The sequence below is a fragment of the Cucumis melo genome, chromosome 6 (assembly GCF_025177605.1).
Source record: "Cucumis melo cultivar AY chromosome 6, USDA_Cmelo_AY_1.0, whole genome shotgun sequence".
NCBI classification, from domain to species: domain Eukaryota; kingdom Viridiplantae; phylum Streptophyta; class Magnoliopsida; order Cucurbitales; family Cucurbitaceae; genus Cucumis; species Cucumis melo.
This window is the reverse complement of record NC_066862.1, coordinates 5,223,245-5,290,193: the sequence shown is the minus strand read 5'-3', so window position 1 is coordinate 5,290,193 and position 66,949 is coordinate 5,223,245. Positions and strand designations below refer to the sequence as shown.

Genomic DNA, 66,949 nt, shown 5'->3' with positions numbered 1-66,949 from the left:
TGTTTTCTCTAAAATAATTTATTTCATAATTTCATTTTTTCAAAAATTATTTCAAATGAAGGTCAAAAATCTTAATTTATTTTAAAATGAATTATTTTAAAAATTAAACACTTCAAAAACTAATCCAAACACACCCTACGTTTGAAAACAACCACCTCTCATGCAACCAACTTTGGAAATGGGTAGCTTCAATGATGATCAACTCTAGTGATAACCAACAACAAATTGAACTAATTATAAGATCATAAAGTTAATTACTTGTCATATTTTATAATAATTTGACATTAATAGAAACACTTTGAGTAATAGAATGCCAAGCAAAATATTGTATAAAAAGTAATTAAACACATAAGTATTTTCTTGAGGTATTTTTAAATATATATAGCAAAATAAACCAAAATATTTACCAAATATAACAATATTTTAGATATATCACTAATAAATATCGATAAATATCTATAGGTGTGTATCAATGATATTGATAGACACATAGAAGTATATCAATGTATACCATTGATAAAACTTAATTTCAACAATTTTGCCGTTTACAATGGTGTAATCTCTCATGCGTTGTGTTTTTGTAATAGATTGAATTATTTTATGTCGATATAGAGAAGAAATAAACACGTCTATATCTAAATTACACAATCAAGTAGCTCTAACTTTTGAAGTAAACTTCAATTGTTCATTTGAATTTTGAAAAGTTTCAACAGTTAATTATTTTATTATTAGTTTTGTTTGTTTAACAAAATACATCCTATGATTTTCATTTTTAAAAAATAATCATAACATTTTAAAAATAAAAACAAAATTTCAGAATCTATTTTATTTGGTTTTCAATAAATAAAAAAAAAAAAAAAAAAATCTACAAGGTAGATTTAGATGAGCTAATAATTTCAAAAAATAAAAAGCAAAATATTTAATTATGAAATGGGTACTAAATAATAATATTAAATTTTCTCTCACTCTTCTGCTTAAACTTTTGAAGTCAGTCAGTGATATGAGTTTGGTCGACTATCGAGGGTTGTTTCTGGACTAATCCAAAAGTTCAAATTGGTTGAATTGACAACCTAAGATATCCAAATAAAGTCTTCAATCTAACCTTTAAATTTTTGGGTGGGTTATTTAGTTATAGTTTTTTTTTCTTTAATTTAAAATATACAAGTTTATCATTATCTATTTCTTTTTGTTGTTATTATTAATATATATGTAATTCGAGTTGGATTTGGTCGACTCAAATTCCTTTTGGCTAACTCGCAATTTAATCCAATTCGACAAAAATAGAGAACGTTTAACCCAATCCAACCTTTATATTTTGGGTTAAAAAGTCCAAATTGTTTGAATTGTAAGATTATTTAAATATCGATAGTGGGTTATTTTAAGAACAAACTTCTTCATTTTAAAATTAAATTTTGAATCTCAAGATATATTTTTTTTTAATTTCTTTCATTCCTTTTTTTTTTTTTAACATAAATTGGCTTTAATTGGGGAAGGTTTAAATGGCACATGATGAACAACTCATTTTTTCATGTACGAAAATATTTTAACAGTTACTCTTCATTCATTTTTTTATTCCATAACACTATTCACCATATCATTACTTTCACTTTTTTCTTTGTTCAAACTCTCAAAAGGGTGTTTTTTTTTCCCAAACAATTTCCTAAAGTTCAATTATTAAAATATTTTTCAAAACAAATTAGCAATATATTTTACCTCAAAATTCAAATATAATTTAACGAATGAAGAATAAGAAGAATTAATAAGTTAGGACGAAGACAAAGATAGCTTTCTTGTGCTAGTTTCCTTCTTCTACATCATTACTCTCGTCACCATGAAAGTATCCTTCACATTTTGAAGATACCTAATGATCAAGAATTTGTACTTTGTAGGGATCTAGTTCTAGTGATAAATACATACTCCCATTCTCTCCATTTTCTTTTAATCTTCGTTTAATTAGATGATTTGAGAAAGGTCAATAGTTAAAACATAAAAATAAAAAAAATTTAAACTTTTAGTTAATGAGATTTAGTTCAAGTTACATTCAAATCTCTCAATTTCACTGCTCTACAGTTTAACTAAGTTTTTTTTAACGGTACTTTAGCTTTTCTATTAACTACTTAAAAGCTAACGCAACATTTATTTTTATTAAAAAAAATCATAAAATTCTAAATATGTCTATGTCATTGCAGATGAATTTCTACCATTATTCTTTAAAGGTTTTGACGCTCAATCTTTTATGCCATATGATGACATGTTTTAAAGAGATAACTTTATCGACTTTTTGTACTTTACTACAAGAATTATTGGATCGTAGTTGATTAATTAGAGATAAAAAGAGATAACATAATCTAGTTTTGTTGGTTTGATGTTTGAATTTGTGTTGTTAATTAAGCAACTTGGTCACAAGATCACCACTTATTAGTTATCACACAAAAACAAAATGATTGAGTTGGTGTTTTTTCAATCACATCTTTTCCCAAATCCTATGGTCCAAAAACAATAAATACTATTTTTAATTTTTAAAGGTGAATTTCAAAGTTGCCGCCAAATTCAAATGCCAAAATCAGACGGTAGGCCCACGTTGACTATTTTAAAATCAAACGGTGTAGATGTAAAGTGTCCATTTTGATTGTAGGTCGTCAACACCATATGATTGCTTCCTTTTTTTTCTTTTTTCTTTTTCTGTAATCTTTCATTAATTCATTTAAATACCAAATTTATTTATTTATTTATTTTAGTGACACTTTTTTTCTTTTCATGGTTCAATATTAATTTTATGCTTAGTTATTAGATTTAGCTTTACATAAATGGATGGTTAATTAGGTAGGTCAACCAAGCTTTAGAGAAGGAATTATAATATTTATTTAAGCATCAAGTACTCGTTCAATTGTTTTGACATCGTCTAACAAAAAATAGCATAATTTAAATAGTTTAAATTACAAGTTTGATTATGAAACGTTTAAGTTGATATTTATTTGATCCATAAACTTAAAAAAAAAGAAAAAGAATAAAACAATAGATTTATAATCATGTTTGTGTCCTATTTTGACTAAATACATCTTTTAATTTTTTTTTATATTGTGTGTAATAAACCTGATTTGTTTTAAAAAATTCATGAACATACTAACAACTAAGGTTTAAAATGTTGAACTTGATTGAAATATCTATGATCTAATTTTATGAAAACTTCGACGAAAGTATTAAATAAAATGTTGATTTTGATAAATATTTTAAAAAATTATAAAAAATAAAAAATTGAACTATGAAACAAATGTTATACGATTATTCAACAAGTTAACTTATATGTTGTTTATGTTATATAATAATGATTTTTTTGTGAAATTTTTTATGATATAAAAAAGTATGGATACATTAAAATACATTAATATATGGGGATGAAAATTGAATAAAAGTATGGGAACAAAAAAGTCTATAATAAGTTTAAGTTGTTATTAGATTATAAAATTGAAGGTTAGATGTAATGTAGTTGTTTGTTAATTATTAAAATGGAAAGAATTTTTTGATGACATAAATTTGGATTTAATTATTTTATTTGAAAGAAAGGAAGAAAGAAAGAAAGAAAGAAAAAAAGAAAGGGTAAAAATGGGAGAAAAAAAGGAGGGAAGCGGGAGGGGGGAGTGGGAGTGGAGATGGCGCCCTTTTTGTTGATTTGGGGGAACTTTTTGGCGGGGAGAAGGGTTTTTTTCGGGCAGGGGTATTTTGGTCCATTCCTACTAAAAAACAGCAGAGAAAGATGTAGCTAGGGTTTCCCTCCCCCCCCACCCCCTTCTCTTCTCTTCTCTCCTCTCTGCTTGTATATATTTAAGATTGGGATTTTCAGATCCGCTTGCGGCCACTGCATTTGTGTCGGTTTGATTGAGATTCCCATTTTCATCATTCTTCCTTTCTTTCTCCCTCTCCCTCTCTTCATTTTCCTTTCAATCTTTCCTTTTCCCTCGGTTTTCTTAATACCCAACCCCTTCTTTCTCTTCACTTCATTCCCTCTTTCTCTTTAATCTTATCTCTTTCTTATCCCTTTTCTTTCCACCATTGATTTCCTCATCTACGTTTCATCCATTTCTTCCTTCCTTCCTTCCGTCTCAGATCCCCTTTTCTTCTTTGATCTCCTTTCCCCACTGTCTTCCTCTGTTTCTGATCCAGGGTTTCCCACTTACTTACTCTTTGGTTCTCTGCTCTCTGATCCTTTCACTCTCCACCCACTTCGAGTTTTGGGTTTTTGGAATCTGGGTTTCTCTTAGATCTCTTTAGTAGTGGGTGTATCATGATGGATCCGAGTGATAGAGTGAGTACTAACCTCTGTTTTTTGCCGATTACTTCTGATTTTGATGGTCTCTGATCAGTGTTTGTTAATGGTGCAGGGATCGGAATCGGAGGACATGTCCGGGAAGAACTCTAGTGGGGTTTCGTCGGAGGAGAGTCAAGTGAATGAGCAGAACAAGAAGACTTGTGCTGACTGTGGTACTTCGAAAACCCCTTTATGGAGAGGCGGTCCGGCTGGTCCTAAGGTGATTTTTCATTGATTGATCTGAAGTTTAATACACATAGGAAGCGTTTGTTTGTTTTTTTTTTTTTTTTTTGTAGATTCAAATCTCTGATTTCTGCTTGTTTTTCTTTCTGATTTTTCAGTCTCTTTGCAATGCGTGTGGGATCAGAAGTAGGAAGAAGAGAAGAGCGATTTTAGGGTTGAGCAAAGGAGTCGTTGAAGATAAGAAGAACAAAAAGAGCAGTAATATTAGTAGTAATAGTAAGTTGAGAGATAGTTTGAAACAAAGGCTTTTGGCTTTGGGTAGAGAAGTTTTGATGCAGAGATCTACTGTTGAAAGACAAAGGAAGAAGTTAGGAGAAGAAGAACAAGCTGCTGTGCTTTTGATGGCTTTATCTTGTGGCTCTGTTTATGCTTGAAATAGCCATTGTCGTTATGATCAGAAAGAACAATAAGACCAAAAAAAAAAAAAAGTTGTTCTAAAGCAGCAAAATCTGACCCAGAAGTGTATCTTCTTCATCCATTTTGTTAAATCTTTCCCCAAATATTGAGTGAAATTCTCTTAGTTCATTATTATTATTCCTCTTCCCCCCCAGGATCTATTCCCCTTTTTTGTTGTATTAACTAACCATTGGTTTTTTTTTGGATGTTGAAGAGCAATGAGTAATGAGTAATGTAGTTTTATTAATGAGAGTTGGATAATGAATTTTGTTGAACATTGTCATTGCCGATTCTTGTCTCTTGATGATCTCCAAATTCAATCAAACTTATTAATTAGAGACATGTGTTGTGATTACTAAGAAATTTGTGCTTGTTTTGGTGTTCATTAATTGATTTTTGTGTAAAATATGGTGGCATTAAACAGTTGTAATAATGAAGTGGAAAGGAACTTGAACTTTTAATAATTTATTAAAAGAGGTACTAATGTTCTATCATTTTAGTTATATTTGGTGATTGGAACATATGTTTTGCGTAAGTGATTTACAATAGAATTTATTTTTCTTTTGGTTGGTTGGTTGGTCAAATGTCACAAAAAATTTGAGCCTTACATAGAAGTTTATAATGAATTGACAAATTATTAAATTACAATTGAGAGGCAATGTTTGTCCATACTTTGAATGGACATATTTCTCCTTTCATACAATTATTTGGTGAAGAGAAGAGTATCTTATGAAGTCAAAGCTCAATTTTTTTCATACTAGGATTCTTTATCACACAACTAGATTTTAAAGAATCCACAACCTGAGAATTTTTCCCAATAACTAAATTTAATTATGATGAAACTTGTGATTTTATTATTAATTTTGGAAATTTGAAATTACTTAAAACACATTTACTGTATTATTAATTAGCATTTAAATCCTACTTCGGTCTTGAAACTTAATTTCCTACTTTAACTTTTGATTTGGTATATGAAGTTTTAATTAATCTGTCATTTTTTTAATTAAAAGAAACTTGACATGGAGTTAAATTTTAGTCTTTTAATCAGAATTTCAAAAAATTGAAAAAATAATCCAAAATTTTAAAAGTTCTATTTTGTAAGATGAACACAAAGATGAGGGGAAAAAAATAATTATAGACAATAATAAAATGTTAAGTCAAAACAACAAAGAACAAACTAATGATTAATGGGTCTTACTTGAAAGAAAAAAATTTGAATTTTTTTTTTTGAAAAATATGATTTATGAAGAAATTAAAAAAAAAAATTGTTATCCAAAACTTTGGTGGGAGTGATAGATGGGGTGGAGAAGAAGGGGATGGATTTTTTGCATCCAATCATTTTGCTCTAAAAGAGTTATCATTAGGATAACTGTCCCTTTCATCCATTTCTATTTCATACATATATATTAAAATTGACAAAATTATTAATTTCTTAATGCAAAATTTATAATTCTTATCTAACCAAATTGAATCAAAACTTTGATGAGAATCAATAATCATGAAACTTGAGTTTAAGAAAGAAAGTTTACATTTTGAATTTAATTTAATTCGATAACCATTTTGTTTTTGATTTTATGAATTAAAAAGTTATGTTTTATTTTTGTTAGTTTTGTTGGAGGGATCTTATAGGATTACCATTTATGTAAAATTAAATCCTCGGTAAGGATGGTTACATATTAATGGTTCATATGTTGTATCAATATTACATTCGATTATAATGAATCACATAATAAGTATAATTGGATTGACGTTCTTTTTTATTATTATAACGAACTTTTGACTTTAAAAGGAGTGCATGTTAGTTATTATAAAGTTAAAGTTCATTTTCGCGTCTAAACCTCCGACTTTGAAAAAGGAGTGTATGTCAACTGTCTACGTGCATAGACTCTCTAGATCTTGACTTTTAGAACTGCTTCAATTTGAATCAACATGCTCTTGTCTGTAGCGTTTATTGAGCTTCTTCATGAACTAATTGATTAAGTTGATACATTGACATGAGTTGTACCGATTAGCTTGAGACATTGAAGTGTGTTGTGGCGAACTAGAAAGTTTCCCTTATGAGAGAGGGAGGAGAGAATAAGAAAGAAAGAAATAGCCACATAAGCACTATATAACTTATAGAATATTTGAGAATCAATATATATATATATATATATATATATATATATATATATATATATATATATATATATATATATATATATATACATGCCATCAACAATTACTACTTATTCAATCATCTAGAGACTTTGGCAAATTTTCTTAAAGAAATAAAAAGAATGCATCTTTGCCCCATGTCTGCTAGATATTCTATACTTTGATTCATAGTAATTAGTTTCCATAAATTTTAGGACTTTGAACAGAGGTATAAGAATTTGAACCTACTATATTCATTTTGATTAGTATGACCTATTTCTTCTTGTCAAATCAATGTTATAATCCTAATTTCAATCCGATTCTTTTTAAGGTATCGAGAGTGTTAACTAGAAAAATTTTATGAGCCCATAAATAAAAGACGTTCCTTATTAATTTATAGTTTTTGGGTTCATAATTTTTCTTATATAATGAAGGTATTATATATCTATAAACTTTTTTGTGAAATTGTAAGTCTTAGTTTGGAATTTTTCGTAATTAATTTTTAAATCGATAATTGTTAACTATTGTACTTTTACAAAAATTAATGGCGAAAGAAAGTAAAATAATGGATGTTTGATATTTTTAATTTTAAATTAGAATAAACTAGTTACATTATTTAGTAATAAATTAATTAAATTTGCGTAATCTAGTTGTATAAATCAAAGTAAGATTTAATCTTTTAATTGTTTTTATATTGATAACTAATGTTAATTAATTTATTTATTTAGACTTAAATTTTGACTTATTATATATAAATTATTCAATAAAAGTTTTAAGAAAAATAAATTTCTAAAACTTAATTGGATTTAAATTTGAAAATAGATGAAGATAAATTTGAGATCAACGAATGATTAGAAAAATAACAGATTTTAAGAAAACTCACTTTAACAATTGATATAAATGAGCTTTTGTAATTCAAGTGATAAAGGTTAATATTGTCTCGTGAAAGCAAGCTAGTTTAGCTTTAATGATAATTGACACGAGCTTCTTTCAATATAGAGAATTGAATTTCACCTCAATTAGAGATGAAGTGTGTCAATTGCTATGAAAGCTAATCTCACTTTTGCATGTTTTATTTTGGTAAAAATTCTAACTTTAAATCTTTAGAAAAATATAAATAATATTTTAACAAATTAAGTTATGTTCATTTATAAAATGTTAAGATGATGGTTAACTAATATAATGATATATAACTTTTCTTTGAAGAAAGATGTTTTAACAAATTAAGTTATATGTTCATTCATAAAAAGTTTATATAGCTTTTCTCAGATTCTTTTTTTCTTTTTATTCTTCTTTCTTACCTACTTTTTACAAATGTTTTGAAAATCAAGTTAAAATTAAGAAATAATTTTGAAATTTGGAATTAGACTAAAAATTCAACTCTTATACTTTAAGAAAAATGTGAAAAATTTGAACGATACAAGCTTAATTAATAAAAAACAGACCTAAAGAATTCAGGAACTCAAGTAGTTGAGGAAATAAAAGGGAAGAAGGGAAGAGATTGAGAAGAGTTTATTTAAAGGAAGTCTAGAAGTGTGCATATAGCTGCACATATGACTCAAAAGGAAAGATCAAGTTCTTGAATTTTGGTTAACCAATGGAGTCGAGTTTGCCACCAGCTTAAGAACCCTCAAGGACCAAACCTATACCGATATCATCAGTATAGTACATAACCTCAATAGAAAGAGTCAAAGGTTGTGTCTTATAAACAATCTCTAGGAAAAAACAAAATACTTCCATCTACTAATTTAGATATTAACAATGTATTTGTCTTACTGCTACACCTATGTGAGTACTCTTGGATGTTTGCTCTAGCTATGTATATATCTAAATCAAAGGAAAGTGTGCCGAAAAAGCATCAAAGATCTCTACAAGTTTTTTTTAGAGGTTGGAGTAGGTTCAATCCCATTCCTCTGATTTCCGTTGGTTTAAATGGTTTTAAAACATTATATATTTAGGTGCATGTGACCATCCAAGCACAAAGTTTTGGGTTGAAATCAATATGTCCAATAATGAAGCAAATGAAGTATTTCTCATCAGTCTTCTTTACTGCTATGCATGGTTTTGGACCTTTGGTTGTGACCCAAAATGTATGGTTGAGATGAAAGCAAGAAGGAAAAATGAATATTGTTGTTTATATTCAATAAAAATCCTGCCCAACAATTTAAATATTGAGTCCAAATATCACAGTTTTTTTTTTTTTTTTTTTGCACTGAAGCATGTCAAAAGGATCTTCATCAGAACTTCATTGACGGGTCGTTGTTTCTGTTAGTTTACGTAATCTTGAAGGATTTTATTTTGAGAGACGATTGAGTTTAAAAAAAAGAACAAAGAAGGATTAGAAACATGAAAGGAAAGAGTGATGAAATTTAGTCGATGAATGTCTACTGATATTTCATTCTGATCATTATCATTTCTTCTTCTTCTTCTTTATTATTATGTATATTTATTTTTAGTTTAACACAACATTTAGATGGATTATTTAAACTTCTCACCTCTTAATCTTAAAATCATATGTCTTAATTAAATAAGGCAAGATAAAAGTTAATAATATATATCTACATTTTGCTATAAGTCGTCACTCAATTCTTTGGTTGTATAAATAAGCAAGGGTTTGTCTTGTTAAACTTGGAAAGACCATTTTGATGCATATCTTGAATCATTCGATTCATAGTTCAAATGAGAAAAGATAAGAGTAAAAGAAAGATTGCAAACAAAATACTACAAATATATATCGTAGATGACAATCAATGTACGTAGAACATAGCAAAATAAAAATCCAGAGATTGAGAAAGAATAGAAAATTAATGGAGAAGGTGACATGTGATAGATTGTTAAAAGAAAACGAAAATGAAAAAAAGTGGAAATAAGATTGTGATGTGTGACACCCAGTGCCAGTTTTCTCTTAAGATGAGGCACCAAAATGTGGCTATACACCACAAAGGCTAAGTGCTACAACTTTTTTCTTTACAAAAATGGTAATTATCGATAATGTTTAATAAGACGATGCATATAAAACTTGGACCATACTAGATAATTAGTTACACCTTAGTTGAATGTAAATAACTAAATAGTGTAAAAAAGTATAGATACTATATATAACATGCACCGATTTCGAATTCATAAAGTAAACGATATATGGAAGTACAAAGGTCTTATAAATAGTAATATAAACCTACACATAAGTAATATCTCAAGAAATTGTGGAAAACGCAATAGTAGTCAAGACTCATTTACAAAACGTCGTTTTAAGTTCAGTCATTTATTCTACATTGGTTATAAGCAAACGACAGTGAACATCTTAATATAGTACAAAATTAATTTCAGTAAAATTATATAGTTTTGTGTTATTTCATATAAAGATTATTGTTGTGCGTAGACAAAAACCCACTATCTTAAAAGCAAGAATGTCGCGACCTTACTGCAATGTTGCAAGAAACTGGTTGCTTCTCAAAGTTTATACAATATTTGGACTATGATGTGCATTTGTCCGAGAACAAATTGGATTCACTTAAAAATAGATGGATTTGACTTTCTATATATTAAATTCTTTCTATTTTTCTTTGTATCTCACAAATTTACGTGGTAAACAATATCCAAAACTAGAGATTTTTATTAAATTTTTTCATGATATCACCTACTAACATTATTGAAAAATTTAAAATATAAATACACTAAACGCTCCTAAACAAAAATTTTAAGCATTTAACCGTTAATAATAGTATAAACTAAAATGAATTTGACCATTCAAAAAATTAATTAACCACATGTGAAAAGGAAATAAACATTATCAAGAGTGTTAAAAATAAAATACAATGATTCGAGAAAGTTAGATCAATTCAATCCAACCCAATCTGTTTGGTTTGGTTTGAATTGGATTCAAATAAACAAAAATCTTAATTAAGTTGGGTTAATTCAAGGATTCACTCAAACAACTCTGATCCAAATCAATCCATTTTATTATTAACTTTAAAATTGTGCATATATTTATTTTCGATTGTATTTAATTTCATTATTAGTAAGAAAAAATGATTTGATTTGAGGAAATTTAGGAGTTGAAGAATTAAGTTGGATTTAATGGAATAAAAAGTTACAATATTTAGAATATAGAAGAAGGTTAGTTGAGATTTTAGAGAAAAGGAAGGGATGAGGAGGAGAAATGGTAGTAGTGGAAAACGCTCCACAGCCGTTGCCAGCCTGTGCAACTCCGGTGATGGTGACGTCTGCAAAGAAATTTTTATAATTTCAAATTACCCAAACTAACCTTTCTTATTTTCTTCTTTCCTTAAAAAATAGAAAGAAAAAAAAAAGAAAAAGAAAAACAGTATTATTTAATAAATAAATAAATAAAAAGGATGTAGAAAATTCATAGGATGCCGATTTAAAAAAGGTCCACCACACATTACAATGCGTGCGATCCAGCTAATCCTGTCCCCACCCATAGTCCTTGTCCCTTCCCCATTTACATTTACATTAAATGCCCCTTCCCCTTCCCCTTTTCTTCATAACTCTCTTTATTTCTCCTAATCTATTTTTTCATTTTATAACCTAATATTTCAATTTCATCCTTTTCTTTTCTTTTTTTTTTGTATTTTTAATTTCTTAAAATTTTGACTGTTTCCCAAATTACACATTTACATTTGTACAATTTAAATCATTATTAAAAAATAATTTGTCGCGTGAACAAAAGTTTTAATTATTCCTTTAAACTTTCAAAACTAAAAATTGAGCCATCAAACTTCTTTAAATTTTAATATTTGATACTATAAATTGTACTAATTATATTTATAAGTTTGAATATCTATTTTTTTTTCTTATTATCATAAGTTTTAAAGTCTAATTTTAAGAACCAATTGCTATTACCGAAAGTTTAATAGATTAATTGCAATCACCTCCATTTAAGGTTGGATTAGTGATAACCCAAATTTGTTAATTTATTGATATAAAATGGGGGAGATGAAGTGGAGGGTGGAGATTGAGTTTGGTCCATGAAAACGCAATTGGACAAAGAAAGGTGTAACTTTCTTTCGCTTTGCCCTTTTTTGATAGGCTTTTTGGTTGGAATTGCACATGCCATTATGAATTATTATGCAAATAAATACTCTTCTTCTTTTTTTCATTTTCTTATGTGTCTATTTTTGTTCTTGACAGCTCAGTGTGATTTTTTGAAAGAGAAAAAAAAAAAAAAAAAGATTTATTTTTGCTAAAATAAGGTCGATCAAATAATTCTCTAATTTCTTAATTAATTGAAAGAAAATTACGGTTGGTATGCTTTTCATCTAAAAGATTAATCCCTCAAGATTCCTGTCGGTTTGATTTTGCTCAATTCTTTTTAATAGAAAAGCATTACAAATCAATTTAGTTTATGTTGTTAATTCTATCAACAAAATGCTAACATCACACACCTATTCACTTCTTTGTCACTTTCTTTTAAAGAATACAAGTTTTTTTTTTTTTTTTTGTCACATTTTCATCCTAACTTATTCGTTTTTTTTCCTAGTGATCGTGTCATGTAACCATCCTTCGACATAGAAATTCCAAACCTACGATATTTTGTTGGAGTGAAAATGTATTAACATACTAATATTGACTAAATATTTCTTTAACCATACAAATACTATATTGATTGGATTGTTCGTTTTGTCATAATTCAAAATAGTTAAGCTATGGTTAATTAAAAAAAATGTAATCGAAAATTAATTACTTGTCGAAGTTTAAATCTCACAACTGAAATAATATAAGTAATTTTCAATTCATTGTTCAATCAAAAGTAGGGTGTTTTATTTAATTGAAAACACATTAAAATAACAAACTATTATTTATATGTAAAAGGAAAAAAGGAGTAGAAATTAGTCTTAATTTTAGGTGACAAATGTCTAAACAAACTATTTTAAAGTATTATTTGACTACCTTCCTATCCATTAACACTTTGAAGAAACTATTTAAATAAATAAATTGTTACACTAACATTATAATTGTTAAAGTTGTTAGGTAATTATGTGGAATCTTCATATTAAACAAACAAATTAAACAAATAACACTACAACTTTTACAAACAGTCAAACAGCTTCCAAGTTTTATTAAAAAGGAAAAACAAGTTGGACCCATGATTGAAGGCTTTGTTCAAATATAAAAACTGAGATAAAGAGATTGTGAATTACAATTTTGTCTATGAGATCAGGATATTATGAACAATAATGTTTCGAGAAATTCTTTTCCTTTTTTTTTTTATTAATTCCAACAATTACAAACTAAAATGATGAACAAATCAAGAACATAAAAAAGGAAAAAGAATCAATTTGTCCCAAGACTGTTATTTAGTTCTTTAAAAATATAATTGAAATGACAAACATAAACAAGAGATTGATACATACAGATTTGTTTTTTTTTGTTTTTTTTTTTCTTGTTTTGAGGAATTGAGTAAAGAATACAAGTAAAAACACATACAGTTTATATATAATCAGCAGATTACAAATCAATCTAATAACAATGGAGTCAAGTAAGAAAGAAAGAGATTTTTGAGGAAATTTCCGGATGAGAAAGAAAATTTCTTTACCCCAACAAAATGCAAATTCTTGAAGCGAATTTCTCATCGTCTTCTTCGAAGATCGAAACCCCCCTCTTTTTTTTCTTCTTCAATTTCTCTTTCTCATTTAGCTCCATCAATTTCCCAGATCTGCAAAATCCGCCATTATTGAAAGTTTCTGTCTGCTGTTATTTGCATTTAAAACAAAACAAGTAAAAAGGAAAACAGAGCAACGGTAAGAACAGAGCAAGGCAAGGAATTCGTCAAACGGCCGACGGCGGCGGAAGAGCCCGGCGGTGGAGTGTGGTAATAAAATGGGAAATACGGGACAATGGGATTCGGGGGCGGGGGAGCTGGGTAATTATTATACGGCGGAGGTTGGTAGTATCCGCCGGGTCCGATGATTCCACGCGGCGGCGGTGGGGAGGAGTATGTGTAAGTGGGTTGAGCTGGCGGCGGAGGGGGAGAGTAATAGTCGTAGGTGCCGGAGGTGGGAGGAGAAGGCGGGGGCGGACAGTTGACAGGCGGAGGAGGGGACGGTGGAGGAGGCGGGGGAGAGAGATACTGACCACAGGGATTGTCGCAAGCAGAGCACATTGTGCATTCAATTTGGTATTTAGCGCCGGCGGAGGATCGGGGGTGGAAGACCGGAAGAGAGGAAGTTCCGGGGAGAAGAAGGAGGAGAAGGGGGGTGAGAGAGATGAGAATTTGGAGAGAAATGGGAGCTTCCATTGGAGAGAGGAATGGGGATTAGAAAGGAGATTAGTGAAGTGAAGTGAAGTGGAGTTGGGGTGTGTGGTTTTTAGAAACAGTGGGGGTGGTTTATGAATTAAGAGAAAAAGGTGGGGTGAAAGTAGAAGAAGATGGGAAGTAAAAGGGTGAAAGGGGAGAGTATGAAACCGACACGTTTGAGGAGCCGAATTTAGTTAAGAAGGTGAAGTGGGAGTGAAATGAAAATGAGAGGAATCTTCGTGTGAAAATCTATCTATTTTATTCTTTTTTCTTTATAACAAAATCGTCACGTGTATTTCTTTATGTATATTTGTTTTGTATTATGAAATTAATAAAAAAGTTTCTAAACGAAGGATCGGAAGTTCAAATTTCTTTAAATTCTTCGTTTTTTATTTTTATTTTTTAATTTTTAATCATTTTATACTTATTCTTTATTTCTATCTTTATGATATTTCATTTTCTTGTTTCCACGTTTTTTTCTTCATTTTTTACTTCCTTTGTTTTAGTATTTTTACCGCACTTTTCTTTTTTTTTTTTCATTTGTGACTTTGTTTATTTTATTCCTATAATTATAAACACTTTATTTGCCCCCTATTTTACTTTTTTTTTTTATTTATTTTAAAATTTTTTCATAAACTACTTATGCTGATACAACAAAGTCCATATACTTAACTAACTTTTAAATATTTTGGTTCCTATAATTTTTTTCTATCATCTTTTTTTTTGCTGCGATATCTTTTCATAGTCCTTATTCTTTTCTTTTCGCTACAATTTTTTTCCACCAAATAATCTTGAAAAAATAAGTGATCATGTAAACAAATCTAAATGATCGTGTAAACAAATATCATGTAGCAAAAGAATCTTGTAAAAATTCGTTTAGCCAAATCTAAACAACGATACCAAATTAAACAATATAATTAAAAAAATAAATCGTTTAAATTTGGTGATCATGTACCAAACAATAGCCAAATCTAAATGATCGCATACAATATATCATGCTTGATGGCGTGGTTGACAGTGTATTTTTTGTATTTTTCATTGTATACTTATGGAATTTTTCCATTTTATGAATTGTTCTATACAATGTTAATATTTTGATACTTTGTTATATTTTTGAAAAGACCTCTTTTATAATTTTTAAAAAATAAGTTTATTTATTTTTCCTGTCTTACAATAATTTTTCCGTTTCTTAAATAAAATAACTGAATCTTTAGCCAAATTAAAAAAAAGAAAAAAGAAAAAAGGAACTATTTTTAGGAAACTACTTATTTTAGTTTCCCCAAAGATGCAAATATATATATATCTTTGGGGAACTATTTGCATCTTACCTTTTTGCTTTTGCTTTGTTGTAGACGTGGGACACATTTGTCATAGTTACCATAGTGCATAATGCATCACCTAATTCTTACAATTTTTTTTTTCAATTTGAAATTTAGTCTTTTGTGATTCCACTTTGGTATATAAGCTTAAATGACTGCATCTATTATGTCTCTTATTTCAGTTGTATTAGAGTATTATCAAACATTACACATATTTTAAAACTCATAGACCAATGTAGATACAAATTCAAAAGATTTTATTGACTAAATTTTGATCTTTGATATCTTGATAAATGAAGTATTGTTTTAACCTCTTCAAAATTAGGTTTGGGTAGTTAATACTTTTAGAGTATATACCCATTCCTAAAATTCAAACTCCACCATCAACTTCCACTTGAACCTCACAAAAACCAATAAAACTTAGACTAAAATATTGTTATTCACTAAATTTCAGAATATTCAACCAATCATTATTAAAAAAAGAAAGTATTATTTAAAACTATATAAAAGAATTAAATCATTGGTATCAGTAGTCATTTTATTATAAAAGACATTTGTTAAAATTATTTACTCGATCAGTTTTTACACATTTGATATTAATTATTTGGTATTGGGTTTTGAGTGTAATAGGCCGCGTAAGGAACACGCTACTTCCACGTGGGTTCCAACCCCTTCTTTCAATTTTCTTTTTTCATAATAATATATATATATATATATAGTAATAGTGATTATTAATTGTATCATAAATGGAGTATTTTAAATGTAGGAAACAATTGGTTCCACACCATCTCTATTTTTCTACACTTACCTTTATAAAAACTGCTTTTTCTTCAAACCACTTTTCTTTTTCCTCTCTATATTTCAAACTCACTTTTTATGTCAACTGGAAAAAGCTATTTTTGTAAAAAAGTTCAAATCTCAAAAGTCACAAATAGGTTTTTTTCTACAAAGTTTTCTTTTTAACTCTATTTTCTAGAACCTATTTTGAAGAAAAAGAATATATATATTCTATTTGAATTAAAGTAAAATAATGAAACTTATTCACTTTGTTCTAAACTTTGTTGTTTTTTTTAGCTATTTTTAAATATAACAAATTGAAACAAAATGGATAAAATCGTGGGTAGAAAAAATATTGAAACTATTTACAAAATATAACAAAAAAAAAAAAAAATTAAGCTAGGAAAAAAATGATAGATTTTACCATATTTTGTAAATAGTTTCATTTTTGTCCTATAATATACTACTTCGATAAATTATGATATTAAATATTTTTAGAAAATTTATCATTTAAAATAATTTCTTTATTTTTTTTTTGAGTTTAGGTTAAGATTAATCTTATTTGGTCATTTATGTGTGTTTCTTTGTATTGATGTAATTTTGATGATGGAAGGAAGAAAAAGGCAGACACAACTTTAACCACATAACTTTAATAATTGTTGAATTGTTGGGAAATTTTAAGAACACTTTAGACCCAAAAGAAGAACCACAACACAATGGCAAAGTCTAAGATGTGTCTATAACTTTCTTCTCCTACAATTACTGTACCTCTCTATGTTGGCAAATGGCAAGACTTCCCATTTTCATTTTCCTTTTCTTCTTTTATCATCTCAATCTATATACTCTCCATATAACAAGAAAGTGAGTTGTGCATATCTATAGTTTTAATATACTGTTTCTGTCTATGCAATAAACAATTTTTGTTTTATGAATTTTGAAGAATGTTTTTTTTTTTTTTAAATAAAAATAAAAATGATTGTTTATGGTAAAAGCTTGTTTGTTTCCATCCAACTCTAGAAGGTTCCCTACCCTAAAAACTAGTTTTCAACCATTTGTTATTTGAGAGTAGAATAAAGTTTGTTCTTTTGAAAAGAAGAAAAAAAAAAAAAATTGATTAACAAACAGAATTGAGTTATTATTTATGTTTTGTTTTATCTTTTTGTGATTATAATTTGTCCAAGAGAAGTAAAAGGTTTTAATTTGTTAGATGTTAAAGGAATAATATGATCAAGAAATTAGGGCACGAAAAAGACAAGTTAGGCCCCAAGTCACCAACTTGATTTGTAATTTTGAATGCTTTTAAAGGAGTTTGATGGGACAAAACCAATTTGTTTTTATCATCACAAAGTCTAAATTTCTAATGATTAATGCTTCAATTGTATAACATTCAAGGTTAAATAAAACACTTACAAACAATTAAAACTTATAAACATTAGTTTTATAATAATTAAATCTTGTTGAGTTGAGTGATTGTTTTAGTTTTTGTTTTTAGGTTATTTTGAAAAACTAATTTTTATAATAAATTTCTTGTTTTTTTTTTCTGTTAAATAATTTTGGTTCAATTTGTAGCAAAATTTCAAAAACAAAAATAAAAAAACAAAAACTTTGGATTGATTTTTAAAAATTTTGATAAAAAATAGATTACAAAATAAGAAATTTAAAAGTCACAGAAAGTGTTGTTCGAATGTATAAACAAAATCTTAGTTTGATATTTTTCATTTTTTTACATTTTAGTTTTAGTCTATATATTTTCAATAAATCTTAAATTTAGTAAAAAGACAAAGCAAGTGAATATATTTTCCAAAATTTCTTAAACCCAAATGTGAGTTTTTTTGTGGTTTTTACTTTATTTCATAATCATGGGATACATTAAAATGTTTTATTTATTTCATTTTTATTTTTGGATAATTTTGGGTGAGTTAGTATTGTTGATGAAGAGTTAATTTGAATTTGCACACATTAATGGCATAAATGATAGGAAATGGAAATGTGCCTAAAGTGTGGCCCCAATGTCAATTTCCTCATTGGGCTGCAAACTGCCATTTTGGGCTTTTCTTTCATTTCCCTAAATATATATGGTGAGTTCTTGGTCCACTTTTTATTTTTATTCAGCTTAAAGAGCCATCTTGCCAAAAACACACCAATTAAAATAGATAGTAAATAGTTCAACAGTAGTATGGTCTCTTTCTCTCCAGAGGTTGAATATAAATATTGAATCTCATTTTGTAGATAAAAAGTATAGTTCTTTTGAAATTATTAGGAATTGATGATTGACACAATAATAGGAGCCTGGCTTTTTGAATTATGTAAAATGTTATTTTGATTTATATATACACTAAAACCTGTTTCTATGATTGAGATTATTTACAAATTTTACTTGAGGACATGTTTAGACCAAATCAAAATAATAAATACAAAAACTATGTTGTAATTTATGGACTTAGTTGCACCTTTACCTAAAATTTTGACTTTTTTTGTTTTTTAAAAGATTGAACTCATCAAATTTAGGGGGCAGACAATAGCAAAATATAACTTTATTAAAATAGGTAACAATAACAATAATTTGGTTTGGTGGTATACATATGATCTACCTTGTTTTTGAATTTAACTAGTCAAATTTAAATTGTAATTAGCATAAATTCAAGAGTTGAGAAACTTGTACATGCATACCCAAAGTTAGAGACTCAATTCTAGGAGTTGAGTATGAAAGATTCAAATGTCTAAAATATTTCATCATCCTTTCGAAAACATTTCTTCTTCTACAAAATTACAACAATCTTTTTCATTTTTTTCAATCTTTATTCCTTTCATCTAATTCTTGAGAGAGTTATGTTGTATTGTAAGGATTGATTTGTTGAGTACTACAAGTTTGTATATCTACTATTTAAGAGAGTTTTCCTCATCTTGTTTTTCATTTCCAGACTTTTATAAGGATTTCTCTTGATTCTAAATAAGAGTGGTTTATAATGGTTTGATCCTCACGTGTGGAAAGCATTGGGTTTTTGTTCTTGTACTTGAAAAAAAGAATGTTGTGTGGTTCAACTCTAAGTCGAGAAAAAAGTCAAGTTTGAGGGAAATACCTAAGAGGAGGTTGGGAAGTGGATGTAGATCGGTTGAGTCGAAACACTATAGAATTACCTGTGTCAATTTCTCTATGACTCTCCTATTTAGCTTTGCAATTAACTTGTTGATATAGTTCATTGTTTTTTGTTACAATTTGTGCTACAATTTGTTTGTCACTTTATAAGTCATTTTAATGTGAATGCATTTATATGAAATTATCGATTACATTGCTTATTAGAAAAAAGTTTGTTAGTTTGTCTAAATTCATGTGGATTCCATTTTGTTTCAACTCATATATCATGGTTACGTACCAAACCAAAAAAATGATTTCTCGACTCAACTTTAGCAATATAATACAAAGAATACAAACAAGAAAACATTTATCAATACAATGACTAATTAATGCTGGATTTCCAACACTGGCAGGTGTAGCTAACTACAAATTGATATTACATACCTCATTTTTAAAAGGAAAAGTAATTCTTATGACAAAATCTTTCAAACTCCAATTTAGGGCTCTAAAATTATTCAAATGAAAGGGCCCTTCATTTTCATCAACGTTCCATTTCCTATGTGAAAGGAAGCCAAAAAGCAAAAACTAAAAGAAAATCAAAATGAATCAACGGATAGTCTCCCCACTTGAGGAGTTCATGCCTTTTGGTTTTGGCCAAAGTCCTTTTGAACAGCTCAAACTCAGAGACGGCCATTTTTTTAAATACATAAAATTGCTTTCTTTCTTCCCCCAAAATCAAACAATTTTCATCATATACAACAACGACGTGCTTTGAATTTTCTTTCATTTCCACCATTTCTCTCGCTGTTTATCGCTTTCTCTCTCAAATCTACGCGTTTTCTCTCTATATTTCTTTTCAAATTTCAAAACCCACATACCCCCCAAAATCATGGCTTTCCCCCATCTCATCTTCTTCTTCTTCTTCTTCCTCTTCCTTACATCATCCATACCATTTTCCGTTTCTCAGCCAACTGACCAAGCTCCACCTCCCGCCGCCGCTTCCTGCAATGACATCTTCTTGTCTTACACTTCCGGTCCAGGTACCAAGCTTCCCCCAAATCGCACTGATCTCACCCGTCAGCCTTACCGATTTGAGTCTACTCTAACCGTTCTCAACAACGGCCTTACGGAGCTCAAGTCTTGGAAAGTTTTTGTGGGGTTTCAACACGATGAGTTCTTGGTCTCGGCCTCCGGTGCTGTCCTCGCCGATGGTAATTCCTTCCCTGGTTATGTTGGGAATGGGACTGTCTTTGCTGGTTTTCCGATGACCGACTTGAAGACGGCCATTGAAACTGCTGGGGATATCACTCAGATGCAAGTCCAAGTCAAGTTACTTGGGACCCAATTTGGGATTGCCCCTCCCAGGAGTCCGATGCCTTCCAATATTTCACTTGCCAATGATGGATATCTCTGCCCCAAGCCAATTCTACAAGGTACCGTCTCTATCTCTTTACTTTCTGGTGATTTATCCCTAATTTTCAGCCGTTTCTTAAGGAGTTGAATAATCTTACATTCTGGGTTTTTACTAGATTCTAGCGATTATCCTAAATCTTCTGCAGTTTCTGATCCGTTTCTTAGTTATTGGAAGATTTTACAATCTGGGTTTCTTTCGCATTAGTAATTTTGTTTCTACGAGGCTGGATTCTGCTGATCCATTGAAATTTTCTGTAGTTTCTGATTAGTTGTAATTTTTGCAATCTCGGTCTTGCTTAGTTTTACATTGAGTTTGTTTATGATTGGGAGTTCGATTAGTAGTTGGTGGGCCTTCATTTCTTAGGGGGGTTTTGGAAGCTTTGTTTCGATTTTGATTCTGCCTGAAATTTCTTGAACTGGGTTTGAGTTTGAGCTTGAATTTCATTTCTCAAAATATCAGGAAACAGTGAGATGCACGTCTGTTGCATACCCGATCCACGCGTGAAAACAAATATCACAACTCAAGAGTTCTTGCCTCGTCAAAAGGGTGATCTAACGATCATGTATGATGTAACAAGGACATATGATTCAAGCTACTGGGCGCAAGTTACAATTTCTAACCATAATCCTCTAGGACGTCTTGACTATTGGAAATTGAGCTGGGATTGGATGAAGGATGAGTTTATCTATTCAATGAAAGGGGCTTATCCTTCGGTTGTTGATTCTACTGACTGCATTTTTGGTAGACAAGGCACTTATTATCGGGATTTAGACTTTTCCAATGTATTAAGTTGTGAAAGAAGGCCAACTATCGTTGATTTACCTCCAACCAAGGCCAATGACACCACTCTTGGGTTGATCCCTTTCTGCTGTCGAAACGGGACAATTTTGCCATCTCATATGGATGCGAGCAAGTCTATTTCTGCATTTCAGATGCAAGTGTTTAAAATGCCACCGGATCTTAACAGATCCCAGATTACACCACCTCAGAATTGGCAGATCAGTGGCATTCTTAATCCCACATATAAATGTGGCCAGCCAGTGAGAGTAAGTCCTAGCGAATTCCCTGACTCGAGCGGTTTACCACTGAATTCAACTGCAGTAGCCAGTTGGCAGGTTGTTTGCAATATAACACATGCCAAGGGTGACACCCCAAAGTGCTGTGTTTCGTTTTCTTCTTACTACAACGATTCCGTCATCCCGTGCAGAACATGTGCTTGTGGATGCCCGCAAAACTCAGCTCGTACATGTAATGCAACCTCCCCTGCAATGCTCCTCCCACCTGAAGCCCTTCTTGTTCCTTTTGAGAATAGGACTGCCATGGCTGTTGCTTGGGCTGGTCTTAAACATTTCCCATCTCCTAACCCGATGCCTTGTGCGGATAACTGCGGTGTCAGCATCAATTGGCATTTGTATACTGATTATAGAGACGGATGGAGTGCAAGGATCACTCTCTTCAACTGGGACGAAGTGAATTTTGCAGATTGGTTTGCTGCAGTTCAGATGAACAAAGCAGCACCTGGTTTCCAGGCAATGTACTCGTTCAATGCAACCACCTTGGAATTGGATGGTTTGAACAATACTATCTTTATGCAGGGTCATCCTGGACTTAACTATCTTGTGGGAGAAACAGACGGGCCGAACCCAGCAAAGGATCCACGAGTACCTGGAAAACAGCAATCTGTGATCTCATTTACAAAGAAGAACATACAAGGTCTTAACATGGCTGCAGGAGATGGGTTCCCCACAAAAGTGTTCTTCAATGGGGAGGAGTGCTTGCTTCCGAAAATGTTCCCAGCCAACAACAGCCGAAAGAACTTAGCTTCGTTCATTCCGAGCATCCTAATGCTAGTACTTGTGTTCGTGTTCATTCAACAATAGTCTGGAAGGAATGAGAAGGGAAGGATGAGATTGTGTTGTAGCAGCTGTTCATTTTTTTATTCTTTTGAGGGATTGAAGATGATATACAGTTTCAGAGACTTGACTGAGATGCTAGATTTTATTGCTATCACTCTACACAAGAAGAAGCTACATGAAATTGAAATTGAAAGTAAATCAAGAAATCTGTGGTTTAAAATCCATCATTGCTCAGCCAGCTCTCATGGCTTGTATTCTTTGATCTGCTACAATATATGATGGAGAAAGGGGTGTGTGTGATTGGTTCTGAAATGACTTTTAGTAGTTAAAAACATTATTTTGAAGTTTTGTAATCTTTATTATTATAAATGGTACACCTACTTCTTTTCTTCTTGTGTTTATCATCCATACTTGTTTCTTTGACACAGATTGAAAAAGTTCTATATTTATGCACAGAACTCCTTAATTTTAATCAAATGTTTCCGTCCATTTCATAATTATTTGTTTTTATTTTATAAATTAAGACTGCTTTCTCTCCAACCATTTTTTATCTTTCTTAAATAAAATAGTTGAATTCTTACTCAAATTTTAAAAACAAAAACAAATTTTTAAAGGGTATTATTTTGGTACATCTCAAGATATATCAACTTTTGCGCATCTCTTTCATTTTTCACATCAAATAAATTAAAATATTTTAAATGAGAAATGTGAATTAACTGTCATGACAAATTATGATTGAACAATTTTAATAGGATAAAAAAAGTGGATAACTAGGTTTATTCTTTTTTAGTTTTCAAAATTTGTTTGCTTAAAATAAAATATTTAAAAGTGGAAGAAAGTGTTTGTAGAAATAATTTTAATGAGATAAATAGTTAGTAAAGGAGAAAATTTATAGGATCACATATTTTCAGCCACATCTATGGACTTTAGTATCAATTTTGAAAATTGGTATACAAAGATTTTCTTGATTAAATACAATACAAGAATACAAAGGGACAAAAGTGGAAATTAAAGTTTTTTTTCTTTTCCTTTTTGACAATATGTGGGGAAGAAAAAGTTTTGTTAAACTTAATTTAATCCCTAATTTTTAGGATCATTGAATTTTAAAAAGTATTTAATGACTAAAATTTGGTTTTCTTTACTTAATAAGTTTTTAAAATTTTAATTGTGTGTTCAAATTTTTTTGTCATATTGACAACTTTTACAACTAACGAATTAATTAAACACAGCTGAATTTGTGCGAATATTAAAAAAAAAATGATGAGTACATCAAATTCATCAAATTTTAAGACTGAAATCAGTTTCTTTTCAAATGAGTATTTGAAAAAAAAATGACAAATTCTTCATTTTCTTGTCCATTAACAAAACATCAAAAACAAAGATACCTTACCATTACCAATCAATCATAATATACTATTTACCAACTTGAACTTAAATACTCTTATACAAGAAATCCAGAGGATAAAATGACCCATCCATCATTGCTTTCACATTCTGCAGAAAGTTCTTCAACATGAGAATCACCTATCTTATATGAAAATAGAGCCTATATATCTAGAAAAAATGGCTGAAACTGCAAAGACAAAAATATAAATGGCAACGACGTATTAACGACAATCTCAAAATTTTAGGAATACAAAAGGGATAACCGAGTATTTCTAGGCTTGTTTCTTGTACCATCTAACAGAATATGTACATGAAAGTGAGCTGCAATTGCTTTGAACATAGAAAGAGTATTATTTCAGTAGGTTATCGGAGTCATAAACGGGAGGGTTCCTAAAACCTGCAATTGCGTCAAAAATCTCGATTCCATGCGTCAAGAGCACCGCAGTAATGGCCAGTTCCACAAATAGACTTGAGTTAGTCTCTCTGTGGAATCAGTCGAAAGAATCTTGCACATATGCAATTTGCATAGTATGCTTTAGTGCTAAATGTGCTTCAGAATATTACAGCTAAAGTGATCTGCCTAAATGGTCTGTCTGCTGAATTGAAAGGTCCATCCTCATCTAAACCACATGCTTCTCTTACCAAATCTAAGCAGTGGGCATACTCTGACTGCCAAGCTAAAGCAATATTCTAAACAGGAGTATTATGATGAAACAACCATTCCAGTTCGCTTTCAGCTGTTGCAATGCTTCCTTGTTGCTGTCAAATAAAATATTTACTATAATATTAGTAACAACTACATTAAGCTTACCAAGTTTCGTGATCGTGTGAATCTGGGGGAGAGGTGAAAGAAATACAAGAAGGTACTGCAATCTAACCTGCTTAAAAAGTGAACTCATTAGGTCCTCCTGACCAAAGGGTTCAGAGAAAAGGTCTGTTTGACTGCTAATATCAGAAGCTCTTTCAGATTTAACTCTCACCGAACCATCGACGAAAATAGGGTTGAGTTGTTGCCCCATACTTTGTGCATTCCCATTGTCACTTCCTCCTTCCAACAAGAACATGGCCTTGCCTGCTGTAGATGTGTTCCTATTTTGTCCATTTTGTTGGCTAGAGGCATACCCTTGGTGAGAAAAAGCAGAGGGCGGAATGTCGAGACTACCTTGAGATGTTTCGAAGGTCACGCCTACGTGCTGCAAGTCCCAATCATGGGGTTTCTGGGGATGAAGATCCCTAAACATATCGTAGCTTGGCACAAACCCTTCAGATCCTTTAATGTCCGAGTTAACCTCGTCTGGGAATCTTCCCTTTGGTACGATGCTTGACATTCCTGGGGTACTTTGAAGCGGAAAACTGTTACCAGGCAATTCTGCAGTTTGGTTCAAAGGGAAATTTAACATTGTTGAAGCTGGTGAAACTAGATTGTATCCTCCACCTCTGTTGTTATTACCAAATTCATTCCTTGCTAAAACTGCACTAGTAGTCCCATTCGGCAAAATTGAGGGCTGCATTGTTTGTGGAAGCCTTGTTACACTAGTTGAGGTACTTTCGTTAAGGATCTGTGCTCGAGCTTGTGGTTGAGGTGTCTGCATTAGTTGAGAGCTAGATTGGCCTCCTTGGGCACTAACTTGCATTGTCATGTTCCCATGAGATTGTGCAGAATGCTGGAGATTAGCAAGTTGTTTTGGCTCCATAGTTGTCGGAATTCCATGAAGTAGATTCATAGGTTTACTACCATTCAAATGCGGCTGCTGCCCATCACCAAATCTCAACTTTGGATTTTCAAAGCTAAAAATGTGGTTCCTTTGATCGACAAGAGGCATAGGCATCCCAGATTTTGCTGTAGACCTACCAAATCCAGCTGCTTGAAGTGTAGCAAGGCTTTGTGGCTGGAGTTGACCAGCAGCAGCAAGAGTTTGTAAATCAAGGCCGTTCAGTGGCGGGCCAAATGCATCTTGGGCACTCATGAATGTGTTGTTTAAATTACTCTGGTGTTGTGCGATTCCACTTAGCCTTCTCAGGTACAAGCGATATTTCTATACATTAAAGGTGCAGCATTATTAATAATCTCATGAGAAAGTCTCGTGTGGAGAGAAGCTACAGAAATGGGATAGACAAGCACTTTTGAAAATGAACACGATTCTAAGTTGGTCCTTACCTGAAGGTGGCTGGCAACATTTTCTCTAGTGAGTCCAGGGACATTCATCAACTCCAGAATCTTCTTCGGAACAGCCTCTGTAATTATAGATTGTATTTTACAACAATAAGAAAAGGCTTACCACAAATTTAAAAGAAATTACAAAAACGTATGCTAAAACTCAATTAAAAGTTCATGAGGCCAAATATCGAATTTCTTTAATAGAGTCAATGATGTCATGGATCCTTATTAATATTTTATCCCAGAAGAGGGTTGCTAGAGCAAAATAGTTTCAAGTTTGAGAAATCGTTTACAATTTTTTCTACCAACAAACATTCATACATATATGAAACAATGAGTGCAAGAGAAGATAAGAGAAAGATCCATACTATCAATTCCTAGTTGATTGACAGCAGCCACAAACTGTTGATGGAGCTCAACAGACCAAACAACCCTCGGTTTCTTTAAGGTTGATGAATCATCCCTCTCCTCTGGATCTTCTACATCATCCTTCCTCCTCTTTGAGTTCCTCCAACTACCTTCATTAGCAGAGGATGAATAATCTGCATCTTCATTTGTTTTTTGCTGCCGATCTACATCGTCAACACAAGTTTGCTCCAAGTCCTTCCATTCATTCTTCCGCTTGCGAACAACATGCTGCCATATGTTCTTCAGCGCTTCAATTCGAACAGGTTTTATTAAATAGTCACAAGCACCATGAGTCACTCCCTTCATGACAACGTTTTTCCCATCATCCACCGACATCACTACACAAAGTCCCCTCATTAGAAAGCAGTTCATCAAGCTACATCATTCAGTATTATGAACTTAAAATTCAACAAAATGTATTCCTTACTGATTACAGGCAAGTCCATTTCTAATCCAATGTATTCCAGAAGTTTGAATCCATCCATGTCTGGCATGTGAACATCACTCAAAACGATATCGAACCCATTTTTGTACTGCCTGAGTAGAGAGAGTGCATCCTCCGCTCGATTACAATTTGTTACTGAAACACCCAAAAACAATACAGCTTGTCCATTAATGGCTTACCATTTACATGACAACACAACTTCTGGATAAAGACGGCTAACCAAATGATAGACATATTTCCCAATTCAAATATGGGCAACTCAAAAGAAAGATAACATATGCAAACGAGTCAAAATTAGAGTAAACTCATAAGCTTAAAAAAAAAACTCACGATCTTAAATCAAGAAAATCTTGAGAGAGATGGGGGGGGGGGGGGGGGGGGGGGGGGGGGGGCTAAACTAAACCCTGTGTCCAAATCCCATGTACATAATAGACTCTCACATCCAAAATTGAAACTCAAGAAACAAAGAAAAAAAAAGCAGAACAAATGATAAAAGAAATGACAGTAATTTCACTCATAGACTCCAAGACACTATCAGTTTTGCATTTGGGTACTTCAAAAACAAAGTGAATAACACAGATTTGAGAGACTCCATGACCAAGAACAAGAAATACACAACTTGGAATTGAAAAGTTTACCTTCATAGCGGCAAATACGAAGCATCTTCTCCAAGATCATAAGACAAGTTGGATCATCATCCACAACCAAAACACGAAGGCCGGCTGGAAACTGGTCGGGAACAGCTTCACTAGCTTTCCTTACAGAACTGGAACTGGCCGTAGACATCGATCCCTCAACTTGATTCAGATTTACCCTTGAATACCCCAAATCTCAAACAAACGAAATCAAGAAAAACACCCAAAATTGAGAAAGCTGCATTTCCCACTTAACTTTGGACTCAAAAAGTGGGAAAATTAAGAAAATCCATCTGGGGTTTAACTGAAATCAGAGAAGGAATAAGAAAAAAGGGTGTTTGAAAGAGAAATTTTTTTATATACAGCTCTTAGAGATTGGAGCAGAACGGTTGAAGAACCCTGTTTTCCTAGTTGGAGCTCGGATTTCTCTGTTATTTAGGGGCTCGTTGTTCATTGGGTTATCGAAATATTTTATTCAAAGTGGGTCACTCCTGGGAGAGTGGATCCAGCTCACATAGGATTAAGATTAACTAACCCACGTACCAAAATCTACTCTTTAAACTCTCTATTCTCTCTGCTCTCAAAAATTTTCAAATCTTCTACGGTATTCTTCTTTTTCTTTTGTAGTATTAAGAGAGAACAAAAATTGCAACCCAACTGAGAACAACAATAAACATTCTATTCTATTATATTAAGATAAGTTTCAGCACCAAGGCTTTGATGGCCACCTAAAAGGGAGCATCTTTGACATATAAGAGCAAGACTACCTCTCTCTTCTTTTTGTCTCTAGTCGACGTTTATCTAATTTCACAAGACATCGAGTGATATAGATAAACTCCAACAAGTTCGCTTTTATGAATTCAAAAAGAATATATCTCATTAAAAGTGACTAGATTCTATGTATTTTAGTCATGTTAATGTCAATCATCATATTGTTTTTGTACTTTCAAATTTTGAATTTTAACGACTCTTGATTGTGTAAGACAGATGTAATTCTTCTTTAGTAGTTCAACTATATTTGAAACTCGAGATGGAAATTTAGTTGAATTAAGCTAAATACAATTGAGTTCATGTGTTTTTTATTGAGTTATTTTGTATTTCTTATCTAAGATATGTTTATCTTAACCTATAGTAGCCCCTAGGGTTATTCTAATAGATTTCCAACATTCACCTTTCAATATATCTTTGCACGTTTACATCTCGTTAGATAATGGAATTTGTTTTACTTTTATCTATTATTTCTTATACGCTATGTTTTGTAGCTCTTTTAGTTTTGGTGGAAAAGTTATGATAAATCCTTCTAGTTAAGAATATATATATAACTGTCATTTGGATCATCGCACTTTTTAATTTCAGTTCGTTTTAGTTTCTATATTTTTATAATATTTGCCCATTATAGTTACAACGATTCAAATTTTTATTATTTCAGGTTGTATACATTCCAAAGGTCAACTTTAATATTTGTATTAAAATTACATATGCTAAAATGAGTATAAGGATCATCAAAACCAAGATTTTCAAAGCAATTTGGTGACAAAACTAGTAGTTAAAGCACTTAAAAAGTATCTAAAAAGAGAAATTTTCATAGATAAAAAAAATCAGACTTTATATAGAAATGGGAAAAAAACACTATAAACACCATACACTTCTATTAACATCTATCGATAGAAGACTTATATCGATTTCTGTTACTGATAGTTTTTATCAACGATAGACTTATATTGATTTTTATCACTGATATGCACTGATAGAAACTTCTATCTGCATTTATCAATGATAGATTTGTATCTCAATTTCTATAATTGATAGACGTTGATAAGAGTTATTTTCTAAAATCAAATATTTTTCATGTGTAGATGAATTTTTAAAGGCTTTTAATAATTTAAAATATAAATTAAATACAATTTGCAAATATTTAATCAAATATTTCCCATCGGATTCGAATATGTTAGTGTACGATGTCCCAATAATACTCTCACACTCTAAATTTGAAAAAACTAATAAGTTAGGATATATAATATACCTTTTTAGTGAATTTAGATTTAATGAAATTAACTCAAAAAATTGCAAACAAAAGCTCAACTCAATTGACACTATTATGTGCCAATAAGAACCAAAAAGATTCATAGGTCAAATTTTCTCTTTTCGCTCGTAGAATGAAAAAATCCAAAGCATGGAGTTTGAAATTAATCAAATCTTTATTTCTTATGTACTTCTAAGGTTCCGATCCCTTCAAGCATACTTTAAAAACCATTATAGACTTTTTTTTTTTTTAAAGAGGGATATAGACTTTCCAATTAATTCTCCAATACATTATTACAAAAGATTTTAATCCTCATGATTATTTCAAGCTTACCATAAAATTCTATGATAAATATAGGGTCTACGTCTACAAACTACTCCTTCATATACAACAAATTTTTCAAAGCTTTCCCCTTCATATAAAAATAAAATTAAATATGCCCTTTTAATTGTTATTTTATTTCATTTTATTTTAAGAGCAAAGTTGAAAAAGCATCTATATGCTTTAATTTAATTTAAAATATAGAACAAGTTCCTAGGAATATGCTACATGATTAATGAAGGAACTGTAATTCATATGATCTCTTGAAAATGTAAAAAAAAAAAAAATACACTCAAAAGAAACTTTTCTTCATCAAGTTATATTGAGCTAAATTATCATAAAAAAAAAAAAAAGTTGAGCAATTTTGTGTAGATTTGTATATATTGAATTTAAACTTGTTAATTTTACTGATCAAGAAAAGAAACCTGGCTCCATGTTCAAGACCTTTAGTTGAAGGTATTTAACCATCAAACATATCACAGGAAAATTGATATAGAGGTTGATGTGTTTTACTCAGATGTCTTTGTGTTATCTACGTCTACAAATAAATAATTTGAAGAAGTAATCTTTTATTAGTAGTTCATCCTTTTAAACTTTAGGATTAAAATTGTACATAAATACAAGATCCTATATTTAGTCATTAGAAACATCAGATAATAAATTCAAGGTATTCTAACATAGGTATTAATAAATGATACGAGGGATAATTATGTATGTTTATTAAATAAATTAAAAGATGCATCTAGAAATGAACAAATTTGACTAAAAAAAATTGTAAATTTAGCAAAATTTAGATATTCATCTCTTGAAATGTATCAACGATAAATTATATTACTAATTAAAGTCTATTGACGATAAAATCTATTATTAATATGAGTCAATCTTTTGATATATTCTATTACTAATAGATTTTACTATGGTTATAATTTTTTTAAAATATAATTATATACACTTAATTATTAATGGGGGTAACACATTGACAATTATCCTAAATAAAATATCATTTAGTTTATCTTTTATTTTTTCTTGCTTTAAACCCATTTTATTTAGGGTAATCGTCAATGTTTTACTTTAAACCCATTTTCAACTAAATAAACTCAAATACTTTAAGACAAAAATAGTCATTGAAAAGGATAGTCATTTGATAGCAATAATTTTGAAAAAGGAAAAACAATTCATCAAAGTCATAACAATAATGATTTATTTATAAAAATAACTACTTCCATGAAAATGAAAGTATTCATACACACAAAATTATTGAAAGTTGTCACCATCCTAGACTTTTTTTTTTTTTAATCAATCCATCACAACAAAATCAACCAAATTAAAAAGACGAAACTAAAAATACTTATCCTTTTTTTAACAAAACTTCTCTATTACAACATCTCCATTGGTAAGAAGGCAATAATACGACATATTGTACCTATTATATATGAAAAACTTATGATAACTTAAGCTTTGGTAACTATATTGAATTTGTCAAATAGCTACTAAGTATCAAAACTTTCACTTAAGTATATATATGCCTATGCAAGAGAGAAAAAAAGTAGAAGGGGTTTTAAAGTTGACCAAAAAGTCAAAGGGTATAAGCAATAATAATATACTACATTAGTCTCATTATTGCAAGAAAGGCCCCTTCTAAAGTAGAGAAGGAAGTTGAAGTCCTTCTCCCCCTTTTTTAAAGTGTCCCATAAATTGCAAAAAAGACCTTATATATATATATATATATATATATATATATATATATATATATATATATATATATTGGGGGAAGAATGGGAGAATTCTTGAGTTATATATAAATTATGATACCAACAAAACAAACTCCAAAACCCCAACTCTATCCCTTTTGCCCTTTCTACTGTCTCCTCATGCACTGCTTTTGAAGCTCACCCCCGATGCTCTTTTCTTTGTGGGGGAGGGGGAGGGGGGAGGGGGAGGGGGAGGGGGAGGGGGGCTCATGATGCCATGTCATCTACATATAATCCACTCATAATGTGACATGTTGCACTTATCATCTCGTGAAACTCAATAAGGGATTGTTTTGGGCTATGGTGGGGGTTTGATGTGTTATTATTATTATATATTTTGGTAGTTTTGAAAGTTCAAAGTAAGAGGGGGGAAAAGGGAGAAATAAATAATGGGCAGTTGGGTATTTGTTTATTATATGTGTATGTAGTATTGGAGTTGAATTGCAAGAAAAGAAGTGAGCTTTTGGTAAAGTTCTTGTTTTTTGTTTATATATAAATACTGCAAACTGTATATTCCCCTTTTCTTTCTCTTTGCCTCTTACCCATGAATTATGTAGTCTGCCCTTAAAATACTATACATGTCCTTAATGACCATAACAAAAGAGGAAAGTAAAGTAAATTAAAAAAAATATATATATATATATAGAAAGTCGGTTCAAGCGTCAAGGTATCAAATAGGTATCAAATAGGTTACTAAACTTAACAATGTCGAATAGATCGATGAACTTGTTGATCAAAATCCAATTTAAATTGATGGATTTATTAAATGTGAAATTCAAAATTCAAATATGTGGTTTAAATTAAATTAAAAGAAAAAAAATAAAAAAGAATGAGATTGTGATTATAATTAAGAGAGTAATTGATAATAAATAGTAATGGTAATTTGTTTGAAAAAGGAAAAAGAAGAAAAAGGAAAAGAAAGGAATAGAAAAATGGGGGAATGAAGAAGAAGTTTGTGCTTTTGAGGAAGGGAAAGGCCACGCGCGGGCGCGAGTATTAAAGAAAGTGGGAGTGAGCGTGCATTTTTTGCTCCTTTTAGTTTAATTTGGTTGGGGGATTTCAGGTGATTTGGAGGCACTCCTTTTCCTCTTCCCTAACTTTCTCAATTCCACTTTTTTCACTTCCCAAACTTCATTTCAAAACCCTAAACCATTTTCCTAATTTCCATTTTCTTTTTTCTCCATGCATCCATTTAGCTTTTTATTCTATAAAGTTTTTAATTACTCTACTTCTTTTGAAGTTTCTCGTCTTAAAGTTATTTAGAAAGATAATACATACATTGGTTGATTTGACATGACTTGATAAATAAATAAATAAATAAATAATATAAGAAGATGGTGATCCATTAGATAAAATATGGAGATCCTATAAATAGAATTCTATACATGGCCCATAGAAAAGTATGTTGTTTGTGTCATTTCATTTTATTTTGTTTAGTACTTATCCACCTCATTTGTCTTTTATATTATCATGCTATACAAAAACAAACAACGTTATTTAAGGTAACAAAATATTAATAAAAAATGCTTTCCAAACTAATCAAATCAAAGAGAAATTAACAAAGTTTATTACGTAACTCAATACATATGGTTGGTTTACTCCTCAACGCAAACTCAAAGTTATGACTAACAAAGTCAACCTTGAAAACATACATCGTCTAAATAACATTGTCACAAGTTATATAATATCTTAAAAGAAAGTAAAGTGAAAGTGGTGTGTTAAGTAGAAGGGTTTGGAAATATATAAAGGGAGAGATCTGAATTAGTAATAATGGTAGGGTAGGAATGGAGAGAACAATAATAATAATTTGGAAGAGGCGTGTGGGACGATGTAGAGATGGTAACACGGACCACACGTACAAACACGGAAACAAAATAAGTGGGCCAAAGGTAAAACTATTTGGGCTGGGCTCCGCGGTTTTACATCAATATTAGGCCCACTTGCTTCGCACGTGCGTGGAACAACACATACACACACACACACACACACACACAAACCCTCCCATTAAAAAAAGAAGTCGGTGGTGGTCCCTAAATGGTATTATTTAATTTTGATTGGATGGAGGAAAATGACAATTTAGTACTTTTCTTGTCATCACAGCCGTCCATTTGGGGTGGAATAATGCAAAGTACTTTCAAGGGTCCACGTCAACAACACAACACAAACCCAACCCTCCGTGTGAACGTCACCGTTTTTTTTCTTTCCAATGATATTTTTGAGGTTTATCCATATCTATACCTTTGCAAACACACCCTTAGAGTTACCCCTTATCCTTCTCTTTCCTATTTTGTTTAAATTTTTGGGTCTTCCTAGTCGGTTCCATCGAATCGATATTTTTACATTTTTTTTAGAAAGAGAGGGTGAAATCACGTTTTCGTTGTATATATTGTTGAGAGAAAATAAGCATTAAAATGCTACTAATATACACAATAGTCATTTCTACTTATTTGAACCTAACGAAATATTCATGAATTAATTTATTTTTATAAACTTTTCATAGTATCAACATTTTATTGAAAATTTATAAAATTAAGGTTTTGACATTTTCATCAACATCGATATTTTAAATTTTGGTTCGCCTAAAGATTAAAATGTTAATAAAAAAAAATTATTGGTGTCCCAAGTTTATAAAAATGATTCATTGTTGATGTAACAAAAAGTAATGAAACAAAAAATAAATAATAAATGGCTTAAATGTTTGTTATTTATATTATATTCAACGTTTTTTTTTATTATTTATTATCATATTATGTTTTATGAAAATTTTATAAAATAATTAACAAAATCTCGATTCACCCTTGATGTTAAGAACGTTGAATTCATGATATCATATATGAAGAAAAATGTTGATGATACATATCAATGTAACTTAAATTTAATTCTTGCCTTATCATGTAATTATGTATCTTAAGTACGGCTGGAAATTGAATTATGCTATTATGTCAACTTAATGCAGCATTTCATTATTGGTTTGAAAATGAAGTGGCTTAGTATTTATTGTTTGTAGAGTTGGTTGGAGTAAATTAATCTATGTACATGATAAAAAAAATGTTATATGTTAGGGCCGTAGGAAAAATAAATATTATTGGAGCAACAATATAATGTTCAAGAAATTATAAGCACGTGATCAAAAGCTTTGTTACGAGAACGTATATGTATATATACATATGTAGTTGGTTGTTGATATAGTTGGTCTTTTAAGGGCATTTGATATCTCTAAAATAATATATGATCATAGGTATGAGTCAATTTGAATAGTTTATGTGTGTTTCAATAATATATATAGTGTATACATTATCTTCTGTGTGATCATAAATAGGATGTGACGTAATTGCAACAATTTTTTAGTGTTATTTAAGTTGGTGTTGTAGCATATATAGGTATGTGTATATAGTGACAACAAATCTAGTACTTATATATTGAACCTATATTCATAAAATAACTTGATATTAATATTAGATGTAATTTCTCTTTAGCATTGTGATTGTTTCTAGCCTTTAAAGATGTGTCCTAGGTACCGATTGACAAAATTAATCGTTTAGACCATTGAATAGGGTATTGAACTAGGCTATATCTTAATTCACATGGGGTAGGTGAATCTAATTATCCCAAGGGTGTTTAGGACTTAGGCCATAATAATTATCATGGGGTCAACAAAATTTTGGTCTTAATTAATTAGTTACGGTCAACTAACCAAACATAAGCTACAACAATAGGATCTAATTATAATCTCACACATCAAACTAGGCTACTATATACACAAGTTTGCTTAAACATTTTTTCCCACCAAAATTTCTTAGTGTTTGAGTGCCAATTTTATTTTAAACGAAGACTACATCTTTTAATTTCTATGAGTTACATTTTTAATAGATCATATATATATACACACACACGCGCGATAGTTTTTTAAAACAAAACAACACCTTTACTTACCTCAAACACTTTTTTTTTTCCATAAAGTTTTTATTGTATTTAAAAATCTGTTGAAATTGGATTTATTTACTTTACAAAGTAGAAGAGTAGATTAAAGGATTCTATCATAAAAAAAACATGCAACTATGAATAAATATACCTAAATTTGTTGGCTCAAATATGTCATTGAGTTTTAAAAAACCACCTCTGTAGATATCAATTAAAACATAAATAATGAATGGTTAAAAGGCAATGACCACCTACCTTACCTTAAGGTTTAGGGAAAGGAAAAGGCAAATGCATAAGGAAGCTGCACGTGAGATTATTATCAATACAAAGGAAAAAAGAAATAAAAAAAGAAAAAGAAAGGAGAGAGTATAATTTCATTTTGTTTTTTTTGAAAGCGAAATTGGAAACTACGTGTGAAGAAAGGAAAAAAAAAAAAAAAAAAAAAAAAGGCAATGAGAGGGTCCCTTGGCCTTTAGCCATCAAAATCCACATTTTTCCTATTTTTTCTATTCACTAAACTCCAAATATAATGAAATAAAACCCATTTGCCAGCCTTGCAACCCCTACTATTATATAATTCAACTTTTATTTATTTCTATCTAAATTTGCACATTTCTTTGGACCTTAGAACTTGTTTTATTTTTATTTATTTTTTTCTTGAAAAGGGTTTAGTCCTTTGCCTCCTCTCTTGCCAACAACTTTTGCCATTCCTCAACAATCACCATATTGTAACTTTAATTGTATAAACATATCAACACATATTATGATCTTCTCCCTTCTTCTTCCTTATCATCTCTCTTTTAATTTCCCCTATAATTTGATTTTCCTTCTCATTGTCACCATTTGTGGCTTATGGCACTTTCTCATTGCTTCTTTCTAGCTTTTGCCACCCTTCTAAAGAAACTCTCATTATATACTTATGCACAAAGTATTTCGCTATCTCATTCGTCAACGAGAAAGGAAAGTTTCAAAACCCCAATTTAGCATGAGTTCTTCGAAAATAAGAAAAAATAAGTTTGTTTAGATTTACACACCAAATACATATACGAATATGAGAGATTTCGACTTTCTCCTAGTTATCAAAAAAAGAGTGAGGTTGTTCACAATCTTTGACAATGAGTTGTCAAGGCTTTCATTGTAGTATAAGAGTTGACTTTGCATATGGGTTCTTATGTTTTTTTTTTTTTTTTTTAACAATAAGTTCTCTACATCACAACAAAAGAAATAATCATTCTATATTTCTTTAATTTAGACAAAATTTAAAATTTCAATCTCTACTATAAAATAATTTGAGGATTGCAAACACAATCGTATGGTAGTTAAGAAGGGAAGAAAAAGAATAATGCAATATTATCTTGAAGGTCGGGATAATTACATGATACACCCATGCAAAAAGGGAGCAAAAATGTGAAGAAAGTTATGATTGGAGTGGATTGGGTTACCATGTTTGCCATGACATGCACTCTTTCTTTGGTTTTGCGAAGATCAAGAAGGGATTTGGGGAATCTTTGATTATGAATCATAAAAATGGTAGAGCCAATGGTTTCTTAGTTGTAATGTGTGTGATAATGTCTATGCATTACCCTTCAACTCAATTATTAATGTTTGGATATTTTCATCATTTCATGATGCTGATCTGTCATTTCTTGTACTCAAAAAAGACAAATAAAAATTGTTCATTTCAGAAAAAAAAAAAAGGAAAAACAAAATGTATTGATTAAATGAATTTGTCGACTTGTCGTTTTAGTTCGTTGACCATGTTTTACCCGAAAAAAATATAAATAAGCATTGGGCTTAGGGTTCGGCCGGCCCATTTATGGTGTGTGTAGTGGGCTGGGCCTCACAAAATGAAATTATGAAAAATGTTAAAAAGGAAAAAAGTGTTGTGCTGCTCTCGTTGAGAGTCGAACTCAAGACCTCCCGCTTACTAAACGGGTGCTCTAACCAACTGAGCTACGAGAGCTACGTTATAAGAACTGAAACTTTCTTTATATAATTATATCTTTATGTAAAGAAATTGTTTCACTCATCGAGTCTGGTGAGATCGTCATTTTCATAAACTACCGTTTAGCGAAAATTTTTTCCTTCACAAATAAATAAATTTCGAATGTGTGATTTGAATTACGATGTTAGAGTTTATGAGAGATGTTCGTAACTGAATATTTTATCGATATTCAAGTTTGGAGCAATTTTAGTTTTGTGTTTTTTCTAATGTTATGAGTTGTATGAACATTTGATCTCTCGGTTAGTTGATAGTATATATATATATTATTGTGGAAGATCGAATCTTTGGTCTTAAAATTTATAGCACATTCTTTGTAGGGGTTAAATTTTAAATTATGCACGCTTTGGGACACAGTGCATATGCAATCACTAGCTATTACTGTTAGTCTTGATTCACGAAGAAGTATTCGAATTACTTAATAAATTTTAGTATTTGGTTTATTTATTATTAATAATAATTAAGGATAGAAAATGAAAAACATGGTGGAGTCACTTTAGTTAAACTAAACAACATGATATATTATTTCATACCAAAAGGTGAAAACCTTTTTGAAATCGGACATTGAAATGGGTAATGGATTATGTAATTAATTAATGGTGAAATAATTTATTTTCGCAAAACCACAACTTTGGAATGTAAGAAAGAGTTACAACAACTCAATCACTTGTCCGAGAAAACCTCGGATTTCTGAAAATCAAAATGGTCATGTAATGCAATCCAATATACTTTCAAACCTACAAAATGAATTTTTAACATGGTCTTGAGATTCAACTCAAGTCGACGAAACAAAGAAACTATTAATAGCAAAAGTAATTTACATCTAACTCGCTAATAAATCAACATTCAATTAGATGAAATTAGGTGCAAGCATACATTACCTCGCTTTAATAATTAATTAAATAATCAGTGAACCACTGATATGATAAGAGGTAGGAAGATGGAGGGGAGGAAGTGGTTCTTTCTCGAAGTCATGGCATTAACTAACCCTCAGTTAGATTTCTTAATCCAAAAAACTTTATGTCAATCCCACAAAAACCCTCCTAATTCCAACTCGACCGATGAAATTGGTTAATTTAACTCAAGAACTATTTTTCAAATCAGAACAAAAATCTAAAATACCGTTTTTGAAACAAGCCAAACAGAAACTAACTCCAAATTACCCAAAACCAAAAGTCTAGTTTATTTGAAAACTCAATTAAACAATAAAACGACTTTATACAAATATATTGTGGCTATCACTCGAGGGCATAGACACAAAACTTAGCTAGCCCAAGTTATTATCTAAGACAAACTTATGCGTAAGGAAATAAATGTAGTGAAGTACTTTCCCTAAAGCACTATAGTTGGATAAATGAGATCGAAAAACATAGAAGAAACATTGTGAAACTAAAAAATGTGACTAAGGCATTTGGATGCCTATATTTTCGAACTCGACAATGGGGTACTCTTATAAGGTCAGCAAGTGCACACTTAACCAAATGCAACTAAACATCCATCCAACTCATGGATCAGTATTAAAATCAGAACTATCCACATGGTACAGCCAACCCAACATGGCTCACATCCAACCTATACGAAAGTTAAGGCTAACACAACTTGAAATATGAATCTCAAACTTGGTGGGTCATTGTAACACACAAGTTCCAAACTCTTACTTATGACACCACGATATTGACAAGGATTGCCATGGAATTGGTGAGTCATTTCAACTATCCTGATCATAGAGAACTTCGAAATATCAACTAGTAATTGGAGATGACCTAATATGACCAATACCATACAGAAGATCCTGACCGTAGAGAATGTTCATCAAACCTGGGGAAACAGATTGGGAGATGTATTCAAGAACATACACTTAAAAACAGAGCAGCAATTGCCTTTATCTAATGAACTGTTAATAAATACTCTGCTAATACAGCAAAGATTGGAGTTAACATACTAGATATACTTTTCATCATTATCGTTGTGCCAGTGAAAGTTACAAATCTAACCCACAATTTAAAGTAAGAAAAAAGAAAAAAGAATGGGGGTGTTGGTATTTGACAGAAGTTTCTCCGCTGTCCACAACCACCATATTCCCATCATCACTCATTTCTCAACACATGGAAGAATAGACTAATAGAATACTAAGGGGATTGACGCTCCAAGAATAACAACTATCCTAAAGCTAATCCCCCCATTTCAACCGTAATGTTACTATCAACATCATTCTCCCTGTACAGAACCACCCTTTATACGGTGGTCAAAGTAGAATTTTTTTGAGAAAAAAAGGAAGCCAAAGATGCTATTAAAACTTTCACGACATTCAGGAGAAGCGAGTTTCTTTGGACTTAAAACTGTAATCCCACATTTATGCATCATGCATGATATATCCTTCGTTATCATCTCCAGAATGAGTTATGAGATGCGAAAAATCTGTAATCAGGATGGTTTACGTTTAATAACCTAAGCCAGCTGTCGGCATCTTGCCATAAAGAGTGAGCCTTCGAACATTCCTCTGCACCAGTCGAATTCCAAAAAGGAATTTTGAACTTATAGGAAGCAAGTCCAAATATAGGCAACTGCAGTTTGAGAGGGCAATCCGCAGTGTACACCTCTCTAACTCTTGGCCAATGGAATTGTAGTCCATCTGTGCTATTGCCTGCTCCAAACACAAGCCACGATGCCCATTGAACGTCTTTCTTAAAAATGCAATTTATGAAAAACTTAATAGCACAAGCCAATGATAGGTTATGAGTTGATTACACTATAGGCATACTGCAGCTTTACCTGAGAAATAAATATTTTCCTAAAACGTTTTCTACAGAAATATTATCAAAAACTCAACATTTTACATTTTTCTCTTCTTGAAAAATATTCCGACAAAAACAGAATCACAGCCGATGCTTTTCCATAACACAGCTAGCTAAAACAGGTGATAAAAATTTAATAACACCTAAGTAGTTGAATGTCTCCATTGAGGTCAATTTTACTGAAAAGCAATGCAGCACGCAGAGCATACACTAGCACTAAGAATTGATTGATGACATATGTATCTACATACATAAGATAACAAGGGGAAATACCTTGAAATGCTGTTGACAGATTATGGAAGGTCAAGAAACAAGCATCTAGACTTTGTAGAGTTGGCCCCGTCGGAATCCGATAAATTGGATACCTTTAGAGAACAGTCAAATATGTCAGAGTAAAAGAATTGGATCACGATAAAACATAATCAGGAGGAGACATAACTTACCATGCCACAGATATCCAACTGGAAGGAGATAAATCAAAGCTCCTGTATGTCTTTAATTCAGGAAAACGTGATGCAAGGACAGTGATCTGTTGAATGCAAGTTCATGTTCATTAAAATGAAGGAGGCTGCAATGCAATACCCTCATGTACTAAAGCCAAATAAAAACACACCTACCTTATCAGTTAATGGTTCACGACAAAATGGTGGGTCACGTTCCAAGTATTCAAAAACAAGCTGACCATGCCGGTAGCAAGAGTCACTTTCATCACTCGATGACTCGGAAGAAGGTACATTCATCTGAAGAGCTCTTTGAGACCCCAGAGCATTAAAGTCCTGTATCCACTCATTCTGAAGGGCAGTTTTTGTTTTCTTTTCTGCCCCAGAATTACTGCTTCCATCACTGCTTGTTTCCTTTGATGACTCAGCATCACTATCGGCACCACGCCTTCTACTACAAAATGCAATATCAAATTAGAAATCCACTTACCACTCCCATGTACCTAATTTTAGATCACACTTGCCAGATTTACCAGCTCAGGAAGCAATAACAACATCATTTCCATCTTAATAAATCTATAACACAAAAACAACTTAGAATAAGGCTTTATGTAAAAATAAAATATAAATGACCAAAGGTGAAAAAGCTTAATGGATGAAGATCAAAAGGAAAGATCAATGAGATAGTGAAATAATTAACCACTGAAAAAATAGGTTAGTATTAAAAGAAATGATGAACAGATCTTAGGACATATAACCGCTACCTCTTCATTCACAAATAATGTTAATCACATTTCTTGTGCAAAGAAGAAAAGAATATGTGAAAGGGAGGAAAACAAACAGCCAACAGCCAACAGCCAAGCTATTTTATACATATATTGTTTAACCCAGAGTCGATAAGTTCAGCAAGTTATGACCCGCATAAAAAGAGTGAAATGTAAGGTAAACCATTGCCCAACATAAAAAGGTACTCCCCTTTCCTCCTTTATACACAGAAGATCCAAGACCAAGAAAACCCTTGCAAACTAAATATTAACAAGATATACATATTGAACAATCCTGAACAATAGATGAAGCTAGCATTCCTAGTATTGTAACCGAGTCACCAATTACAATTAGACAAAATAAAGCTAGCATTCCTACACTATACATATAATCTAAACAAAGCCTGAGATCTCGAAAGAAAATAATAGAGTCAGGGACAGTTTTATTACTTCTTACCCAACAGCATAAATACCTAATCAAATTCAATTCATATAGGCAATGAAGCTAAAAGGGAAATAAACAAAAAAAAAATTGCAAGAAATGAATAGATATAAGAACATGGTGATCTATGAATAATACTCACCTTAGTGCAGAGGACTTTGAAGGATCAACATAGAGTTGAATGCCAGACAGATATGGAACATAGTACTGTACTACAGAGTCACTGCCATTTAACAATAGAGGGATACCGGCTCCATATGCACTCCATTCCTTGAAAGATTCCCAGAGATCACCGAGCACAAAATAAGGAGATGCCTCTGAAACTTCACGGTTTCTCCACCCCCTCAGGCTCGTCTGTCGACATCCCCAAAAAGCCAATTAAAGAAAGCAATTTAATGATTTGAGAAATTGAAGCAAAGTCAGGTTCTCAAAATAAAAGCAACTTAGCTAAGATCTGTACTCAACTTCTTAACCGATATCCTAGTGAAACAAAAAATAAAAAGTAAAAAATAAAAAGAAATTTAAAGAAAAAAAAACTGGTACTACAATTATAGTGATCACAGAGACAATGTAGAAGCACAGATAGGAAGTGGAAGGGGGGGGACATTGTGAATGGAAGATTTCACGTCTTCCTCAAGGTTAATCAACTAAACCACGAGTTCTTGAACCTAACAAAATTGCAATAACCGTAATTGATTGTTCGATACACACATCTCAGAAGTTAAAAAACGAAGGCTGACCAAGACAATAAGCTAGTTTTAAGTCCAGAAAGCAAATTAAAAAGACCGAAGAAACATCAAGTGAAAAAAAGGAGAAGAAAAAAAAACAGTAGCTTGAGCAGGCAATAATTACCTTAGGAATACAATGAGCCGGAACAAGAGGAGTAGTATGCTCCAAGAAGCGATCCAAATTAGTAGAATCAACAAGTCCCCGATCGGAAACAGAACAATCAGAGCGAGTGGACCAAGAACGACACTCATCGAACTCACTCCTCTTCTCCAAGTCATCGATCGTGGAAGTAGCAGCCGCCACAACGTCCTTAGAATCTAAAGCACTTTGCTTCGGCTGCTGTTGCTGTTGTTGTTGTTGTTGTTGTTGTTGCTGCTGCTGCTGCTGCAAACGACGTCGCATCGCAGGTGGATGGTAGAAGCGATTCTCGCCACGGATTCGGGCAATCGAAACACCACCGGAGACTGACATTGCAAGGGTAGGTATTCAGGTGTGAGTGTGAGTGTGTGTGTGTGTGTTTTTATATGTATACAGTGATGATGAAGAAGAAGAAGGAGGAGAAGGAGGAGGAGAAACTAGGGTTTTGTAAAATCTATTGGGGGAAGAAGATAGATAACTAACAGAGAGGTTTATTAGAAAATTAGACCTATTTTTTGGAAAATTATAGAAAGGTGGGGGAAAGAGGGGATTGGATTAGAGAGAGAGGGGGGAGGGGGAGATTTTAGGATCAGAAGACTCCAGAAATCATAATTTTGCAATGCCCTTTCCATTCCTCTTCTTCTTCACCTATCTCTCTATCCTTTGCGTAATGCTTGTGGGGTATTTGACTCGAAATTTACTTCTTTGCCCCTTCCTCTTTCTCCTTATGACCGACGTATCCTCTCCCGAATCTGGATATTCCCAGATTTAACTCAACCAATGTCTTTCCGATGCACCGCTCGGCTCCTCTCCTTATGCCCTTTTTATTGCGCCTACCAATTCTGGCCCACTTCCCATCTCATTCCCCCTCCCTCTTCCACTTCCCAACACCCCACAACCCCTACGCTTAGTAGCACATCCAAACATCATTCTCCACCTAATAGTTCAATGCACCCTGGTTGAGTTATCAGTATTTCTTTTTTTTCTTTGTTTAACTCTACAGATAATCTAATGTTGTTCGTGCATTTTAGAAATGTTTAAACTTATTGTTAATAAGTCAATTCCTGTGTTGAATATCTTTTAAAGAAACACAAATTAAAAAACCCGAGATCTGATTTGTTCGTCACCATGAATTCATGTGAAAATTTTGTATTGGGACATAAAAATGATGATGAAGGATCTTCATTTTTTTTTTACTTTTCCATTACTTGCTCTAAATTTGTTGTTAGGACATTTGCTTTTTACAAAACCATTTTGTGTTTCCTCACGTGTGTTTTTAATTTTTATCCGATATGAGCCATATTTAAAATTTGATTTCATGTTTTTGCCTCTCCTAAATTTTGATTAAACATTTGTCCATCCTCATTCTTGACTATTTATTTGCTAACAATGATAATACTTCGGTTATATTGATATGCAAAGAGAAATGCAACTTGGGCCCAAGAGACTTTTGGGCCTAGGACAAGCCCACCCTCTTCAATAATCAAGTTTATGACCCAATCCGTGAGATTGACACATTCTCTGGACCTTAGGTTAGTTAGAGTCGCTTCGAATCTTTCATCGATACATAAGAGTTGATTCGATTAGTCCATTTAATATTTATTGATATCAAAATTTGGATAAAGGAAACATATGTAGAATACGATGAAGAGAGGACTTACAAATGAAAGAAAAAAATTTTATAATAATGATGTCAGAAGTTTAAGTTACCTCATTTGAAATTATAAGAAAAAAAATTGGCATTTTATTTATATTAATCTTCTTACAACTAAGATATGAGTTTGTTTTTATCCTAAATGAGTTAAGATTAAATCTTATTTGATCAATGATTAATTCAGCTCGTTTAAAACTAAGTTCACTTTATCTTGTTTATGTCTTCTCTTTTTATGATCTTTAGCTTCTTAGCTTATTTTGTTAGGTCTAAATTCACTCTCAACTACGATAACTTTTAATTTTTTAAAAACAATATTTAATTAAAAAAATTAAGATATCTTTCTTGTTTAATTTAAATTTAAATTTGGTACTTATTTTACCATAAATTATCACCATTATTTACTTTCCTTTTGTTTTATCTTTCGAGAAAAGTTTCCTTATTTTTCTTTTATATTTTTAAATTTCTTTATTAATTAAAGAATGTTATAGGTAAATTTAAAGATATATCTTAAGAATGAAATAATAAAAATTTCACTTGTTTTTATATATAAATATATCTATATATACATACACCTACGGACATACATGTACAATGTGGTTATGGTATGATATGTTTATGAGATGACAAGTCAATCAAATATGGTTCAAACAAGACCGTCCATGAGTAAGCCTACTCTTACAAATGATGGTCCATATCCAATTATATGGATTGATGGGTTGAGTTGGACTGACTCGATCAAATTCTATGTTTGAACTGATTTTGAATTTAGCATGAGTTGAATTTGGGTCGGCGTTTAGGTCTCAAGTCCTTTAATGATGCTTTCACCTTGAATTAAGACTACGTTTGTTAGTTTAATTTTGCTTTTATCAACTACTTATATTTAAGCTTAAAAAGCTTACATTTTGAATTTTTATCTTTATGCTTTTAACGTTTTAGGTTAGTTTGGATTACAAATTATTTGATATTAAATTAAATGTCATTTGAGGTAAAAAGAAAAAGAAATTAAATGTCATTCAAATATCTACTGGTAAATTGTAAACATCAATTAAATGTTATACAAATAATTGAAAATCTAACGATCTATTAGTCTTTTAAAGTTTAAAAACCTACTCGAGGCGTAATTTCGAACGATAGAAACTAGGTTTGTAATTTATCTTATTGATTAAAGTCAACCAGCTTCTTTTTTCGACCAACACAACCAAAACTTAAAGGTTGGATTCTTTTAACTTTTTTCTTAAAAATTAGACCCACATGCTATGTAATATTCTCGAAACAACGAAAATCATCTCGTTAATTTGAAATACATCTTTTGATTTATTTTTAAAATATGAGTGACATAAATTTTGATGTGACTAGTCATTGACAGTTAAATTAAAATTATATTGATATATATGGTTTTTTTTATCAAACTACATCCCTTTTAGGCAAAACTATTAAAGAGAAAAGAACTTAGACCTTATACATTTCTATATGTAATAATACTCTTAAGTCATGCATTCTTATCTCGAAGCATGTTGGTGCAAGATTTGGAATCTTTTTTTTTTTTTTAAATAATGTGTCTTTTAAAAGTAATGTCAAAAATAAGGTAGAAGACAAACTATCGACAAAAATAGGGTAACTTGGGCGAAGTCTTGTACCCTGCACACGACTTTGTTCAAAAGAGATTGTGAGATACACCACTTCACCCAAATTACCCTATTTTTGTCAATAATTTGCATTTTACCATATTTTTGACATTACTTTTAAAAAAATACATTATTAAAAAGAAAAGACTCCAAAATTTGATTGCAACCTATATATTTAAAAAAAATGAAATTTTAAAAAGTATGAAGATTAAAAAAATATGAAAATGGTGTTAGGTTGAGCTATTGTACTAAAGGTTAATAGTACAATCGTATGCTTACATAATTGTTAGAGCACAAGAATCCAAAACAAAATATTTGAAAGTTTAGAACATATAGCTTTTTGTATTTTAACTTGAAAATTTTCTAATAAGCCTTTGTTTCGTGTCTATCTAATCAAAGTACTTTTACAAAGTTTTAATAGTTGTAAGCATTTTTTTCTTTTCTTTTTTTCTTTTTTTTTTTTTTGTTTCAATATATACCAAGTTCTTGTGTTAATTTTCGTCAATTTAATACTTATTTATAGCTTGTTGAATATATTACGCCTAAGGATCATTAAACAATTTATAAAGGTAAAGTCATATTAAATATGAAACTGAAAGTTTGGTGAATTCAATTCAAGAAAACACAAAATCTAATATATACAACTTGGAAAGTTTATATATATATGAATTTCTACTTAACATAGACATCGACATCTTCAAGTTAACCTATCGACATCTTCAAGTTAATCTATATGACTCGACTCAAAATAGTTTCGAAAAAATTACCTTTTTGGTCATATAACCAAGAGATTAAAGAGAAGTTTTTATCTAATCGTTGAAAACATGTCATATGTTTTGATGACCAAGTAAAAATGAATGACTTTAAAATTACCAAGCTAAGCATGAGAGCTTGTGTATGCGAACAATGCATACACTAGCGTGAACTTATGCTAGAACTCATCAAATCGTCTTTTTTGTAACACTTCTAAAATTAATCATTAAATATATATATATATATATATAACAACATTTTTCTAAAATTACAAATATAATCAAACCTATTTATGATATATTCTACTATCTATAAACTCCTACCAAAGATATGAACTAAAGTTTTGCTATACTTGTAAATCCTTTTGTATTGTATTGTATCTATCAAGAAATTGAACTTGATCGTTAAATTAGCAACTTTTGATTGTCTTTTTAGGCTAAAAGTAAAAGAAAATAAAGACTCGAAAGCATATTAATATATATATATATATATATATATATAGACACACACTATGTGTAGATTCCAAGTCCAGAGTGGCATGAAACTTCTAGAGATGGATGGCTAAGATTGAAACCTTGTAAGCCAAACCCATGGATTAGGAAGAATAATATAAAGCAGATCAAACCAGTATTTATTATATGTAAAAGCACCTTTGAATTAACTTGGCTGACCATTGTTATTTTATTACAAAAATATAGAGTTTCATCTCTCGGTCAAATGACAATAGGGATTAATAGTTTTAATATTAGATGAACATATTGAGATCCCAATTAAAGAAATCGTGGATTTTGAAGGGGAAAAAAAATCTTACCCCTAATATATCTATTACTTGCTAGATTTTATGAACATTTTAGTGCTATTTTCATCTTACATGGGAAAATACAATAATGCAAGACTATAGGATTAATGTGTAATCAAGACAAAGTAGCTAATTCCTTCAAGAATTAATAAAACGAAAAAGAAAAAAAAAACGAAAATTTCCCTTAACAAATTTTTTAGTGCTTTGAAATCTGTTAATTTTGATTGAAAAAGATTGTACATTTGTATGAGAGTTGTGATGTTTTCTCATGTTTTCAACGTGGAAACCTTGAGGGTTTCATTGACAGTGGCGTAGGGATTGGTTTGAGCTTATTTTTCACATCTGTTTTGACTAGACTCCATGTCCATGCATGCAAAGCTCAAAGTGAGACGCTCCTTCTTCTTTCCTATGCTTTATATTCTTCCCAAAATGGTCGGTTTTGGATTTTTTTTGGTATTAAGAATTCGTTTGTTTTATTTTATTTATTTTGTGTCGTCCAAGTACCAATTAGATTCGTTGCATGTCCCACACCCTTTTAAATATTCCCATCTCCTCTCCTTTTTATTTTGCCTCTCTCAATTCTGATTCTTCGTTTATGATCTTCATCTTTCACATAATCTCTCTGTCTTCTTTCCTCCATCCATATTCTTTCCCTTTACTTTCCCTCATCTCCTCATGATTCCAGAACTTGAGGTATTCTTCTTCTTCTTCTCCTTGTTTCTTTTCATCTCCATTGTAATGGGTTCTTACCACATACTTTCATTTTCTGCAGAAACCGAGGATTACTGAGATAAAGGTCCGGATGGACTGTAATGGCTGTGTCCAGAAGATCAAGAAAGCATTGTATGGAATTAATGGTGAGCCAAAGGAAAAAAAACAAAAAAAAGAATCCATCTTTTTTATACATTTCTTTCTTTCTTTCTTTCCTTATTTCCTTCTTCTTCTTGAGTTTTCTTGTTCTTTTGCAGGCATTTATGATATCTACATAGACTTTCCCCAGCAGAAACTCACCATCATTGGATGGGCTGAGCCTGAGAGAATCATGAAAGCCATTAAGAAAACAAGGAAGATTGCCACCATTTGTTCTGATTCTGAACAGACGGATCCTCAAGCTGCTCCCACTGGCCAACCGCCGGATTATATGGCACCGGGCAGCGGTGAACCACCCAATATTTCATCAGGTCCTCCTCCTCCTGACATACCCGTGGGTGGTGGTCCTCCTCCTGACATGGCCATGGGTGGCGGGCCCCCACCTGGCCAAATGGTCGTTCAAGATGGTAGTTTTGATCCAACCAACGGCCCACAACCACCGCCGCCTGGAGGATATGATTCTGGACAGGGCCATGTCAGCCACCAGCCTTCCGATCACGGCCATATCGTCCAACAATATCCGTCAGAATCTGGCCATGTTGTCCATCATCAAGGACCAGGACCAGAACTTGGCCATGTCATCTCTCACCAACCTGAGTATAGCCATGTGGTCCACCATCAACCAACAGAATCCTTCCACGTAGGCCATCAACCATCCGAGCACGTCCACATGGTTAACCAGCCACCTGATTACAGCCACACAGTTCACCACCAACAGCCCCCTGATCACAGCCAGACGGTTCAATACCATCAGCCACCAAATTATAGCCAAAGCCATGTAGTCCAACACCACCAACCCGAATACAGATACGCCTCCAGCCACAACTACCACCACAACATCCCAGGAGCGACATCAATGCAGCCGGCAACCGTGATACACAGCTACAACACATACAAGCCATCGCCATACATTACCGAGTATGTCCGACCACTTACATGCAGCAGGCCCCCAGTATACGCCTCTGAATCCATACCACAGCAGCCAACCACCCATTACAGCCCAAGAATGGATCTTTACAACTACAATGAAGACTATTACAACACAGGCACAGGCAGTAGCAATGGGAACATCACATCAATATTCAGCGACGAGAATCCAAACGCTTGTAATCTAATGTAAAGTAAATAGAAAGAAAAAAAAAAAGAGAGGAAAAAAACCCCATCTGGTAAAAGATCCTATAGTTGAGTTGGGGAAGTGATTTAATGTTAGGAAGACTTTTTGATGGGCACGCAAGGGAGAACGAATGAGATTCCCAACGTGGGAGTGCTGTAAGAATCTGATACCAAATTCTCACCTTTTGGTGATGGGTAGATAGATGATAAACCAGGTGAAGAACATTCTTGTAATGGCGACGTGGGGAATCTTGTAAAGTTGTAAAGATTTTTAAGGCTTCAACGGCTGACAGATGTTTACAGAAACAATGACTCGATGTTCTTGCCAAAAAAAATCATATTTGCTAAAATATAACAGGCAATCACAGAGAATGGAACTGAAGTTCTGTCCTACCAGAACGAATCTTCAAATTTAATTCTGCAGTCATTTTGATGAACAAAAGCCCATGTAAACACTGAATCAAAAAGAACCCAATATATCCAAAACCGATAGCCCATATGGCAAATGTCCCAAAACGATCAAAATCAGAGCTAAGAATCATGTTTAGGCAATGTTTTCATTCTACCAGTTGGTTGCACCAATAGAAAATGTAAAAAAGGACAATAAGACATCTGTTCAATTACATCGTGGCAACCGACGTCAGATAAAGATTCCGACACTAAATTTAGAACAAGCAATCAGTAATACATAAATCAATCATGTGAATAGTGTTTAAAGAATTAAAGATATTTTAATCTGAGAAAGAAAGCCTGATCAGACAACTAATTGCAGATGCAGATGTATAGGCCACCAAAACATTAACAACATTCAGGCATCAATAAGGGGAATGCCAATGGAAGGTTGCCATGTGGAAGCTTGTTTGAATCACATTCCATGATGCTTATAAGAATAGTAGCACTCAAGCATTAGATAAAAAAAAAACTGTCGAAGGAAATGACCGGAAAGGATGATTCATTAATAAACATAACAAGAAGAGGAAGAGAAATAAAATGTATACTTGAATTGGAAAAAAAACACCCATCTTAATTTACTTAACAAGCAGTAGAGTGTCACCAAGATCCCTTTATTCCAATCACTTGGCTCCACATGAATTGCTTTTCACATCAACTAGAGTTTTATCCTTTCAGCCCTTCACAACAAATGAACAATTTACAGTGAAATTACAATGCACCAAGCTCTTGAGGAGGGGGAGGGAGGGGGAATAATTTAAAAAAGCAACACAAACAATACCAAAAGACCTGTAAAATCACTACCAAAAATTTCCTTACACGTGAATGAAGAAATGGAACTGTACAAATAAATCTGCAGAGTGCAACATGGAAGAAAGCAAATCTAAGAGAATGAAGAAACAAGTAATCTAGACATGTGGTTTTTATTTGAAAGAATCTGGCTTGACTTGGAGAAGGCAATGGTTGAAAGTTTTGGTATTTTCCCTCATGTAGAATGGGGGTTGAAATATATATTGGTGTACCCTTGGAAGGAAAGGGTTTTCATAAAACAGCAGTCTTTCCAGTTGAATTCACAAGGGGAGAGGCTGCTGAGGAAGAAATTGAATATGGAGTACTGAGATCAGAACAGGGTGGGGGGATCACAGATTCTGAAAAACCAGAAACATCTGAACAGATCCAAGAAGTGGAAGAAGATGAATTGATTGAAAAGGTAATGTTGGATAAATAAATTGAAGTGAAAGGAGATTCTTGTATCCCAGAAAAGTTTCCAGCAATTTTAATGTTGGTGCCTCTCACATTCTGTAAGGTTATGTCCTGCACAATTGGAAGAGCATTAGGATCATACTCATCATCCGGATGTGAACCGAAGTGACCAGAGGCACTGAATGCCGTGGATATGTTTTCCATTTCAACATCTGAAACAACTATTCCTTTAATGTAACCCCCTCTTCCCTTGGTAGTTCTAAATTCAATGCCAATAAATGAGTTGTTCAGTTGTACATGCTCCACAAGAACATTAGATATCCCACCAGACATCTCACTACCGAAGGCAATGGAAGAACCTGAAGATGACTGAAGGTGGACCCTTCTAATGTGTATGTTTTTAGATGGTCTGCCATAGGCAATACCATACTGATCCCAACCACTCTTCAAGGCAATGGCATCATATCCTGTGGCAATGTTGCAGCCCTCTATGCATACATGATCGGAGGAATCTGAAAGCACCAATCAAATTTTATTTAGAAAAGAATGCCTCTCCACCTCATTAATTAGAAACAAGAAAGAATAAATTGCAAACTACTAATTTTAATTCTTGGATTGATGATCATTAATGAAGCCATGATGTACGGTATGTCTAAATTTGTTCCACCCCACAATAAATCCTTTTGATCATGATGGCATCCCATTTCGCGTCATAAACTCCTAACAGAATCTTATTTCTAAATTCAATCCAACGTCACCATTTTAACAGTGTCAAGTTTCTTAAATTTTACTGTAAAATTTATCACCACAGACCTCAGGCCCCAAGTATAAGAACTTGGTATATTGGTACTTTTTTTTATAGGAGGACATTGTTTTTCTTAGATTACACGATGTTAAACAAGTGTTGATAGTAACTAAAGTTAATAAACATATCTGTTAACAGTCAACTGCTCACAATAGCTTTCTTGATGGCATTTTCTTCTGAGCACTATGTGCTGTGTGTGTGCAGGTGAAAGTGAGAGAAAAGGGAGAGATTCTTCAATGGTGCTCAAGCCATTCAGCCAATTGATGTATCACATCAAACGAGAGAGGGAAAGAGAAGGAGAGGGAGAGAGTGAGAGAGAGCCCATCAACAATAGTCACACAAAATAACAATGAGGATGCTGAAAATTGAAGAAGCATAACAAACCTGGGACTATTCCAACTGTGTAGGGAGATTCAGAAGGTGCATAGACAGAGATGTTGTAAACATAGACGTTACTGCACATAAAAAACTTATATTCAATACAGATTCTCTGACAATCAGCAAATGGACAAATCAACAAGGTGAACACAATCAGCAGAGGCAGAAGAAACTGATCACTGGTTGTTGTAGCATACCTGCAATAGACTGGATGAATGTTATATGCAGGAGTATTCAAGAAAGTGAGGTTTGAAACAACTACATATTGAGAATCCTCAAATTCCACGAGGTGAGGGCGGCTGTAGTTTAATGAATGAGAGCTGAACCAATTCCACCAAACTAAACCCTGTCCATCAATGACTCCATCATCGCCTAGCATATCCAAAATCAACATGATATCACTAGTTCAGAGGAATGCATATCCACAAACTATATTCTGAATAAAGGGTTAGATTTTAGGAGAGCAACAAACCTGTTATTACAACATCTTGTAAATTGTAGCCATTTATCAAGCTCCGGTATCGTTTTCCTGGAACTTCAATACCTCTCCCATATGAAGGCAAGGGATTGACAAGTTCCCAATGAGATGGGTCCTGTTGAAGAGAAGATCAATTCGTTTCAAAACAATGCCTAGAAACAACTACTTGTTTGAGCACCAATCCATGAAGAAGAACATACCTGAGAGCCAAGAATCACAGCACCTTTTTCCAGGAAAAGGGTAAGGTGGCTGGTAAGATTAATGCTTCCAGTAAGCCATTTTCCAGGTGGAACATAAAGCTGAGCTCCACCCTTATCAGCAAAGGACTTAAGATAGAAAATGGCATTTTGGAAGGCAATGGTGTTGAGAGTTTTTCCGTCTCCAACGGCCCCAAACTCCAAGATAGAAACACTGTGTGGTCTTGGATCTAATGTTGGTTTAGAATCGCACTGTCCCGCGAGCTCTTCACCGATTATTCTTGCAGCATTGCTCAATTGTAGAAACAAAAGCAATGCTACCTAAAGAAAAAGAAAAAAAAAAAACAAAACAAAAGAAAGGAACTTAGGGGCAACACCATGATTAAATCAACCAACAGCAACAGATAGACAACAATGGTAGAAAAGAAAGAAAGCCAAATACACCTAGAACCATAACTACATTGAAAAACAAAAACTTTGCAAATCCCCACGATTGCAGATTCAAGTTCGAGAACAAATGAAAAAAATAAAGTTATTGACACAACCACTTGCAAATCAAAACACCTACATGAATATGAAACTAATCCCAAAAGAAGAAGAGCAGATCAAAGAGAGATGGAATCAACAATTAGAGAAATCAATAACGTGAAAGTAACAAAATGCAGAAGAACATCAAATCTAGAAATTGAAACCTGCCAGAAAATCAACATCAAGGAAATGTTCAAGGAGAGGAGAGAAAGAGAGAGAGAGAGAAGGGGAAAAAAGGGTAATAGCGGAAGAGAAGGGAGAATACAAATCACGAAAAGTCAAAAAGGGTTTCTGGACCATCTGTAAAGAAAAACATAGATAACAGAGCAAAAAGAAAGAACCCGAGGTAAACTGATGATGCTGGAAGACATTGAGAAACAAGAGTAAGAACCCACAAAAAAACACACACACAAAATCATCAAAAAAAAAAAACGAAAAGGGTTTGTTCAGAAATCAACAGAAAATAGCATAAGGGGTTGAAAAGATTCGTAGAACAAAAGAATCAAGTAGTAGTATATAGAATGAGAAAAGAAAAATAAAAAAACCCAGATAAAAAGAAACGTACTTACTAGCAGCATCCTCATTGGTCAAAGCCAGAGACGACAATGACCAAAAAGAAAAGAGAAACGAGATGCAGAATCCAAAACGCCGAAGGAGAAGGGGAAGGAAGGCAGCGAAAATCGGCGAGGGAGAAGGAAGCTGAAGCCGGAAAATGAAAAAAAAAAAAAGAAAAAAAAAAAGAAAAAGAAGAAAGTAAGAGTAAGGAGGGAAATGAAAATGGGTATAGGAGGAGATAATAAGCATTAATGATATAAATGCGAAACAAAAATGAATAATAATAAACTTACAAAAGGGAATTGTGAATGAAGGAAGAAAGAAAGGGAAGGACAGTATAGAGAAATGAAATGACAGCTTTCTAAATGCACAAACACAACACACAACACACAAAGAGAGAGAAAATTAAAATTTAAAAAAAAAAAGAAAGAAAAAAAAAAGGGTGGGAGGAGAGGAGAATTTGGGTGAAGAAATTCTGCCCTTTGGTGTGTGTTTGTTAGATTAGAAGAAGAAATAATTAAATTAAATTAATTATATATATAAAAAAAAAAAAAAAGAGAGAGAGAGAATAGAATTAATTAGGAGTAAATAGGAATTAGGGTGTGTGTGTGTGTTGTGAGTATGATTAATAACGTCTGTCGCCGACAAAATTGTTTGAAACGGCCCTCCATCAGAGGAGGATTTGAGAAGAAAGAGAGAAAGTGTGTTATGTTATGTCTGTATACTATAATGAATAAATGTAAGGTTAAATGTATAATAATGTAGTATGAAGGAAGAAAACACAGATTATTTTGGAAAATTACCGATTGGTTTTGTTTGATGTGTGTATTAAGGTAAATGGGAAGGAGGAGGGAGGGATACGTGGAGGGGTATGATTGGGTGAGAGAGGGGGGAAACGTGGAAGGAAAAGAGAGGAGGAAAGGGGAGGGGGGGAGGGGGAGTTGGAGTGCATGGGATGGGGGCAATGAGAGGGCATGTGGGATGACAGAAGGAAAGTGGGGTCCAGAATCAATGATAGCGGAGATGCCAGGCTGGCATCAATCACTTGACAGAACAACAAACAATCACCCAACACAACACAACACAAACACACACACTAACGAAGAACAAAAACATCTTCTTCCACACCTCATCCTCTCTTTCATTACTATGTTTTCTCTTTCTTTTTCTTTTTTTCTTTTTTTTTTTTTACTATATTTCATTTTTCGCTCCCTTTTCTTTTTTTATTATTATCTTACTTACCCTTTAGTCAATTTTATATTTATATATTTCTTTTTTACTTCAAATCTCTCTCCTCGTCAATATATATATATATATATTCAGTATCAACAATTCTACCTACCTATACATTTATACTACTCTCTTCTTCATTGTGTTCTTTTTTTGTTATCTATTGAATTTAATCTTAAGCAGAGCTGGACTATTATCTATTATTTACCTCCCGATAGAGTTTTTGTTTTATATTTTGTTTCAATGATAATAATAGTTATCATATGGTGTGCAAATATGTTTCACAATTTATAAAAGTGATGCTTGTATGAACTTTTTAACCATAAACATATGGTAGTAACTAAAATTAAAATTTAATAATTAAATTAATTGACCAAAATAATATTTTAACTTTTGAGATTTTGTTCATTATAAGCCACAATGTCAATGTTGTTTATAATGGATGCATAATTTAATTTATCTATAAAATTATTATGGTTCATGGTATAACTAAGATGTATGTATCTTAGTAATTTTGTAATAGTTATCAAGTGTCTTCAAACGTAACTTATCATATATATATATATATATATAAACAATTTTTTTAGATTAAAAAGACATATTTAAGCTAATATAATCAAAATGTTCATACTTCTATTTTGAATATAGTTATAATGGAAAATTGAATGTCTATTTTTATAGCTGTGGGTTGAAATATCTTCCTTCATTTATATGAAACTAAGGAAGAAAGTACAAGCTTTATTTAATTTAGAATACAACTGTATAATAATTCAATCAAAATATGAAAAATTTTATTTAATTTCCATGTCCATCAATTATGCTTTGACAAAATGATTGATAAGGAGGAACATATTCTTATGACTATATGAATATATACATACATCTTCTTTTGTTGTTTTTATGAATGTTCTAAAAGCAAGAAAGAGAGAAACAATGTTTATCTATTTTCATAATCTAAATCCAAACTCAAACTAGCTAGAACAAAGAATTGCTTCCACATAAACCATACTAGTATAATCTTGTTGAAGTAATTTTGAAATGTCCAAGTGAAATTAGAATTTTGGATTAAATAACTGAAGTGTGAAATTACCCATAGATCAACAAAAAAGAACGATCAAAAGAAACAAAGGTGAGGGGAAATTAAAGAGGGAAATTGAGATTAGAGTGTGCTTTAGGGGGCATGGAATCAGATATTTAGATTTATAGAAATGGCCTGAATTATTTTTTGTCCATATTTGGGCTCCATTTCATTGTCTCTTTCTATATATATATATATATATATATATATACACAATATTTTACTCAATTCTAAAAGCAGCCAGCTATGTGAAGCTCAACACCCACCAAATTATATTTTATTTGAAATAAAAATAATAATAAGGTCAGTTCAAGTGATTAATTTAATTAATCCCAAAGTAAAACCTAGGTTTTCTTTAATATTTAAAATCAACGTTAATTTATTTTGTTTAATATGCGAGGTTTTGTTTTCTACCATATTTATTAGAGATTCCCTGGAAGGGAACGGCCGAATGTTTGGTTTTTTTTAGAAAAAGTTGGTTTGATCCGCCGGAAAGTTAGACCGTTGTGATTCCGATGTGTGGCGGTCGTGGTGGTGGGACGTCGATGAATCGGACGACAGGCTGTCAAAACACATCAGCACATGCACATTTACAACAATGGCCTTTTCTTTTTTCTTTCTTTTTCTTTTTTGGATTTTTCTTGGATGCCCTTTCGTGTTATAGATTTGCAATTATTGTTTTTATTTTTTTGACTAAATATATATCGGTTGGTTACGTATTTAATGTTTATGGTACTTTTCTTTTAATTTTTTTTTTTTTTAAAAAAAAAACCCATTTGATGGTTTATATTATCATGTCCTGGTTTATTTAAAATATATATCCAAGTATTTAAATGCATAAATAGAGAATTTCTTGAGAGCGAAGGTTAAATCACTATCGGAAAAAGAAAGGAAGAAGAAAAACTCGATTTGAAATTTAGTTGAATTATATTTATGTCTTTATATTTATCATTTTTTTTCAAAAATTGTAGGTGTTTGTTTTGTTTTAGTCGATAATTTCTATGTATATATCTATTTTAGTACTAATAATATGAATTTTAGGAAAATAATTGTATTTGTCCTTAGTTTTAGTTGTAACTGTACTAAAGTTTGAGTTATTGTATATTAATTGAGGATTAGTTCAATGTGAGTGTGTATTTAAATTTAATATATGTTGGAAACAATCATTAGGTAAGCAAATATTAAAATGAGAAAATAATATACCAACACAAACAATTGCTTTCTAGAATTTTAGAGAGAAAATATACAACTTTTAAAAACTTTTGAGAAATTCATTAATTTTTTTTATTATTCAAATGATAAAAGGAACCATTTACAATCCTTTTTTTTTTTTTTCCTTATTTTGATGTTCGGAGGAAAAAAATGTATATAATTACGATGAAATTACAAATTTAGTCTCTATAATTTATATACAATTTGATAAAACTTCATAATTTTTTTAACCATAAAAACTAGATTCTAACCGTGAATTATAAGGTCTAATATCAAATTGTTTCCAAACTATGACTAACCTATTATCCGTTTTCTTGATTGGGTCTTCTTTTTTTTTACCATGTTGATCTGTACCAATCTTTTAATTTGTTTTATCACGACTTGATCTGTAAAGGTAATCCTATTCCATTGTAATTTTAGATTTGGGTTTTTTCTAATATTTATTTTCGTAAAGAAAGAATAGAATGGTTTTGTATGATTGATATATTAGGGTGAGATAAAAAAAAAGGAAAGAAACACCAAAATGCGTCACCCCCCAAAAATAAGTTTTGATTATAATAATTGAGAAAGAGAATGAATATATAATTAAAGGAAGAATTAGCTTTAATTGGTGTGTGTTTTATTACAAAATAAGGAGAACATGATAATGGGAGAGGACACCCTCTGTCCATTGCCTTTTCTTGTTTGTCTTCAACTACCATACCAAATATATACATACACCCATCCACACACTAAGTAAACTTTTTTCTTTTCTTTTATTTGGTTATTAAAAAAATGAAAAACACACATTTGTCTGTCAACAACACCTTTCTTAGTCTCCCTATATTCCTTTTCCAGTTTAATTACAAACTCGGTTTAAAATTTAAATTGGATGGAGTTGTATTTCAATCTTATCTAAAAACTTATATTTGGATTCATCCTTTTCACTTTATTTGTATTAGTTAATATTTCATAACCCCCCATCCCCCCCCCCCCCAAAAAAAAACGTAGTTTTATTGTTTGATTGTATTACAAAGAAAATTAATTGTTTGGTGGTTGAGAGTTTTGATAGATTTCATTAAAAAAAAAAAATTAATTATCGCATTGTATCTTCGATGAATCGTGATAGATTAGTATTTCAGTAGTAGTTTATTTTGTTTTATCAGAGATAGATTATGTTATATTATTTTATTTATAAATATTTTCAACGATTTTGTCATTTTAAATAATTTTTCATATTTTAAGTATAAGGAAAAATGGTTTGAGCTGGCAGACCATGGAATAAATATAAATAGATATATAAAGTCCGTTTTTAATGTTAAATTATATAAAGATTCACATCTAACTACCATCCATATATATTTATTTGCTTTGTTATCAATGATAAGTCTATTAATGCTGTGTATAAAAGAAAAAAAGAAACATTTTCATAGTGTAATTAATTTAAATTTTCGAGAAAAAGTGTAAGCCTTATTTGAAATAGTGTTTTCTTTTTTAAACTTTATTGAAAATTTAAAAACCAAAGATATATATTTATACAAAAAGAAATAAAAGCATTTTTAAATATAACAAATAAAACAAAATATTCTAAAAGTTTACAAAATATAATAAATCATTAAGTTTATGGCTACTATAAAATAAAATTTAAACGTATTTATATATTTTATAAATATTTTAAATAATTTTGTCATGCAAAATCTAAAAAAGAACAAACTTTTAATTATTGTTAATTTAAATGTTTTAAAATGTCCACAACAAAAAGATAAAAGAAACAATTTTGATTATCCAAATATATTGATCTCTAAATTAAAAAGGATTTGAAAAAAATCGTGTTTAAAAATTATTTATATTTTTCTAAAAAAGAATAAAGAAAAGAAAAAGAAGGAGGTGACCAACGGACACTTTGAATTCTTCTTCTTCTTCTTCTTCTTCTTCTTATTATTATTATTATTATTATCTTCAAAATACACCTTCGTTCTTTTACCATTTGATCTCCACCATTCATCTTTCTATACCATTTTCTAATATCCTTTTTCTTTTCTTTTTAAAAAAAAAAAAAAAAAAAAAAAAAAAAAAAAACCTCAACGAAAAATCTTTTCAAAAATAGATTATTATTCAATTTGCAAACTCTCATGATTTATATATATATAGTAGAAGACCTTTTTACTCTATAAAATTTAGATAAAATGTTATCTATATATCTATACAAAGATAGATAAATAAACCCGCTTATCAAATATAAACCAAATTTATATATTTTACACAAATAAATAAATAAATATATACACACAAAATAAACATGAAACATACTAATTCCTGTCTCATTTGCTCTATTGCTTTAATTCATTTACAGTAAGAAACTAGGACCCAAAGTTTAGATTTGAAAAAGAAAGTGTTATATGGATGGGAAAAAGAAAGAGGAAAATAGGGAGGGATTTGATTTGACAAGTGTGAAATTATGGGGGTATGAATTAAGGAAGGCAAAGTAAGTGAAATGAAATGAAAATGAAAATGAAGAGTAGTGACAGATTTATGTATGAATGAATATTGAATGAATTGAACAATAATTTGGATATCGTACATTACATATGATATATAAATTATAATAAAAATAAAAGGTGGAAATAAATGAGATATTAATGCTAAAATAAATATAGAAAGTATAAAAATTTATAAATACAATAGAGAGAGAGTGATGGGTGGTGGTGGTGGGGAATTTGAAAAATGGACCAATGAAAGCCAAAGGGTTCATTCAAATATAGAGAGTTTCCATTGCTGGGGAGCTTCCCCCTATCACAGACATACCCACATGTTACTACAGCAACCCTAATTTTAGCTATCCATTATAAAATACATATATACAATATCAATATCTTTTTTTAACCCAAATTTAATCGATACCTTCATCATATCAATTACATCTTTATTTACTTTTATAAACTTTCAATTTTTCTCTTACTTTTTTTTTTAACTCTATGTTTTAGTCCTAATAACTCATGATATATGACCATGGAAAATTTTCCAACTCAAAATTGTTATTACACTAAGTTTTAACTTCTATATCAATTTACTAAACCCATTGGAGGGTACGTTGAAATTAAATAGTTTAATAATTTAATCATAAAATATTCACTTAAAAACTAAAAACTAAAAGTAAGATGAAATTTTGTCTATCGAAGGTGAAAATTTATTGTAATTTTAAATATATTTTTGTATAAGATAAAATCGTCCTTAACCTATGATAATAGTTTATTTTCACCTATTTATAACGACCGGTACTTGTAGTCCAAACTTTTATAACGTAATAAACAAAAATGGAAAACAATAATTTATTGCTTAATAAATAACTACAATGCCACATATTTAATGTATTTTAACTCATACAATCAACAAACACAATTTAATACGGTAGAAAAATGTAATAATTAATATATATGATACTAATTTGCAATGACATGAAAGTTTGATCAAGCTATATAGACTAATCAAATGTGTATAAAAATCAAATTGAAATTAAGATGCCCCTATATGGTCTTTGATTAATCATAAATTCAAGGTTTGAAGAAAAGTGAATACAACCATTAAAGTGAACCAGAGAAATTGGTTTTGGATTATTGGAATTTTTTTGGATAAGACAAAAGAAATAAATAAATAATTACACATATAAGAACAAGTCACAATCTATAATTTAATTTCTCCCAGTTTCTTTCTTTCTTTCTTTTGGTGGAGTATCTACCATACAAGGTACAAAGACCTATGAACAATATACTTTAGCAATCTCCAACCAAACTCACAACCAAATTTATTGCTTCACACAAAATTCTATTACACAAGTTAATTACAAGATTAATTATTAGTTTATGTTAAAATTTCAAGTCTACCAACCATTGTTTAATTTCTATATCTTGGGCTAATAAAATCTACTCGATACAAATTACAAAATTCAAGTACTAAATTTGAATAGCGATGAAATGTAGCGGATGATATACCCATATGGAGACGTTGGTGGATTAAGTAAAAAAAAAAAAAAGTGGAAAGGAAAGAAAAGAAAAAAGGAAAAGGAATGGAATTATGGAGAAATGTTGGGGATAAATAAGGTAGGGGAGAGAGGGGTATGATGGGGATTGTGGAACAATCAAAGCCCTCCTAGCAAAATTTGGTAAATGATATATTGCTGTCTTCATTTGGAAAACTTCACAATCTTAGCTTTCAAATAAGGGTCCAAAAATTTGCAATTCAATCCCTATTATTATTATTATTATTATTATTATTATTATTATTATTATTATTATTATTATTATTTCTCTCTCTCTCTCTCACTCTTCCTGTCTATGTAGTTTCATGTGCTACTTTGGCCTCCCCATGTTCATGTTCTCTTCTAATATCAACATCAATTCCCCAATGGGACCAATAATTCAATTTTTCAAACACAAATAATCAAATTTTGAGGTCACAAAATCAAAACAATTACAACCCCCCCTTCATAATTGGGGTTTTCTTTCCTATATTATTAAACTGTGTGTCTAAACTTTCCTAAAAATGAAAGTTTCAATTATGTGTGGTGCAGTGATGGGACTAGCAAATGATAATTTTTAATTATATAGTGCAAAATAATGTAAGCAAAGTGACAAAATTTTCATAATAAACACTTTGAACAGTGAATCAAAGTTTCATTTGTTAGTTGTCGACATTTGAAATTTTGTCAAATTCATTCTTCAAATGCTGTATGAATCATATTTAGAGTCAAATAACATGTTCGCTTAGAAAAAATAAATAATCAATTAAATAGTGAATCCTAATTAATTAACATGTTTGTAAATGATTTTAAAATGGTTAAAATCACTTTTATCATTTCTACAATTAATTTTGATGGAACAAAATATACTTTTATCTAACCTCATGTATATCTAGTAGTCAGTACACACACCATTCTCAATCATTTTAGATGTCATTTGTAGACACTTAGATTACATTACAACCCTGCATAACCTTAAAAAAAAAAACATTATTGTATTTATCAAATTTCATCCTTGACTTAAAATTGATCATTTATGGAGGGTCATTTTTGCATTCTTGTTCATTTAAAACCCATACTAAAAAAATTATCCTTTTCCATTCCAACATGATTCAATTGGTATAAGGTTTGTTTAATGATCTTGGAGTTGGTAGAGAAAAAAAAAAGTTTGAACTTTTTATTTTGTTTGAAATAAGAAAAATATATTTGAGAAAAAAAGATGATTCAATTAATACATAATTATAATTAATGAGAAAAAGTTTATTTGTAGTTTTAGTTTGGTTTAAAAATGCCACCTTCACCTTGGTAATTGTATTTTTTATTTTGGTTTTGGTGCATTTTTTTTTTCTATGTAATTTGAAAATATTTATGTTGGTCAATGTAGGTTTTAAAAAAAAAACATTTAGACTTTATAATATAGATCGATGATTTTAGTATCATAAATAAAATAAGAACAAAAGCGAAACGACTATTTCTTAGAATTATAATAACCAAAACAAACATAAACGAACAAAGTAAAAAAAGAAAGTCAACTTTTATCTTAAATGGTATCAATAATATTTTTGGAAATGTTTTCTAAAAATTAACTTTTAAAGAGGAAAAAAGAAATCCTTAATAATTTCCATTTTAACCTTAAAACTTTGAAACTGTTGTAAGACATTCCAATAAAATAATGATTCAAGAATCGAAAAAACATTAAAATACATTCAATTTTGTGTCTTTCATTTTAAGAAAAAAATAAAATAAAAATCTTCAGTGATATCTAACAAAACAATTTTAAAGTTAAAAGGATGAAAATGAACATTTCAAAATAGTACTTTTTAAGTATTTTTGTTTTCTAAAATTACCCATCCCTATATATATTTTTTTTATTTGTTATCTAACTTTTTAACAATGTTTTCAAAGTAGTTTGTTTTAGGAAATCACTTACAATTTTTTTTTTAAAAAAAACATACACATTAATGTAAAAAAAAAAGAAGGAAAAATTACTAAACAAATCTCAAGCCCTGATACAAATTTGTTAAAATGCAGCACATGGGATCAATATTTCCCTATTTTACAAAACATTCTTGTAACAGTATGAATCCCAATCTATTTATGGAATATTTTGGCACATGTTTTTGATACGAATTTGAAGAAACTATGAGATATTCAAATGATTTTTGGTTGTTACCATACTTTATATAAGATTTTCAAGCAACAACCCAAAAATGGTAAATGTAAAAATTCTTTTAAGTTGTTAATTAAGTGAAATGATAATATAAAAAAGTTATAGATAAGTAATTTTCTTCTTCTCTTTTAAAAAGGTGATGCATTTAGCTACCCTAAAAAATTAATATTTCAATAAGTATATTAATTTTTTAAATAACAAATCTATAAAAATCAATTAATAGTATGTTTCATTTAGAGAAAAAGAAGTGCTTCTGAAAAAAGTGGTTTTCCTTCTTCACACTCTATTTAATCAAACATATTCTTAGTTTTGCTTGATTTTCCATAAATATTTTAAAAATTCAAATAAACCATACAAAAGATTTGCATTTTTCTAAAATATTCTTAGCTAAATTAAAAAAAGAAAAAGAAAAAACTTTTCGAAAACTACTCTTTTAGTTTTCAAATATTGTTTTACATTTTTAGGACGTTGATAAAGCTTAAAAGAAGTAAGTAGTGTTTAATTTTTTAAAATTGATGAACGATAGCTATTTTATGTTTTAGGAAGAATATATAAGATATGGTAAATATTTGTGTAGAATTCTTTTATTTATTTATAGAGATGTTGTTTTAATCCTCAAAATACGAGAGAAATGATAATATGAAAATGATGAATGATGGCATTTGAGTTTGATGATGAAGTGGGTGAGAAAATACCCCACATCCCACAATTGACTCTTTCACTCCTACACACTTTTATCAAACTTTACCATCACATTGACTTGACCCATGACAAATCTCCATCATTAAACACTTTGAACATATTACAACAAATGCATTTTAAGAAAAACAATAACAACACATCTCTATGATTAAACTAAAAACAAAACCCAAGTTCCAAAAAGAAAACTTGTTACCCACTTTCTTTATTAAAGATTTGAACTAATCATAATACATTTAGAAAGAATTGTTATTCGAAAGTGTTTCCCTTTCCCTCCAATTCAAAAGACAGAGGGAATTTTGCTTTAATTTGAAAAATAAATAATAAAAACTTTTGAAAGAATTAGAAATTTAAATTTCCCCAGAAAAGAAATGGCAATGAATGGAAGTCAGTTGAGTTTCACCAATGTGATGATTTGTTAACATTTGAATAAACAAAAGCAGACTGTTTCTGTAAAAGAAAACTTTCTGATCTACTACTACTAATTTCAAACACTGGATATTCATACTTCCCTCTGCCTTGTTCATACTTCAATGCATTTCCACTTCTAAAACATCGAAAACTCCGCGCTTTCGGGTGGATTCGTGTTCGGAAATGAGGGTAGCCTTGACAAACATAATCAGAAGGATTGAAGATTGGGGTTTCTTTGTAGTTTCTGTGATGAAACATATTGCAACCAGGTGGATTGAATAATGAAGTTTCCGTAGTTGATGAAGAATTATTAGCCCTTAAACAATTCTCAATCACGTTAGCTTCTTCTCTCAATCTCTCCTTCATATCTCTCAAACCTCCTCCATGAATGTTGTTGTGAAAACCCCCAAATATATTCAATGCATTCAAGTTTGTAGCAGAGGTGAAATTTCTATACGGGATTGTGTTACAATCGGGGCAAAACTTGTTCTTCCTATCCAAATCAAATGCCCTTCTCTTCACATTATCACTTAAACAACCATATCCCTACAAACACAAAACACAAACACAAACAATCCCTCATTTCCCATTCACATTTCTCATGATTTTGCATTAAACTCAAGAACACAAAGTTTCATTATAACATTCACGAGTAGTACATGACAACAGAAATTAAATGAAAGAGAATACAGTAATGGGTCGTCATGGAAAAATCTCTAGAAAGCAAAATGAAAAAAAAAAAAGATGTAGAACAGATAAATAGGAGAGGAAGTTGGGTTTCAAAGAAAATGAATGGAATCGAACCTCAGAGACAAGCTTGAAGGCGATTTCGGCCTTGGGGTGTGAGTTTTTGTCTGGATGAAGTTGGAGAGCTGCAAATCAAAAGCACATTCATGATTCAAAAACAAAGACAAAACGAAAATGACAAGAGTGAGAGATAAGAAAAGAGAAACAAAACGAAGCCCACCAAGCTTAAGATATCGGCTACGAATGAAATCGATTGGAGCATCTTGTTGGACCTATGAGAATGTATTAAGAGAGAAGGGAAGAAAATAAAGAAACCCCATAAGAGAAAAAGGGAAAAAAAAAGTACCCCAAAAAGGCGATACCAATCGATGAAAGGAGGGGAGAAATGGCGGTGAGGGCAAGAAACTGTAAGGGAAGAGAAGGAGGAAATTTCATAGGCTAAATGGGATTTGAAATCAGAGTCAGGACCCATAAAAATTTAGAGACAAATGGTGAAATGGGGTAATTTGTGTTTGTTTGTTGTTTCAGGTGATGAGAATTGAAATTGAAGAAGAAGAAGAAGAAGAAGATGGAGGCAGTTAAGAGGTGAAAGGGAAAAAGGAGAAGGAAGGGCCAACCCTTGCGGGGTAGATTTGATAATATATCATTTCTTTTCATTTGAAAGTGGATTCAGTTGGTATATGGTATTATGGTAATATGGAATCAAAACAAAACAATTCAATTATTAATTCCATAACGAGTATTAGCTTAGTTAATGATAATTAACACGTCTAGTCTTTCTTCACTTAGAGGTTTAATCCAACTTATATCTATAGAGTTTTAGCTAACATACTCTTAACGGTCTATATTAGTTTTGTAGGA

General features: G+C 31.2%; 7 protein-coding genes and 1 non-coding gene across 11 annotated transcripts; 3 read left to right on the top strand and 5 right to left on the bottom strand.

Moving 5' to 3' along the window:
* Positions 1–3,646: 3,646 nt before the first annotated feature.
* LOC103483877 (GATA transcription factor 16-like) lies at positions 3,647–5,220 on the top strand. The gene is made up of 3 exons (XM_008440700.3): positions 3,647–4,303; positions 4,380–4,526; positions 4,648–5,220. Exons 1-3 carry the CDS (start codon positions 4,283–4,285, stop codon positions 4,921–4,923), a joined length of 444 nt encoding a protein of 147 aa, XP_008438922.1. The 5' UTR covers positions 3,647–4,282; the 3' UTR covers positions 4,924–5,220.
* Positions 5,221–20,097: 14,877 nt separating this feature from the next.
* LOC103483875 (COBRA-like protein 7) lies at positions 20,098–23,169 on the top strand. The gene is made up of 2 exons (XM_008440697.3): positions 20,098–20,944; positions 21,385–23,169. The coding sequence occupies exons 1-2, from the start codon at positions 20,401–20,403 to the stop codon at positions 22,803–22,805; spliced, it is 1,965 nt and encodes a 654-aa protein (XP_008438919.2). The 5' UTR covers positions 20,098–20,400; the 3' UTR covers positions 22,806–23,169.
* Positions 23,170–24,371: 1,202 nt separating this feature from the next.
* On the bottom strand, positions 24,372–28,507 carry LOC103483874 (two-component response regulator ARR2-like). Its single transcript, XM_008440696.3, has 6 exons — positions 27,817–28,507; positions 27,161–27,313; positions 26,694–27,071; positions 26,326–26,402; positions 25,046–26,203; positions 24,372–24,926 (listed from the first exon to the last, which is right to left on the bottom strand). The coding sequence occupies exons 1-6, from the start codon at positions 27,962–27,964 to the stop codon at positions 24,858–24,860; spliced, it is 1,983 nt and encodes a 660-aa protein (XP_008438918.1). The 5' UTR covers positions 27,965–28,507; the 3' UTR covers positions 24,372–24,857.
* A 9,211-nt stretch (positions 28,508–37,718) lies between these two features.
* Positions 37,719–37,792, bottom strand: TRNAT-AGU (transfer RNA threonine (anticodon AGU)). The gene has a single exon. It is a non-coding gene; the product is annotated as a tRNA-Thr (tRNA).
* A 1,966-nt stretch (positions 37,793–39,758) lies between these two features.
* On the bottom strand, positions 39,759–43,976 carry LOC103483873 (uncharacterized). Of its 2 annotated transcripts, none has more exons than XM_008440695.3 (6): positions 43,125–43,976; positions 42,415–42,626; positions 41,244–41,517; positions 41,070–41,155; positions 40,900–40,991; positions 39,759–40,475 (listed from the first exon to the last, which is right to left on the bottom strand). In XM_008440695.3, exons 1-6 carry the CDS (start codon positions 43,470–43,472, stop codon positions 40,216–40,218), a joined length of 1,272 nt encoding a protein of 423 aa, XP_008438917.2. In that variant the 5' UTR covers positions 43,473–43,976; the 3' UTR covers positions 39,759–40,215. The 2 variants fall into 2 exon arrangements, with proteins under 2 accessions (XP_008438917.2, XP_008438916.2); XM_008440694.3 differs by having other exon boundaries at positions 41,244–41,520; positions 43,125–43,931.
* Positions 43,977–48,470: 4,494 nt separating this feature from the next.
* On the top strand, positions 48,471–50,262 carry LOC103483870 (extensin-like). The gene is made up of 3 exons (XM_017043484.2): positions 48,471–48,663; positions 48,743–48,827; positions 48,939–50,262. Exons 1-3 carry the CDS (start codon positions 48,646–48,648, stop codon positions 49,958–49,960), a joined length of 1,125 nt encoding a protein of 374 aa, XP_016898973.1. The 5' UTR covers positions 48,471–48,645; the 3' UTR covers positions 49,961–50,262.
* Positions 50,263–50,956: 694 nt separating this feature from the next.
* LOC103483871 (probable polygalacturonase) lies at positions 50,957–55,213 on the bottom strand. Of its 3 annotated transcripts, XM_008440692.2 has the most exons (7): positions 54,841–55,213; positions 54,562–54,691; positions 53,468–53,785; positions 53,262–53,382; positions 52,987–53,161; positions 52,796–52,866; positions 50,957–52,118 (listed from the first exon to the last, which is right to left on the bottom strand). In XM_008440692.2, the coding sequence occupies exons 2-7, from the start codon at positions 54,574–54,576 to the stop codon at positions 51,445–51,447; spliced, it is 1,374 nt and encodes a 457-aa protein (XP_008438914.1). In that variant the 5' UTR covers positions 54,577–54,691; positions 54,841–55,213; the 3' UTR covers positions 50,957–51,444. The 3 variants fall into 3 exon arrangements, with proteins under 3 accessions (XP_008438914.1, XP_050942136.1, XP_008438913.1); XM_051086179.1 differs by lacking the exon at positions 54,841–55,213 and having other exon boundaries at positions 54,562–54,794; XM_008440691.3 differs by lacking the exons at positions 54,562–54,691; positions 54,841–55,213 and adding an exon at positions 54,157–54,387.
* Positions 55,214–64,866: 9,653 nt separating this feature from the next.
* Positions 64,867–66,742, bottom strand: LOC103483872 (uncharacterized). Its single transcript, XM_008440693.3, has 4 exons — positions 66,435–66,742; positions 66,309–66,360; positions 66,146–66,213; positions 64,867–65,887 (listed from the first exon to the last, which is right to left on the bottom strand). The coding sequence occupies exons 1-4, from the start codon at positions 66,558–66,560 to the stop codon at positions 65,330–65,332; spliced, it is 804 nt and encodes a 267-aa protein (XP_008438915.1). The 5' UTR covers positions 66,561–66,742; the 3' UTR covers positions 64,867–65,329.
* Between the last annotated feature and the right edge of the window lie 207 nt (positions 66,743–66,949).

Coding starts and splice junctions, on each gene's coding strand:
- LOC103483877 (XM_008440700.3), top strand. CDS start 4,283: ATGATGGATCCGAGTGATAGA. Junction 4,304..4,379: donor TGATGGATCCGAGTGATAGA/GTGAGTACTAAC, acceptor TTAATGGTGCAG/GGATCGGAATCGGAGGACAT. Junction 4,527..4,647: donor GCGGTCCGGCTGGTCCTAAG/GTGATTTTTCAT, acceptor CTGATTTTTCAG/TCTCTTTGCAATGCGTGTGG.
- LOC103483875 (XM_008440697.3), top strand. CDS start 20,401: ATGGCTTTCCCCCATCTCATCTTCTTCTTCTTCTTCTTCCTCTTCCTT. Junction 20,945..21,384: donor CCCCAAGCCAATTCTACAAG/GTACCGTCTCTA, acceptor TCAAAATATCAG/GAAACAGTGAGATGCACGTC.
- LOC103483874 (XM_008440696.3), bottom strand. CDS start 27,964: ATGTCTACGGCCAGTTCCAGTTCTGTAAGGAAAGCTAGTGAAGCTGTT. Junction 27,072..27,160: donor AATGGACTTGCCTGTAATCA/GTAAGGAATACA, acceptor GACTTTGTGTAG/TGATGTCGGTGGATGATGGG. Junction 24,927..25,045: donor TGAGTTCACTTTTTAAGCAG/GTTAGATTGCAG, acceptor TTTATTTGACAG/CAACAAGGAAGCATTGCAAC.
- LOC103483873 (XM_008440694.3), bottom strand. CDS start 43,472: ATGTCAGTCTCCGGTGGTGTTTCGATTGCCCGAATCCGTGGCGAGAAT. Junction 41,521..42,414: donor TCAAAGTCCTCTGCACTAAG/GTGAGTATTATT, acceptor TGCATTTTGTAG/TAGAAGGCGTGGTGCCGATA. Junction 41,156..41,243: donor GTGAACCATTAACTGATAAG/GTAGGTGTGTTT, acceptor TGCATTCAACAG/ATCACTGTCCTTGCATCACG.
- LOC103483870 (XM_017043484.2), top strand. Junction 48,828..48,938: donor AGCATTGTATGGAATTAATG/GTGAGCCAAAGG, acceptor GTTCTTTTGCAG/GCATTTATGATATCTACATA.
- LOC103483871 (XM_008440691.3), bottom strand. Junction 53,162..53,261: donor ACAAGATGTTGTAATAACAG/GTTTGTTGCTCT, acceptor TGGATATGCTAG/GCGATGATGGAGTCATTGAT. Junction 52,119..52,795: donor CACAGTTGGAATAGTCCCAG/GTTTGTTATGCT, acceptor TGGTGCTTTCAG/ATTCCTCCGATCATGTATGC.
- LOC103483872 (XM_008440693.3), bottom strand. CDS start 66,560: ATGGGTCCTGACTCTGATTTCAAATCCCATTTAGCCTATGAAATTTCC. Junction 66,361..66,434: donor ATTGGTATCGCCTTTTTGGG/GTACTTTTTTTT, acceptor ACATTCTCATAG/GTCCAACAAGATGCTCCAAT. Junction 65,888..66,145: donor CCTTCAAGCTTGTCTCTGAG/GTTCGATTCCAT, acceptor TTGTGTTTGTAG/GGATATGGTTGTTTAAGTGA.